The sequence below is a fragment of the Helianthus annuus genome, chromosome 15 (assembly GCF_002127325.2).
Source record: "Helianthus annuus cultivar XRQ/B chromosome 15, HanXRQr2.0-SUNRISE, whole genome shotgun sequence".
In the NCBI taxonomy this organism is placed as follows: domain Eukaryota; kingdom Viridiplantae; phylum Streptophyta; class Magnoliopsida; order Asterales; family Asteraceae; genus Helianthus; species Helianthus annuus.
In genome coordinates, this window is record NC_035447.2 from 8556994 (window position 1) to 8629082 (window position 72089).

Consider the following 72089-nt stretch of genomic DNA (forward strand, 5'->3'; position numbering starts at 1 on the left):
TCTGCCATCAGCAGGTAAGTGGAGATCGTGGGGCAGTCTGTCCTGTGATTGGTGCCACGTAGGCGTCCTTACGTACCTTTTGCCTCCTGCACGTCAGACGATCGTGGAGCACGATTGAGCAGAGCATGGAGGATACGGATTGGCTCTTTTCATCTGCCACTTGTATCTTTGTACCTTCTGAAGTGGTCATGCACTATAGATCCTGCGCGACCCATGCTAAGCACGCTAGTAGCCCGCGCAGGATTATAGGAGTTGGAGACTCATCCAGAATGCTAAGTGTTGAAATCAATGCTCTTTCTTGTTTAGACCTCGCGCGAGGTCAGTCCTTGCTGAAGTATCCTGCGCGAGGTTGGGATTGAACGCTTTGTTGATTAAGGAGTATGGTCCTGCACGCAACTTAAAGGAAGGTCTGCGCGGCTTTTTGGGACCATACCCCTTCAGAAGTTATGACCAATATGGGTCAAAAATGACAGTTGATGTAGTTCTAAGTTCTAACACCAAGGTGGTTCAGGGTGGAACATTACCGTTATGTTGGTTTTTTTTTCTTAAAAAGAGAGTATCATGTGGCTGTATTTATTTAAATTGTAATAATTTTTTTTTAGTTTTATAGTCATACCTAAACTAAAGATGTGAAGAGAAAAATCTGAATTCAAAATCGATCCTAAATTATCCGAAATTCCGAATTCGAAAATTCGAATATCCGAAATTTACGTATCTGGATAGTATTTTTAAAGAATTTTGGATATTTCAAATATCCGAAATATTTTAAAAATTAATAAATAATACATATTTATTTGAAATTTCAGATATCTCGTATATTCCAAATAGAATTTTTAAAAAAAATTGTATATGCAATTTTGTATACGGATTCATGTAGTGAAATAAACTATCCGAACTTGAAGACCCTAACGGCTAACCTAAACATCGGGGTGTTCAATTTCAGATAGCGGATTTCGACATTTGAATAGTCACATGCAGAGATGAACAAAGTAAGATTCTTTTCGGGTGTAGTTCATGGAAGGGGGAGACCAGAGTGGTCATTGGTTTCCATAGAAACTCACACTTGGGTTGTAACATGGGTCTTTGATGACGAAGAATGTGTCACTTGGCATAGACGCACAAATATGGGTTTATTTCAAGTGTCATTCATGGAAAGAGGTCGACCAAAGTGGTCACAAACTATCGAACAAACTCCCAAACAAATAAGAAAAAGAAAATATATAGATATCGGGAAGGTTACAAGACAATATTACCGGCGGGGGTGGTGTGGACAATCAAGGTAGGCACAAAATAAGGGCATGCAAAAAAGAAGTTGTGGGTATTTCTGATCACTTATCCAGTATCGGTATTATTAAAAACCAAATTAGGTCACGCGTGTAGCATTGAGAAAAATGACCAAACTCTCGTCACTTACGATGAAAAAAAAAAAAACTTTGAATAAAAAAATTGAAGGAGTCATGGATGGTGGATTCTTGCCCGTTACCAAACTTTATTTGCTTCTAGTATGTGCCATGATTATCCTAAAATAATATTAGTTTAATTATAACTATTTTAGATAGAAAGTGGATCGACAGTTCGTCGGCCGTGTTTAATAGTTATATACTATTTTAGGTTGACTCCTATTTTTTTAAGACAAGTGCAGATTTGTCAATTATATTAACTATTTTTTTTTATATCGCGCGTTGCGGCGAAACCGAGCACATGATAATGTAAAACAAATGTGATTTGAAAATAAAGCATGTTATTTATAAAGTCAAACCATTAGAACGATTTAGTTTATAATCGTACCGTTTTATGATACCAAATAAATACTTTATTTTGAGTATAACATCGTTTTTAACAAAACTTATAACGGAATGTAAGGGAAAGAAATCAAACAGAACTATGTGCTTAAGTTTTTATAAAAAAAGTTATAAACGTAACTTATTAAAAAAGTATCAAATTAATCAATAAATTAATATATGTCAAAAAAAGAAAAAAGAAAAAAACAATTATTGAATTAAAAAAAGATAAAGGAAATATATGTTTATAAAAAAAGAAATTTATGTTATTAAAAGTAAATATACTAATAAACTATTATAGGGAGGGAGTTGGCTACAAAGTCCATTTTTCCTACAAAGTGTACAAAGCCATAAAACACCACAATTTCAGCCATAAAACACACTCAAAACGCACAAATAACAAAGTGATGATTACTAAAACGCCATATTTGTGGGTTTTGTGTTGTGTTTTGGATGATAAGTCTTTTATTATTGAATGACTAACATTAGTGTGTTTTATGTAGATTATCATGTTGTGTTTTATATTCATAGTTCTACGATAGCGTGTTTGAAGTTTTTATGGAATGTTAGGGTTTGGATTTTGTGTTTTTGTGATCTTCACTCAGTTATTTGTGGATTTCGAGTGTGTTTTATGGTTGAAATTGTGGTGTTTTATGACTTTGTACACTTTGTAGGAAAAATTGACTTTGTATCTAAACCTCACCCAACTATTATAATATATTAAATAGTAAAATAATAAAAAACTATATATTATTATAAAAATAAAGTTACTATTTATCATCACTCGAAAACAATATATATATAATTTATCTCGACTTATTATAGTTTTTTTTGTTTGTCTTATTTAATATATATAAGGAACAATCATGTCTTTTCGAATTTGTTACTAGCTTTAGACATAAGGAATCACTTGCTAATAAATTTATTATAAATACACACACAACAACCTCGAACATATTCAACATGTCATATTGAATCAATCGCAGTTCAAATCGATTATTATATCAAGACGTCCTAAGCCCATGGCTTTATAACTTAGTGGCATCTTAGTGATAGGATAAAGCGTTGGGACCAATATGTCCTGAGTTTAATTCCCACAAGGGGTTTTTTTCCATATTTATTAAGTTTCCTTCTGGATCGAGTGATTTCGCTGGTGACACGATGATATTATACTGGTATGTCAATAATCCAAATTTGTCATTAAAAAAACGAATGGGTTATATGTTAAATATGAAAAAAAGGCAAGTAGAGAAATGATGTGTGTGAACTCAAAGGAGAGAAAATACTACAAGACATTAATTGACTCAAACAAAAAAGAGTGGGTTAATCATTAAGGGAAGTATTCTAAAGGAAGCATCAATTAGTGTACACTCTTTATTAAGTATTTAATAGAAATAAGTTATTTTCATATATGGTGAAAATTTAAGTTAACCCAATTTTATGTTTCTAATAGATAGAAATGTTAAGACATAACATTTAAAAGTTGTTAAGCATGTTTAATTTGGGACTGAATAAAATTGATTGCGTGTTAGGGCACCTGGGGCACCCTCGGGGAATCCCTTCGGGGACCAATTTTGCCATGCGGGAAAGTGCCGCCATCCAAGAGGGGAGCCAAATCGGGGAATAAAATCGGGAAGAAGGCACCGATGAAAGGAAAGGAGAGATGGAAATCAGGGACCAATGAAAACTTTTCTTTTTTTCTTTTTTTTTTTTTTGAATAAAAAAATAATTCCTCTAAGAGGGGTGCATCCCGTACGTTTTTGGACAAGAGGGAAGTTATAGAGGGGAAATGACATGGCAACGTATGATTGGGTTAAAAAAAGTTTTGCATTAGAGGGGTGCCCCCTTCACCCTTAAGAGTTAAAGACTGGATACGTAAATACCATATGCAAATTTCCATTATTATTTTGAATTTGCACTATCATATGCAAATTTCCATTATTATTTTGAATTTGCACTATTTTATAAAAAAAAATATAGAAAATCAACTATAACTTTGATTGAGATACATTTTTCATTAGAATCATACGAAAATCTATTTTAATATGTCTTTACATATTGAAAATTGACTTATTTTGAAAATATGAATAAAAATGTGGAACTACAACACTTTGTATGTGTTGTATCAAAAGAGTAAACTAAATTTATCAATTTGAGCTAGAATGTGTTTCGATCTAAACTTGTTTTATACTTTAAATGTTGGTTAAGATTAAGTTATCTCTATTGGAAGTGTTTTGGATAATATTCCAAGTATTAAAATGTTAAAAGGGTGATTATTAAAGAAAATGACAAGAAACTATCAAGATTGAATCAAGTGTGAAAATTGAAAATTGTTGACCAAATGGGTCAAAGAAGGGTTCACCATGTTTATACATGGGTTGAAATTTGAGGTGGACATGATATGGTAATACAAAATTAATGATTTTTTATAACGAACAAGTTTTATTTTATTTTTATGTTTGAAAACTCAACACTTTAATAACTCGTTATGGTTTGGTTCTTAAGTTATGGGTGGATGCCAAACATGTAGAACTTCAATTTAAGTGTTTGAAGTATGAAAAATGACTGGAATAATTTTATTTTATTTTATTTTTAAAGTTGGTTGCGTTGGATTAAACTATATGTGTTGAATTAAATCATATTCCATTTCAATATTAAGGAAGTCTATTTTATTCTTCATTTAGATCACAAATACTATTATCTTGAACAAAAAGAGATGCATGTTAGGTAAAAAGAAAACAAAGCATGTGTTATGGAGTGTAATAGTGTTATTGATAATGAAAGACACGTCACGTAAGCGTCACGTATGCAAAGTGATCGCACTCACTGTCACTTAAGGGGTGTTATGGAGTATTCACACTCACACTTACCCATACTCTCCTAAAGTGTTTCACTCATGAGCGTGAGGACAAGACGCTACCCCTTCACGACCACACCACGCACCACCAATGTGGTAATGGTCTATATCAACTTCTAGTATTAAGCATCCAACACTTTCATTTTTGGGATGATTCCATTTGAATAAAAGATATCATGAAAATCCTCTCACTCTAAAAGTAGATTAATGAGTAATTGTATATCGTGTTAGATTTTACTGTAGCTAGATGAGTAATATAATAGCGTGTTTTTCTAACGTATCAACACATGAATGCATAAATTATGCATCTATTAGTTAAAAAATGAGTTATTTGTTCAGTTATGAGTATGTTATTATTTGATAGTTGCCTAGGTGCAAGGCAATAATAGAATGAGATACATATTTCATCATTGGGGGACTTGAGGTAAAACATAGAGTTTCCTAAGTCGAACTCACACGTTAAGTGAGTTTTAATTAGGGGTGGCAATCGTGTCGGGTTGATGGGTTGATGGGTTGACGGGTTACGGGTTGGTGGTGTAACATTCGCCAAAAAAAAAAAAAAAAACAAATATCTAGATCCGATCCGTTTTAAAATTCGGATCCTAACCCTTTATTTATTTATTTATTTATTTATTAGTTTAATTAATTAAATTAATTAAATTTACAATTACAAAGTTAAATCTTTTTTTTAACTAGTTAATTAAGTTATAATCTAGTTAGTTTTAAAATAACCTTGTTAGCAATTTAAAATAGCATAAACAAACCTAGTTAGTAATTTTAAATAACATAAGTTAGTTAATTAATAAAGTTGAAGGACTATTTGTGAATAAATCAAAAGTGTAAAACAAGTCTAGGATTTAAAAGGAGAATGAAAAAAAAAAGGGAAAAATTACACTTTTCGTCCTTTATGTTTGTATCGAATTGCAATGGATAGTCTTTAACTTCAATAACTACAGTCGCAGTCCTTTATTTGAAAAACTCATTACACTTTTCGTCCTTTACCACTAACTAGGTTAAAAATTTAAGTTATGTCTAATCATGTGACTTACACATGAGGGGTAGATTGGTAAAACCTTGTCTTTCTTGCTAATCCCATATCTTCAACCAACCTCACCACCACTACCGTAGCCCAGCCACCACCACGGAATCAAGCCTCACCACCACCGTACCCCAGCCACCACCACTGAATCGAACTAATGGAGCAGCTTTACTGATGGAACACAGGGGTTATTGAAATCTGAGGTACATTTCATCAACCACCGTGCAACCACCACCACATAACCGATCCAAGCAAAAACAACTTCTCAGCAAAGGAAACTCACCAGCGAAGGAAAAAGGGAGAGATCATTAAACAACAATCATTGAAGTCACCAGCAAAGGAAACTCACCAGCGAAGGAAACAACCGCGGCGGAGCAATCATTGAAGTCACAACCACGGCGGAGCAATCATTGAACAGATCCAACGGTCTGTTAACCACCCCTAAAAACCATCTCCTCTGAGATGGCCTAATCGCCGGCTTAAACCTTCAACACAAGGAGAGAGGAGGAAACTCACCGGAACAGGGCTGTTGGTCAGAACACGACTGTGAATCCGCCGGTGCACCATCTGGAACAACGTTGTTGGTCAGAACACCACCGGAACAGGAAACTCGTACACCATCTGAACCATGGAAGTAGAACCTCCGCCGTGAATCCGCCGTAAGTATTTGTGACCAACATACTCGTCTTCATCTTCTAATCAAAAGCCCCAACATCTTAATGTCTAACTATGTTTACAGAAATCGAATTTTAGGATTGTTCTTCTAGGGTTCTTAAATGGTGGTGATGGGGTTTGGTGGTGATGGCCTGGTTGTTTAGAGAGGGCTTATAGTGTTTAGATCAGGTTGTTGTTTTAGGTATTGTTTTTGTGTTGTTTAATGTTTATTAAAATATTTTTTAAATAATTTGGTAATAGGTAAAAAGACTAAATTATCCTTATGTTACTAATGTTAACTGAAAATTTTAACCAGGTTAATGCTAAAGGACGAAAGGTGTAATGAGTTTTTCAAATAAAGGACTGTGACTGTAGTTATTGAAGTTAAAGGCTATCCATTGCAATTCGATACAAACATAAAGGACGAAAAGTGTAATTTAAAGCAACCAGATTGCCGCCAAAAGAAACAAGTTGACCACCTTCCTTTTCTTTTACCTATGATCGCTGATTGATCGGAAGTCGATATAATTTCCGCATTTCCTTTTCGGTTCCAATCACGATCAAAGACGAAATCATGTCCCGGTTCTTCGATAATTATTATTCTTACCATTTCGATTCGGAAAGTTAACAAAATTCGATTCTATGATTTGTGTATATATAGCATCGATCCACCTCGTCATCTCTCACACCCAAGCCTTTTCGACACACTCTCACAACCTCCTTCGTATAAACCCGCGAATCGCCGGAACACATTCCTAGTTCACGCCACCGGTTCGATACTCTAGCCCTATCACCCTCTTCCATTGTGTGTTCACCGAGCATGTCACCGGAGTTCGAAGACGAGGAACAACCGGGAACTCACCAGAGACACTACGGCCATCCAACGCATTTCGTTTCGGTATATATCTCCTTATTCCGTATGGTTTCTGTTGTTATATTTTTGTTTCATTCAATTGATCTTTTGTGATATCCACTTGGTATTGTTCATGTAATTTCCATGTTAGTTCACTAAGGGAAAACAACCTCTTGTTTATTCGTTCTATTTAGAAATGATAAACTGTTAGTTTTTTTTTTTTTATCAAGAACAAAGAAAAGGAACTGAAAAAAAATGAGTATATATGTATAACCGTCGCTGTTGTTAAATTGCATTAGACAAGAACATGGATGTTTGTTATTTTCTATAATATATTACTAAAATCCATCGTAGTGGTTAGCATGTATTATTTTCACAAATAGATTTTCTTAATTAGAGTCAAATGCCATGGAATTTTAATGCATAGTTTATTTCCTATACTTATTAATTATATTTTAATTAATTTTATGGTTTGGAATTTTGAAAATATGGTACGTATTGAATTTGAGATGCAAGAATATTGATAATTAAAGTTCAACAAAGGTTAGTTAGAGAAGTTGATTTACTGTTAAGAATTTCTTCCAAAACTACAAAATTTAATTATAAGACTAAATAATTAATGTGTTATATTAATTCTTTTATAACATAAAATATTAATAAGTTTAGTTTATAAGTTGTAAATAATTAATGATTTATTTTAAGACTATGATTTATTTACAAAATTTAATTAATTAATGATGTGTTATTATAATTTAACCCAAGTAATTAGTAAGTTAATTAATTAAAGTTTAAACAATTAACAATAGGATTAATAATTGGATCATTCACGTGTGACATTCTAATTATCTAGGTTAATCACTCCTATTCGTTCTTTTGGATTTCTCAATCTTACTCGATCCTATTTTCGTTTTAAACACTTTGGGTGCAACATGTATTCCATATTCAAACTACACAACACTTGAAACTTGTTATATTCACACTCTATCCACATTTAAACACGAAACATTTTGCTACTTGTTAATCTCATATGCTATGCAAGTTGAATGTATTGAACAAGTTGAACGTATTGAACAAGTTGAACGTATTGAACAAGTTGAACGTATTGAACAAGTTGAACGTGTTAACCTCCCGCTAGTCTATTGGGAAAGGCAAAGTAGTAACTTGGATCATGTCATTCGTGTTGGATATGAGTATTTAAACTTTTATTCTACTTTATGCTATGTATTAAACTTGTATACTCGCCAACATTTTTTTGTTGATGTTATTTTAATACATGTTGCAGGTTGATAGATGAAGAATTCAAGAATCAAGTTAGGGTGGATTAGAAACACACCTAGAAATAAACTATGTTGGAATCTTGTTTTGTTTATTTGAACAATGTATGACATTTTAGAATTTATGAAATTGAATTTAAATTATATTGTCACATTTAGTGTTATGTTGTTTTGAGCAATTTGTTCGTCTTATCCCGATGTTTCCGCCATCGGTTGGGGTGTGACAGGTGGGTTGAAATGTTCAACCCGAACCCGACCCATATTATTATTCGGGTCAAAAAATTCAACCCTAACCCGACCCATATTAATTCGGGTCAACCCGAACCTGACCCGCTTAACCCATATTTTTAAATGAGTGATATAAGTTGACGATTTATAAACGAGTTGTTCGGTTTTAAGCGGGTTATTGATAACATGTTTAATGATGCGTATGAGTGTGATAATTAAATAATATAATGTGTCAAATTTAATATTATTATAAATAACCATGTAAAATAGAAACCGAAAAAACAACAAAAATATAAAAGATTTTTTATTTAAATAGTTAAAACGGGTTAATGGGTCAACCTGTTTTTATACGGGTCAACCTGAACCCGACCCGTTTTTAATACGGGTTAACCTGAACCCGACCCGTTTTTTTTAAACGGGTCGTGTTAGTTGACCCAAACCTGTTTTTTTTGTGTCGGGTTCGGGTCGGGTTAATGGGTCATGTCAAGAATTGCCGCCCCTAGTTTTAATGAATATTTCGGTTCACATATACAAATGTTTTAGATAGCATATTAATTTATTTCTAAACAACACTTTTTATAGTAAAATAAAGAGTTAAATGTAATTTTAGTCCCTGTGGTTTGAGTCATTTTGTCAGTTTAGGCCAAAGGTTTCATTTTTCACTTGTGGGTCTAAAAAGGTTTCACCGTTACCATTTTTGTCAACTAGGTTAACTTTATCCATTTTTTTGTTAATGAGAAGGCCAATTCGGTCATTTTATATGACCGAATTGCCCTTCTAGTTAACAGAATTCATATAAAATGACCGAATTTTCCTTCTTGTTAACAGAAAAAATAGATGAAGTTAACCCAGTGGATTAAAATAGCAACGGTGAAACCTTTTTAGACTCACAGGTGAAAAAAGAAACCTTTAGACTAAACTGGTAAAATAACTCAAACCACACGAACTAAAATGACATTTACCTCTAAAATAAATAAACAAAAATACCATACCACTAGATTAGTTGCTATGTGCATAAATGAACAAATATATTTTACATCTTTACAAATTTATAGTGGTGTGAGGAGAGAGGGGAAAGTAGAAAAACAATTAAACAAATTACATCGTTTTGACAACTTGATCTAATGAATAATCATTTGGTTTCTTTCGTTGAGATCTCAAGTTCAATTCCCATTAGCATCGATTTAAAGGATATTGGTGGTGACAATGAAGTTTGAAACCGAGCCAAACCAGATTTTACCGTAATGGATCTTTGGACGGTCGGGTTTTCTCGGATCTGGTGGCGCGGGTATGCAATCAACTCTAATCGTTATGAAGAAGTAGATGCATTTGCTTGATTGAGAGTTTTCCAAACTGTTAAAATTAAACAAAACGTTAAAAAAATAAACAAATTATAGTCATAGACATAGAGCCTTGAGGAGTCTCTGTTGGCCCCACGTATTGTCGGCTTGTCGTTTGGATTGATCGCCATTGTCATCTACTCATTTCACGATATTTGGCTCACCAAACTTCAATGCTTCTATTTCCTTTTTGCCCCTCAGTTTTAAGAAATACCACAATCACCCCTTAACTTATTTATTTTATTTTTATACCCCTTGAGTCTTTTTGGACTCCCTCTTCCTTTCTCTCTTTTCATTTATATGTTTTCTGGGTGTTTAAGTTGACGGATCTAAGACTTTTTTTCAATGGGTTTACCATTTTTAGATACTCCAATCTCATAAAATCGGACATAAAAAATTTCGGGTAGATTGGATAGTTCAGGTCGGGTAAGGTTATTCACATAATAAAAATATGATACAATAATAATAAAAAAAACATTGTCATTAGAAATTAAAAAACAAACACATAATAAAAATACGATCGCCTTTAAGAATTATAAAAAAACAATTTGTAGTTGTTCTCTACGAGTTTTCATCTTTTGAAAACAATGCATTACATCTTCAACCGAAACTTGTTGAAAAACTATTTTTCAAATGTAACAAATGCAAAGAATCGTTCATGTATCCATCGCCCATTCTATTACTTAATTCCGTCTTCACATGTTTCATGACATAAAAATTACAAAAATAAATAAATAAATAATGATAAAGATTGAAAAAAAAACATTTTATTGTTTAAAAAAAGTTCCCAAGAACCACCCCCCCCCCCCCCTATAACTTGGAATTTACCTAAAAAGGTGTTTTTGAGATTCTTATATTTTTCTTCTTTTACCTTTGCATAGGATTCTATACTTTAAACCAAAACAATTCAATACAAAACCACTAAAAGAAAAAAAACATAGGAACTTTTACTTTTATGAAAGCAACTTTCACAAAAAGAAATACAATAACCTAAACTCACCTTACATTTTGTTGTACCCAAATCATACTTATTGTGCATCAAATACTTGTACTTTCAACAAGATAGGAAACACCCATTCCCATGAGTAATCCAGAAGGTTTTTCTTTCTTCATTTTTTTTTCTTTTGGTGGGGACAAAGTGTTCAACACAAATGTAAAACAAAGAAATATGTTTTAGTGGGGACAAAAAGTTAGGAGAAACCTATGATGTATTGTGAGACTCACAAAGCCGACATGTGGGTCCCTCTAACCCCCCCCCCCCCCCCAAAAAAAAAAAAAAAAAATTTCTTTAATATCAAACACATATCCCCTGTTTTCTATCTTCTTGCACAACAAAGTTCCAATCTTTCTTGCAAAGATTCAATCTTTTTTACAAAACACATATCCCCTGTTTTTCTATCTTCTTGTATAGCAAAGTTGCAATCTTTGTTGTAAAGATTCAATCTTTTTTACAAAATGGATGTTACCCTTGGTTTATTACCTGATTCTCCGGCCGGTGATGACGGTGGTGGAGTGCCGTCCGGTGGGTCAACCACCGTTAAGTCAATCTTGACTAAAGAAGATAACAACAAGAACAATATGGTTATGTGTTCTGAGGTTAGTTCATCATACCCTGTTGGTGATCAGAATTTGGGTGATCTTGAATTGGGACTTGGGTTGAGTATTGGTGGTGGTGGTGGTGGTGGTTTGAAGGGTAAGGTGGTGGCTGGTGGTGGTGGTTGGAGTCAGTATGCAAGAATCTTGACAGCAAAAGATTTTAAACAGAATTCTTGTTCTTCTTCTTCTTGTTCTGTTAGTATACCTAATTCAGCTACTGATTCTGTTTCTCCTACTAATGGTAACAGGTATACAATCACATCACTTTTTTTTTTTTTTTTATATTATTTTATTTTTATTTTCTAGAAGGAAAAAGCCATAAAAATTATTTTTCAATTTCTTGCACTTGTGTTCATGATTTATTTATTTTAATTTTATTTTTTAAATTTTTTTAGAGATTTTTGTTGGGTAATTTGTTATATTGAATTCTGAATCCATTTTCTGACAAGGAAGAAAATACCTAAATTAAGAAACAAAATATATTGAATTTCAAGAATTGTCTTTTTATCTTTATACATATTTTCAGGCGTTGTCCTTTATGTTCAAAATTGACGAGTTTTGTTCTTTATGTTTTCATATCATACACGTTTTGTCCTTTATGCCTAACCGAGTTAGTTTTTTCAGTTAAATTGGTCATGTGCTTTGCACATGAGGGCATTTTTGTCAATTCAAAGGTTGCAGAAGCTTTGAGCTGTAAATCTGCCGTTGAACATACCTTTGAATTGACAAAAATGTCCTCATGTGCGAAGCACATGACCAAATTTAACTGAAAAAACTAACTGGGTTAGGCCTAAAGGACAAAACTTGTATGTTATAAAAACATAAAGGACAAAACTCGTCAATTTTGAACATAAAGGACAACGCCTGAAAATGTATATAAAGATAAAAGGACAATTCTTGAAATTCAGTCTATTTTGTTTCTTAATTTAGGTATTTTCTTCCTTGTCAGAAAATGGATTCAGAATTCAATATAACAAATTACCCAACAAAAATCTTGATTTATTTATTTATTTCTAATAAAACTATTTTGTGTTTTTATTTTTGTGTGATTGAAGTGTTGTTGGATGGCCTCCTGTAAGTAAAGCTCACAGGATGCCTAGTTTAGCTAATGAAAACAAATCACCAACCGGAAATCGTATCTCAGTAACCGAACAAACCAAAAGCAAGAACAGGACGGTTGTAATCAACGATTATTCTAACGAAAAAGCCAGGATTTCCGATAAGAAATACCGGTCGGTGAAAGTTAACATGGATGGAAGTTTGATTGGAAGAAAAGTTGATCTCAATGCTCACACATCCTATGAGATGTTGGCTCAAACCTTAGAAGAAATGTTCTTCCGAAGACGTAAGTTGCTCTTTTCCAATACGGGTTGAAACGGGTCGGGTCAAGTTGACCCGTGAGCATTTATGATCTTATGCTAACATTTATTTACACCTCGAGAAAAAGTCCGTACAATGGAAAGGTATGGACCGTGCCACTAATGAGCTCAAAACTTGGGCGGGCTAGGTAACGGGTCAAATGGTTTTTAGACTGGAACATGTAATTTTCAATACTGGTTGAAACGGGTCGGGTCAAGTTGAGTTTTCCTTCATCTTATATGTAGTTTAGATTAGCGCGCTAATATAATCAAGAAAAGTAATCGTTTACAGTACTAAGCGTTTAAATAAAGTGATTATCTATGCATTAAAAATACACTTTATACGACTTGTCAACCCGTTTGACCTGTTTTATTTTAGCTTTACTTTTTCATTTGACCCGTTTCGGGTAAAACATAGCCCAAAGTTTATTTATTGATCTTTTTTTAAATAAATTTGGGTTTTTCTTGATCTTGAATCTTGATTTGACTCCATAACAAAATTTAATTTTTCAAACTTTGATTTGCTTGAATAGAGTAAATTACGTTTTTGGCCCCTGTGGTTATATCACTTTTACTATATTAGCCCAAAATAAGAATTTTTAACATATCTGCTCCCATGGTCTCTATAACTAACCATTTTGGCCCCCATGGTCTCTATAACTAACCATTATGGGGGCCAAAATGGTTAGTTATAGAGACCATGGGGGCAAATATGTTAAAAATTCTTATTTTGGGCTAATATAGTAAAAGTGATATAACCACAGGGGCCAAAAACGTAATTTACTCGCTTGAATAACTAATAAAAGTAACCATTGTTTATGTGTTTAGGGTCAAGTACAGAAGCTGCAAAATCTTCAAGATTATTGGATGGAACATCTGAATTTGTGCTCACTTATGAAGATAAAGATGGAGATTGTATGCTTGTTGGAGATGTTCCTTGGCAGTATAATTTCGGAACTTCCTTATTTTTTTCCGAAACTTTGACTCGCAACTCGATTTGTTTGACCGATTTTGACATGTTATCCTCTTGTTCGATTTCAGGATGTTTCTTAGCTCGGTCAAGAGGCTTAGGATCATGAAAAATTCCGAGTCTAATGAGCTTGGTGAGTAATCGCATATTACATACACACTAGAAGTAGCTTAATGAACGGGTCATGCGACATGCATGTTGGGTTACATGTCAAAACGGGTCATTTATACTAGAAGTAGCTTAATGAACGGGTCATGCGACAGGCGTGTTGGGTTACATGTCAAAACGGGTCATTTGTAGTGTATGGGTTTAAACGGACAATATAAAAGAGTAAAGTACATGGATGGTCCCTGTGGTTTACCGAAATTTTGGATTTAGTCCTTAGCTTTTCAAAAGTGCATGGATGGTCCCTGTGGTTTGCACTTTGTAACGAATTTAGTCCACAACCAACAAATTCAAAGGTTTCAGCAGGTCCAAGTTATGGACTAAATGCGTTACAAAGTGCGAGCCACAGGACCATCCATGTACTTTTAGAAGAAGTTAGGGACTAAATGTGTTACAAAGTGCAAACCACAAGGACTATCCGTGTACTTTTGGAAAGTTAAGGACTAAATCCAAAATTTTTGTAAACCACAGGGAGCCATCCATATACTTTACTCTTCTAAACTATTTGTATAACTTAATGGGCCATATATGACTAAAAGAGTTATATTATCTTAATTAGGGGTGTAAACAAGCCGAGCCGAGCCCGACTAGGCTTGAGCTCGGCTCGTTATGTTTTTATGAAGCTCAAGCTCGGCTCGGTTCGAGCCTACTTCTCTTAGCTCGAGCTCGGCTCGCGAGTAAAATCCAAAGCTCGAGCTCGGCTCGGCTCGAGCTATTTCGAGAACAACCTCAAATGAGCTAGAAGCTCGGCTCGAGCTCGTTTCAACAACGATTAAGCGAGCCAAAGCTCGGCTCGACTCGGCTCGAGCTATTTCGAGAACAACCTCAAATGAGCTAGAAGCTCGGCTCGAGCTCGTTTCAACAACAATTAAGCGAGCCAAAGCTCGGCTCGAGCTCGGCTCACCAATGTTATCATCATCATTATTAAATTATATATATAAAAAACTAAAATTTTGTATAGGCTCGTTTGGGCTCGCGAGCCTAAAGGAGCTTTGTATATTAGGCTCGAGCTCAGGCTCAATAACTAAACGAGCTCTATTTCAGGCTCGGGCTCGGGCTCGTTAAGGCTCAACTCGTTCGAGCTTTTAACCGAGCCGATCACGAGTAGCTCTCGAGCCTCTGCGCTTGTTTACACCCCTAATCTTAATAATAATTTAGTTGTTTGAGTAAAGTGATTTATGAGGTTTTATGCTTAAAATGTACTCTTCCACCACTTTCGAGTTTCAACTCGCCTGACCCATGTCTATGTAGCTATAATAAAACATAACCCATATCGACCCGTTTACTAGCAATGTCTTGAAACTTGAATTTGCCACTTTGACTAACTTCTTAATGTGGTCATATCTCAGCACCAAGATTCCAAGAAAGCCACGAGAGACGCAGAACGGATGTTGTCTAAAGATTATACATGTAAACATTTGTTTTCTTATTAGATGAACTCGAGCCAAGTTCTTGCTGGTTATAGGGTAAAAAAGAGAGAGTAACAGTTTTATCGACGCGTTTGGTTTTGCGGGTTGTTTTTAAGTCCTACACTTTTCATCACACCAGGGTTTCGGGTGGGGCCCGGTTACATATGGAAGCTTGTATAAGCAAGCATCTAGTTTTTGGTAGAAGCATATTATTAAGCATACATAATGCACACATCACTGATAAACTGAGTTCTATGATACTGTAATTATGGAATTTTATATGAATGAATTTAGTGTTTTTTTGAGATTTTTGTGGATTTTTAGTTGGATTATTCCAAGATTGAGTTTCTTTGTATATTGATGTTGTGACTAATTATCAATAGAGACGGTGAACGGGTTAGTGATAATAATACATGTCAAAATGCGTACTTTTTAGTACGAGTTGAACCAGGTTGAGCTGTCGACACATTGTCTTTCTAACAGAGGTGTCACTTTCGACCATTTATTTATTAACGTTTATTTGGGTTAAGCTTTATAAAAAATTATATAAGATGTGTCGGATAAAAAACTAGGGTGTTGCTAAATGCACCCCAATGTTTACGAAACGTACATCCGCCCTAAACTTTCACATTAATACTATTCAAACCTTTTTTGTTTTTATAATATCTTTTCCAGTATTTTTGTTATCTTATTTTTGTTATTACTAGTATTTGTATTTGTATTCTGAAACGTTTTTTTTAAATATACCTCTTCTCTAGTTCTTTCCCATGGGTCATCAAAACCTTAAAAGAGTCCCCCCCCCCCCCTCCCCTCTCTTCGGCCCAACAAACACCACCGGCCAGACCACCCTGTTGTTTCTCGCCAAAACCTGCAACTCGAAGGAGATGAGTATTGTTGATAAATACGATGCTTCAATTTTACCGGTTGCAACTCAAGAGATGCGAAGAATGCTAGTGGTGGTAAATGTGAGTGTCGGTGATAGATCGAGAAGACACGTGGGTTTATGGTGGCGGATCTAGAAAATAATTATATGGGTAACGTTTCAAAAAAAAACACAATTGATTTTTGAATTTTTTTTTATCGAGACGTAGATAAAAATTGGTACGTGGCAACGGTATACTCGGAATGTTATAAGAGAATCACAACCTTTTCAGCCATTGACAAAAACTCCTGCAACTACCATAATCAGCTCATTCACTTTCCACGACTCAGTTAAACAATGAACTTATTAGTTCTAGAAAAGTAACACATACCCAACTTTTACAAAATATTTCAAACAGTGAGACATTTTATAAAAAAAAAAAAAAAAAAAAAAAAAGATTAAAAACGTCGACTCCGCTGGGGATCGAACCCAGAATCTCTGGTTTCGTAGACCAGCGCCTTATCCATTGGGCCACGGAGTCAATTGCTGATATGGTAACTTAGCCAAAGCCCTTTAACTATGATCAATAAATTAAAACCTCAAAAATCAAATATTTTCTTTTTATTAATATTCACTAAGATATATGTTAGTAATGAAAGTTTAAAGCTATAAAAATCATTCAAATCTGTATTCACATATATATTTTGTATACGTGGTGAACATTAATAAATATATTTGATTTTTGAGGTTTTAATTTATTGATCATAGACAAATGGCTTTGGCTAGGTTACCATATCAGCAATTGACTCCGTGGCCCAATGGATAAGGCGCTGGTCTACGAAACCAGAGATTCTGGGTTCGATCCCCAGCGGAGTCGTTTTATCTATTTTTGAAATATTTTTAAAAAAATGTAATTGTCAAGAATGGGATTCGAACCCATGCCCTTTCGGACCAGTACCTGAAACTGGCGCCTTAGACCAACTCGGCCATCTTGACATTTGTTATAATTTTCACAGAGACAATTTAATTAAATGATTTTAGAAAATATGTTATTATATGTTTCAAAAATCTTCTTTTGTATTTATGGCTTAAAAAGTTTGGACATGAGAAAACCATGAAATACATGTCTCTACATCTATACAAGCTTGGTTGATGACATCCTTCTTTCTACATTGCAATCAGTGGCGGATCCAGAAATTTTTTCATGGGGGTGCGGAACATTTTTTAAAATTTTAGGCCCCTAGGTATATAAGTAAAAAATCGGTTCGTATCGGGTCGGTTCAGGTCGTGTCGGGTCGGGTCGGGTCATGTAAAACAAAAGAAATCGCGCCATAACGTCCCTACTCATGGTTCCTATCACAAACAAATTGATCCATAAGTTCATCGCTCCATAACATAATGTTTCAATTTTAATTTTCAACCCTAGAAATCATGTGTAATCACCCTAAAATCATCTAAACAACATAATCACCCTAAAAATCATCTAAACAACGTCAAAACACATGAAATTTTAAACCTATTTAAGAATTTTGTTACCCTTTGGTGTCGGACGACGGTGGTTCGCGGCTGCTGATGACGTGCTGTTGTGGTTGTTGTTGTGTTCGATGATCGCTGGCAGGAGACGACCCAAGAAAGGGAGGGCGAGAGGAATTCTAAGGGACTATTGGACTTATTTTAATTATTATAGTTTGAACTTAGGTTGAGTTTGGTTAATGGGCTAGTAATTAGTGGGCTAATTATGTTTAATGAAATAGCGGGTTAAGGTATTGGGTATGTGGGTTAAGTTGGGTAGTATAATTTTATATAATTTAGGTAGTTTTTTTTAATTAGAGTTTACTAAAAAAATTAAAATATAAATTGATAACATTTTTACCTAAGGTGTGTGGACGAAAAATTCCAAGGGGTGCGGATGAAAAAATTCAAGGGGTGCGGACGAAAAAATCCAAGGAGTGCGAAAGGGATTTTCAACGGAAAATAGCACTAAACTTTTTTTTCCCGGGGGTGCGCCCGCCCACCTTGGGCTAGGGGTAAGTCCGCCCCTGATTGCAGTATTTACAAAATTCAGTGAGTACTTTGGTTAATTCGGTATGCGTATGCAGTTGAAAGTTCTTATGCCGAATATTGAGATGCATTTAACTAAAAAAGAAGGATTGGAGTGTGTGGTCTTTTGTGTTTGTTGTGTGCACAATGTTTACACAAACAAGAGAAAAGAGAAAAGATTGGAGTTTAGACTTCTAGGGTAAAGTTCTTGTACAAATAATCTTAACATACTAAACATACAAATTGAAGGAAAACTCAAAAAGACAAGGTGGCATTTTTGTAATTATCAATAACTATCAAAGTTACTCTACAAATACCTCTAAAAAAACCTAACCACTCCCCCACCCCCAAAAAAACCTAAACCCCCCACCCCCCCACCCCCCAAAAACCTAAAAAAAACCTACCCCAACCCCCCACCCCCCAAAAACCTAAAAAAAAAACCTAACCCCCCCCCCACCCCCAAAAACCTAAAAAAAACCTAACCCCCCCACCCTCACCCCCCCCACCCAAGCTAAAATGCTAAAAACTAAACCCCCCAAAAAACCTAATAATACATCTATTTCATTTATTTATGCCTTTATTTCATGTAATAATACATCTATTTCATTTATTTATGCCTTCATTTCATTTATTTATACATTCATTTCGTTTATTTATACATCCATTTAATGTATTTAAACATCTGTTCATGCATTTATACCTCCATTTAATGTATTTAAATATCTGTTCATGCATTTATACCTCCATTTCATTTATTTATATATTCATTTCATGTATTTATGCATCTATTTCATGTACTTATACCTTCATTACATGTATTTCTAAGCAAAAATACTAGCCCTTGTTTGAATTGGTTATTAACCGAAAATTAACCGAACCGAACCGAAAACCGACAAATTAACCGAATTAACCGAACCGATTAACCGATGACTTCGGTTACGGTTACGGATAATGCTAATAACCGAACCGAACCGAACCGTGCACACCCCTAACTGTTAGGTTTTAAATTGAGGCTGTAGTATGATTAATGAGGGTCCTAAGTCGAATAATGATTCAACGACTGTATTAAATACATATAAATATGTACTTATATGTATTTAATATAGTAATCATCATTATCATTTATATAATATAGATCAAAATATATTAAAACCTTATAATATATTAGTTAGTAATTGTTGATGGACCGATTTACTCTTATTAACTAATAAGGTATCTCCTTAGATGTATTTAAGGAGATGACTAGAGAGGGTTTTAGGTTAGAAAGTAATCATTACATCACACATATTCGACCTCATCTCTCTCCATTACTAAGAGTTCTTCAACCATAAAGAACTCGGTACTACCATCATTGACCCACACCCTAAAGGGGAACCAGATCAAGCTGACCAACATGTCGAACTATATGGCTACATGTATCTCTGGATTCTTTGCTGGCATGTCTGCTGTAACATGTATGATTTACATGGTTTCCATTATGTTTAAACAAAATTGATTAACATGTGGTATCAGAGCATTTGTTGCTCAATCAGTTCTGTTTGTTCCCTAAAGCTGAAATTAAAATCCGGAAAACAAACTTTATGAAAACCTGACAAAACTCAAGAACAAGAATTCGGTTAAAACATAACATTCACTGATTTTATGTTCTAAATGGATGTTTAATCACATCATAACTAATAGTAATTTCCAAAATTTGTATTAATGTATTATTTTTTTTTTAAATTTTGGTTCCAGGAACTGTTTTATTAATTTTGTATTAATGTATTAATTTGTTTCCCACAGTTTTCGCAGCTGGTGCCCATGGTTCATGTCACAGGGGATTGAACTTGAGGGTGCTTTGTTTGTAATCTCATTTATTTGTTTGTTTATGTTTCATGTTCTCGGGGATTAAACATGTTAATATTCTTATTTAAATAAGGGATATTGGCCTCTAATAATCACTATTAGATGTATTGGTTATTGACAGTCCCATTTTTTTTATTTCCCCTGATAGTCTCACATTTCAACTATTTTTCCTCCACCGGTTCTCAGTTAAAAAAACTTAACACCGTTAAGTTTTTTTTCCGTATTACAAACTAATGTTTTAGGGCTTTTGATCAGAATGAGGATACGGGTTGTTTGATGTAAAACTTACCTCGAAATGGTGCTCAAAACGACTTAATTTTTGTTAATTAGAAGTTTATACACCTGAATTGAAGCACCGTTTTCATCGTTTGGAGAACAATTTCAAAGTAAGTTTTACATCATTCGACTCGTATCCTTGTTCCGATCAAAAGCCTATAACGTCAGTTTGTAATTCGGAAAAAAAACTTAACTCCGTTAAGTTTTTTTAACTGAGGACCGTTGGAAGAAAAATAGTTGAAAGGTGAGTTTGTCAAGGGGAATAAAAAAATGTGGGACTACCAATGGCCAATGACGTCTAGTAGGAATTATTAGAGGCCAATATCCCTATAAATAATTAACAATCAAGAATAAAATTAATAATTTTTAGTAGCATGAGCTAAACACTTAAACAACTTAAAAATAAACACTAACGAATTTGGCCTACTATTATCACTTATCCGTTAGGTTTGGTTATTTTTTGTTATTGAAATTTCCGTTTATTAAAAATCTGAAAACCGAACCAAAATTTTCGTTTATTAAAAATCCGAAAACCGAACCGTCCGGTTTTTGTTTCGGTTTGATTATACAAAAAGCCCAAACACAAACATTTGAGCCTTTTAGGTTTTTCCACAGCCCCAGCCAGCCTAAAGCAACACACAGATCGATCGATCGGTCAGCGAACGAAGAAGACAACACTGAATCGAAATCAAAAATGGCGAAAGAAGACGAGAAACCGTATTCAGAAATAGACGAAGAAGAAGAAGAAGAAGCGGAAGAGGAAGACGAAGAGGAAGATTTCGATGAAGAAGAAGAAGAAGCAGTAGTCACACCGGAATCTAAAATGCGAGCAGAAAGAGCTCGAATGGAGGGAGTATTCCACCGGATATCATCAGAGCGAGTTCCGTTACGAGTCCACGATGTGCTGATTAAAGGAAACAAGAAGACGAAAGAATCGGTAATCGAAGCTGAAATTCAAGCCCTAAAAACCGCTACATCTGTTCAGGAGCTGCTTCAGGCGGCTACGATTGCGAATGCGAGGCTTCAGAAGCTTGATATCTTTGATTCGGTTAATATTACGCTTGATTCTGGTCCGCCTGAATTGCCTGGGACTTCTAATGTGGTTGTTCAAGTTGTGGAGGCTAAAAACCCTCTCACTGGTGATATCGGTGTTTTTACTAAGCCGGAGGTAGTTTTCCATTCCTTTGATACTCAATTTGCCATTTAGTTATAATAATGATTGCTTAGTTTATGATGCTAATTTTGATTGTAGGTGTGAATGTGTTAGGTTTTGATACAGGAATTGATACCTTATGGTATTAGCCCTAGGATTTTTCATCTTGCTAATATGCTTACCTTTTAAGCTGAGTAGCGAATGATCATAAGGCCACTTTCTTAAAGCCTGCGTAACTTGGTTCCAAAATGCGCGCATCACATGATGCAGTGATGAAATCGCATCGCGTGTTGCGGTTCCATGATGCGCGCATCACATGATGTGGTCTAATGTGGCGAACTGGCGCCATATGTAGTTGACCGGTATTTGAACAAATTAGATCTTTAATTGAACAAATCTGACTATAGATGATGAGAATATATTATATATTAGTGTTTAAAGGTTCACATGTTAAAATATTAGTTATATATATATTTTTAGTATTTTTGAATAGAGAACACTTCGCATACGTGATGCGTGCGCTTCACACATTGCGCTTCACGCATCGGATTTTGGGATCAAAACGCATCAGATCGGTACACACATTTTAAAACCAAGCTGCTTAATAAGTCATGACATTCTAACTCATTTGGTAGCATTACGACATATGTAACTGTATAAGGTTCGTCATACTATTTGTGTTATTTATCACATAAAACACTTCTTGTATCCTTTTGACTTTACCGCATCATATATCGGTTATAGAAATGGTGTCAATATAAGGTCACTTATAAAAGTCTTTAAAGTGTTTCCATATAAAAAATAACGAACAATGTTGTATAAGGTAGAGGATCCAGTACATTAATCCAGAAGTGTGAGAAGTGTATTATAACCTATGTTGTCAAAGACGCAAGGCGCATTGGCCTCGCCCGGAGCCTAGGCGCAAAAAAAGCATGGCCTTTTTTAAGAAAAGCGCACATAGAGAAAAAATATAAAAAATATGTTATGCTTTGAAAATAAATAAGATTCCACATATAAAATGAAAAAAAAAACTATTATATATGCCATTTAAGATCATGGAGCTAATAGTTAGTAGCAAAAGTTTAGGACTTATATGTTGTAAGTTTTGGGTGTGTGAATAAAAGTCTCAAAATGTGGTAAATACTTTGTCCCACATCGGTGTGGGGACAAAGTGAGTGGTTGTTTATAAGGTAAAGTCTTTACTACTCTATTGTAGCAAAAATGAGTTTCTGAGCTGGAATTTGGTTGAACTCATGCGTGCCCGCACCTGCGGACACGAATGCAACTCCAAAAAACCCGGGCCCGCGTGAGGCAGTTTTTTATACTCAGTCAGTTTCGTTTTTTTCCCTGCTTGTGCGCAGCGCCTCAGACCATATTTTTGCGCGCCTTTGCTGCGCCTCAGATCGTTTTTGCCGCGCCTCAGGACGTTTTTTTCAAAAAAAAACCCTTTTTGCGCCTAGGCTGCCACCAGGCGCTATAGGTGCGCCTCGCTGCGCCCGGGCGCCTAGGCGCGCGCTTTTTGCGCTTTTGACATCATAGATTATAACACTATATATAACACTATATAACACCATATAAACACCATATAACACTATGTAACACCATATAACACTATGTAACACCATATAACACTATGTAACACTATATAACACTATATAACAAATATAACACTATATTTTGTCTGATAGCATGTCTATGATAGATGTATAGTGTTATATATTGTTATATAGTGTTATATAGTGTTACATAGTGTTATATGGTGTTATATGGTGTGACATAGTGTTATACGGTGTTTATATGGTGTTATATATATTGTTATAATACACTTCTCACACTTCTGGATTAATGTACAGGATCCCTACCCTGTTGTATAATGTATTTTTAAATATTTGGATGAATGCTTAACGAGTTCAAGTAGAATCTAGGGACCTTTATGTAACTTTTATGATCTTTAAAAGTTATTGCAAGCTTATTTCAGACTTATAAACGCATATAAAAACGGTTAAGACCAAAGTGCGACTTCAGTTAGCAACTAAAGTGTCTCGTATTTTGGCATAAACAGCCGCCACACGATTTTTGTTGTTTTTTTTCTCTGTTTTTGTTGCTTTTGTTCTTTTCGAAAACAAACAATAACACAAGCCTTTCTTTATTTTTCATTCATCAAGTTCTTAATTAAATTGTAAGCATTGTAAATTCACTTTTTGGATACATAAATTTCCGGATTATTGAAATATGTTTTTATGGTTACATGTTATATGTTGTTGTGCTGTCTGCGTTGTGGTATATATCTTTCACATTTCTCATATGCTGTATTTTCCACTTGATTTTGTAGGCTAGATCTTGGTCTCTTGAGGGATCACTAAAGTTCAAAAACTTGTTTGGTTACGGTGATCTTTGGGACGGTTCGTTATCTTACGGGTGGGACCAAACATCAGAAATTAGCGCTGGTGTATCTTTACCAAGATTCATGAGATTAATCACTCCTGTAATGGCACGCGTGTCTCTACTTTCTCAAGACTGGCTGAAATTCTCCTCATACAAAGAGCAATCACTGGGCCTATCTTTGGGCCTACTGTCTACCAAGAACCATGACCTGGCATATAATCTTTCTTGGCGCACCTTGACTGATCCGTCACAACTGGCTTCTAGGTCGATACGGAGGCAGCTTGGACATGGTTTATTATCACATCTGAAGTACACGTTTAAGATTGATAAACGGAACTCACCGCTTCGACCAACTAAAGGGTTTGCCTTTGTTTCTGCTTCTCAAGTTGGTGGTCTTTTTCCTGATTATCGAAGCTTGCGTTTTATCCGCCAGGTACATTGTTGTTCTATTAGTAGTTTAGTGCTATGATAGCTATAATTAAAAGTAAAGAGTAAAATTTCATTTTCGTCCCTGAGGTTTGACCAGTTTTGCGACTTTTGTCCGAAGGTTTGTTTTTCTGCATATGGATCCAAAAGGTTTGAAATCTTGCCTTTTTCATCCGGCTCGTTAACTCCATCCATTTTTTCAGTTAAGTCAAGGGTATTTCCTTCTTTTTTGAAACTTAAAAGGGAAATTCGGTCTTTTTCACTTTATGTAAAAAGACGGAATACCCCTGTAAATGACCAAATTGCCCCTTAAGTTGAAAAAGACGAAAGTACCCCTAACTTAATGGAGAAAAATGGATGTGCCCCTTAAGTTGAAAAAGACGAAAGTACCTCTAACTTAATGGAGAAAAATGGATGAAGTTAACGAGTCGGATGAAAATAGCAAGAATTTAAACCTTTTAGATCCATATGCGGAAAAACAAGCCTTTAGACGAAAGTCGCAAAACTGGCCAACCCTCAAGGACGAAAACGACATTTTACTTACATTAATGATAACAACTCTACTAATATGAATAGTAGTATGGTTGTAAAAACAAATAATATTATTGATAACAGTATTAGTTAATATAATACTAGCAGCTGTAATAATAACCATAGTTATCAAAGGCGGGAAGCGCACTCAAGGCGCTAAGGCTCCGCCTAGGCGATAGGAGCAAACAAAGCGTGGGCCTGAGAAAATAAAAGCGCACTTAAACAAAATATATCATGCAATGGAAAATAAAATATGTTATGTAAAATATATCAGTTTTCCTGTAATATGAGGGTTCAACATCATTTGAGAAGCCCTTTTCTGTATACTGTGACAACAGAATTCAGAACTAAATCAGAGAAAAAAAAACTAGAACTAATTCAGAATTAATTAATTAGAAATAAATACAAGAAAATGCAGAACTAAATCAGAGAACATAGCCGAATTCAACATTTAGTAATAAAATCAGTTGCCAATAGTCCTATAAATACTGAAGATAATGAGGAATTTACAAATTTAAAAAATACAAAGATTAATTATCATTTATCACTCATGGAATTAGACTGCGCTCAAACTACCTAGGAAGTAGGAGCACATTCAACGCGCTTCGCCCAGAAAAATCGCCTAGGCGCGAAAATCGACCGCTTTTGATAACTATGATAATAACACTAGTAGTCTAGTTGTATTCCTAATAATAAGAATAACACTATTACTACGACTACTATAACTACTACTAAAAATAGTAATATTGATAATAATATGCTTATCCCTGGCATAAGCTCAATTTGTAGCATTTTATGAAGTATGTATTCTGTTTTGTTTTGTTGATCAAAGTCCATACCTTTTGTTTTCCGATTCTCATCATTGTTGTTGACCAAAGTCGATATTTATCTTTCTAACAAACACATATATAACTATTATTGACAGGAATTTGACCTCCGTTATGCTTTACCCTTGGGTTTTGCACGTGCTGCACTAAACTTTGGAGTTGCTGGTGGTGTTATTTTCCCATGGGGAAGTGACTTCAAAAACAGACCTACGTCCTTACCTGATAGGTTCTTCTTGGGTGGGAACTCTTCTCCTGTTTGCACATTGGGAGGGCCCACATCGTTATTGGGCTTCAAGACTAGAGGATTGGGCCCAAGTGAGCCCAAAAGGGAAGTCAAAACAAACTCTGAAGATGCAAGTTCTGATACTACTTCTGAAAGAGATTTTCTTGGTGGAGATCTAGCAGTTACTGCTTTTGCTGATCTTTCCTTTGATCTCCCGTTGAAGGTGCTGAGAGATTCCAATATTCATGCACATGCATTTGCTTGTGCTGGAAGTCTTACCAAATTAACCGAGAATTCATTTCGAGATTTTTCTTTCCAAAAGTACAAAGATTCGTTCCGTAGCTCCGCAGGCTTTGGGCTTATTGTACCAACTAAATTGTTTCGCATGGAGGTTAGTTTTCTCCCCGTACAAAACTACCCATTACCACATATATAATATATATAGGGTCAGGATCATTTCAGAACCATAAATATTTACAGAACTCGCAGAACTCCTAACAAACAATCTTTTTATTTATATATTTTTATGTTTAAGATAATTTTATCATTTATTATGCGTATTTTTACAATTACATACATGTTAAGAGTAATTTTATCATTTTTTATATGTAATTTTATAATTACACATATGTAAACTAGTTTTTTACATATATGTAATTAGTTATGATACGTATATATAATTTTGGCAATTAAACATATGTAAACTACTTTTAACATGTATTAATCAAAGAAATACATAAAATAGATGATAAAAAGATCCGAAATACAAAAACTTATATATAAAATGATTGTTTATTAGGAGTTCTGAAAGTTCTGTAGTTATTTAGAGTTCTTAAATGAACTCAACCCAATATATATATATATATGTGTATATATATATACATATATATATATAGAGAGAGAGAGAGAGGCCGATTAACATACAAGACCACCTTATCGTGCGATGCGTACGCAAGCATCTCAACCACACATCTGATCTTATCTAGGCCTTCAATTGAACGCGGTGGCACAATAGTAATTAACTTTGCATAATTACGCATGTTATTTGCATAATTACGCATGGGCTGGGTTAAACCTTACGTCCGCACGTTATTTGCATAATTACGCATGGGTTGGGTTAACCCTAATTTTACGTACGTTATTTGCATAATTACATACGTTATATTGGCGGTCCTGTACCATCGCACGTTAAGAGCCTTTTGTATTTAAACCTTTCACTGTATATATATATAGGTGTGGGTTATCGTACAAAAGCCCTTTAACGAGTTAACGTGCGATGGTACGCAAGTAAAATTCGCATGTTCATTTTTAAATTATGCACGTTACAAGAATCAAATCCCTAATTACGCATGATAATGAAATTATACATAGGCTGGTTTAACCTTAATTACACACGTTATATACATAGTTATGCACGTTATTTTGTGGTCGCGTACCGTCGCACGTTAAGAGCCTTTTGTATTTTAAACTTTCGCTATATATGTGTGTGTGTGTGTATTATACCTCACAGATTGTTTATAATTTATGTTTCCTGAATTGAAACTAGACCACTATCATTGTTACATACTTACATATAAAGTTATGGTATTTGTTTTGAGTCCTCATCATCATTTTGTTATGTAACTTTGATATGGTCAAATTGTTTAGGTCAACTACTGCTACATACTGAGACAACATGAGAATGATCGAGCCAAGACTGGTGTGCAGTTTAGCTTTTCTTCACCTATATAGAACCATGGTTCAATCCAAGGCTACTGATATGGAGTTGACCGGACCCACATTATCCAAACGTCACGATTCCTGGGCAGTTCTTGAGTTTTTGTAATTTTTAAATGTCTAGACCAATTCGCGATGCACGAAAATACAGATAAATAATAACGCCTCAACTTCGGTTATATAACATGCTGCTTTGCTTAAAGATCGACTGAAATTGCCGAATCTTGACCATGCGGTCAACATTATTTTTTGACTGAACCATGTTATTTGTCGTGAACAGTTTCTTCTTTGGCCGGTCTTTTCTCTTTGAGATTTCATTGTTATTGCTTCTTTCCGGTTGGAATCTTTGGTCAACTGTTTTTGCAACATATCGAACTTAACATAAATTTACCACCAGAATTTGGTCTTCAAATTAAATGCAGTCTTTTGTGTGTTGTACCTGATGCATCTGCAGTGGTATGTGAGTTAGATTATATGTTTTTGTGAGTATTTGTTTCTTGCATATATTATTATGTTCGTCATCGGTTCAAGTACAGGTGTGCCTAAACTTCTGTTATAGGCTAATGTTTGCGTGTGACATGACTGGGTTGTTCTTCTTGTTAGATTATAAACTTAATTATGTGTATTATGTAATTAGGATAATTAAACTTATGTTATGTATTATGTAGCAAATAAGAGAAGAGGTATGACGGTTGATGAATACCGGTTCAAACGGCAGTTATTCCCGCCAAAGTATAACCGCCATATCGACCGACACCTCTTCGTGTATAAATAGACATTTGCCGGCAACCTTTGCCGACACCAAGATATTTTCACAATATCCATTTCAGTTTAGTTTCTATTCTGTTTTGTATATATGTCCGTTATCGTGCACAAGACAGAGGTTTATATGGAATTCACTTCCAAATCTTATAGATCCAATTCGGATGTTAATGATTATCAGACAAGTGATAATCTTCCGCTGCTAAGAAGTGGTATCAGAGCCACGGTGGGAAATCGAAGAAAATCGATCGATATTACACGATTTCGGGCACAACCGGATGAAGAACAAAACGGAGACGGAGACGAATTCAACCCCGATCGCACAACTCCGCGATCACGAATGTTTGCAAGAATGAAGCGGGAAACGATGTCATGCAAACGTGGTTCCGATGAAGTGAATGAAAGACGAAGATCGGAAAGGGAAAGGGTTGAAGACGGCTATGGAATGGGCCGTAGTATTCACGCAGACGGGGAACCATTCAAGAGTACCATACGGGGAAAAGTTGAAATACCAAGTATGAAATTCGCAACACGTGCAGATGACGAAGAAGATGTTCGTTCAAAGGAAGATGAATCAAGAATTAGAGAACAAGAAACAGAAGAAAACAATCATGAAAACAATCATGAATTGCAAGTCTCTGTTTTAGAGAATGTATTCATGCATCGACAGAAAAGAAATAGAGACTCAGTGATACACTTTAGCGACAAAGAAAGGAAGGCTTTAGTGACAGAAGAAGGATTTTACACGACAGAAGGTGATGGATCTGAAAAAAGCCGAAGTCGAGATGATGAAATCCAAGGCACTATTGCGGATCAAACGGAGAGGAACACAAGGCTGGGAAGGGATGAAGAAGATGCAGGCAAAACGACCCGGAGTGTCCTCGTACATGCTTCTAAACATAATTAAGTTTAGGGGAGTGTGTTAGATTATAAACTTAATTATGTGTATTATGTAATTAGGATAATTAAACTTATGTTATGTATTATGTAGCAAATAAGAGAAGAGGTATGACGGTTGATGAATACCGGTTCAAACGGCAGTTATTCCCGCCAAAGTATAACCGCCATATCGACCGACACCTCTTCGTGTATAAATAGACATTTGCCGGCAACCTTTGCCGACACCAAGATATTTTCACAATATCCATTTCAGTTTAGTTTCTATTCTGTTTTGTATATATGTCCGTTATCGTGCACAAGACAGAGGTTTATATGGAATTCACTTCCAAATCTTATAGATCCAATTCGGATGTTAATACTTATCAGACAAGTGATAATCTTCCGCTGCTAAGACTTCTTGGATCATCCTTTGATCCTCCAATTGGTCTAGTCGGTTGGTCTTGTTTTGGACTCCGACTTTCCTTTCTTCTTCCAACCACCATTGTGGGCTGTTTTTTGTTCAGCCTTACGGATCGTCACCTATGCATGTGCCCAAAAATACCATATTCAAACCACAAAATAAGGCTGTATGGTGTGGTATGACGCCCCTGCCAAATCAGCTGTTTTAGCGCACCATACCGTCCCACACCCCATTTCCTAGGCGCCAATTGTGGGGGAGGGGGTGGGGGGGGCATGGGTGGCTCGTTAGCACAGTGGCGAGCGCTAACGGCTCTTTTATGGGTCCATTTCAATATATAGGTATTAAACAACGGCTCTAAATTATAAAAAATAACTTTTAAACTTTAAATTTAAACACTATATATATCCTACCATTTTTACAAATCCATACCATTTCTAACCTCCTTTTCTCTACATTTTTTTATACAAACTATCCAATTCACTCAATGTTTCTCAACAACCAAAACACGAGTGACCCCAACAATCTGTTTTAGGGTAATTTAGCAAACAACGAGCAAGAAGAACGGTACCGAAGAGCTCACGAATGGGTGAGATTGGGTATTATCCAATGCCACTGATCACTCCAACCTCCCCTCATCCGACAACGCCACCACCGCATCCCGGTTTTTTTGGATACTATACCACACCAAATCAACCACCATATTTTTTCCACAAACCCAAAACATATCCCAAACCCAACAGACCATATCCCAAACCCAAAACATACCCGAAACCCAACTCCTCAAGAGGTTGACGCATAAGAAGGCACTGTAAGAAGGCACCATAAGAAGAGCGAGAATGTTGAACGTGCTCCTAAAACGATCGATAGGTGGACGCCTACCGAAGAACTAGCATTGGCACGAGCATGGCTCGACGTGTCGGAGGATCCCATTATTTTTAATTTTTTTCTCCATTAATTTTTTATAAATATATTTTTATTTTGTTTCTTGTAATTTCAATTTTTTTTTCAACTTATAGCCACCGACCAACATATAGTCGTCTTTTGGAGGCGTATACGTGAGAAGTTTTTCAACACAATGGCTCGTGGTGAATATCGAACGCCCGATTCGTTTTCGGGAAAGTGGACCGTAATGTGCACCAAGATTAACAACTTCAACAACATATACAATAGACACGCCAACAATCACACAAGAAGAAGCTATTCAAACGATGTGGATATCATGACCGCCGCCCACAACAAATATAGATTGTATCATGGGCATCCGTCTACGATGATACCTTGTTTGGAGCTTCTTCGCAGATCTCCAAAGTGGCATCTTGTACCACCGTTTGACCCAACGACCCATAGGTCAAAACGGTCTAAATCAACAACGAGTCTGACGCTCGTACTACTATTAACTTAAACGACGAGTTGGATAAATTGAATTTTGAGGAACCCTAAGAGCTGCCACAACTAAAGGGCATGGATAGAAGCAAGGCAGCAGCACGAGCACGAGCCACCTCCTACTCAACGTTGTCGGATGGCCCATCAAGCTTGGACGAGTTCGACGATAGAGTTAGTCGGCTTCTTTCGATCAAGGAAAAGGAACATGAATTGAAAATAGAGAAACAAATTGAGAAAAAATATGAAGTTTCTCGAGAAAGAGTTTTCCCACCTACCGGAGGAGGATCGAGTCATTTTAGAGGCTCTTAAGCAGAAATCCGAGCAAAATACATATAGGTTTTTAGTAGGTTTTTATTTTTAAGTTGGTTGTTTTTTTAAGTAACTTTGTAGTTTTGATTTGAGTTAAATGTCATTTTAGTCCCTGTGGTTTGGGTCTTTATGCCATTTAGTCCAATGGTTTCATTTTTGATCTGTGTGTCTAAAAATGTTTCACTGTTGCTATTTTAGTCTACTAGGTTAACTTCATCCATTTTTTCTGTTAACGAGAAGGACAATTCGGTCATTTTATATGGCCAAATTGCCCTTCTAGTTAACATAATTACATTAAAAATGACCGAGTTGTCCTTCTCGTTAACAGGAAAATGGATGAATTTAACCCAGTTCACTAAAATAGCAACGCTGAAACCTTTTTGGACCCACGGACAAAAAATGAAACATTTGGACTAAACTGGCATAAAGACCCAAAACACATGGACTAAAATGGCATTTTACTCTTTTTTATTTTTAAGTAGTTTGTAATCTTTTGTTTATTTTAGTAGGTTTGAAATTATGTTTTTTTTTTAATTTTGTTTTAAATAAAAATGGTATATAAATTAAAACGAGTTAATTACTGTTTTTGTCCTTGTGGTTTGTCAAAAATCACTATTTCAATCCATTAGTTTAAAAATTGTGATTTCAGTCCCTGTGGTTTCACTTTCTTAACCATTTCAATCCCTGTAGTTTCACTTTCATAACCATTTCAATCCACTTATTCTATAAGTACGGGACGAAAATGGTTACGAGGTGGACTGGATGGTTACGAAAGTGAAACCACATGGACTATTTTTAAACTAATGGACTGAAATAGTGATTTTTGACAAACCACGGGGACGAAAACAGTAATTAACTCAATTAAAAAATAATGATTAGGTAATTATGATAGGGTCTTTAAAGAATGGACTTTAAAGACCCCTATGTGACGTGGAGCTTACGTGGCGTGATAAAGCCCGTAGAGGCTTTATACCACACCATGTAGCCTAATAACTCAACAACTTTAGACGTAGCAATCCAGCCCATAAACATAAAACAATGACAAATAGACACCAATGGCTCATCGCTAATACATGCTAAAAATATATATACCTTTTCAAACATGAAACAAACCCCTAAAGCTAGGGTTTAGAGAAAAAAGTGGAACATAACCTAACTCTCATACAAACAACACGGAGAAGTGGCTTATCACCTAAACATATTCTAAAAACACGTCAGACTAAAAAAACACCAAGATTGAGTGATTTTTCCTAGAAAGTCTAGGAAGGAATAAGATTTGGACATGTGTCATTGAGTGATTTTAAGTAGAAGGGCTATCATGTAATTTCACATTTTAATTTTATTTTTGGAATGTATCTTCATTAACTAAAATTCCATGATTTTCGGAATTTTTATTGTTTTCGAATTCAAATCTGCTAGTCAATGTGTTTATCTGAAACTATCATCATGTTCTTGGTGATGTGTTTTACCAGTCAGAGAGGTTGAAGTCAGTGTGTTTTAACAATCTGAAGTCAATATATAATCAGGTTGTGTTTTAACAGTTATTTTGTATTTTAACACTCTGAATGTGTTTTATGTTGTTGTCTATGTCACATTACATCACATTGTGTTTTTTTTTATGATTACATTACATCATAATGTGTTTTACAACATTTTGTTTTTATACTGGAGTTTAACAAATCTAATTGTGTTTTAAGTCAGCAGATTTGCTGGGTGATTCTTGATATTGTGTTTTAACAGCAAGCAGATTCTTGACATTGTGTTTTAAGAGCAAGCAGGCCATTGTGTTTGAACAGCAAGCAGATTCTTGACGCTGTGTTTTAACAGCAAACAGATTCTTGACGTTGTGTTTTAACAGCAAGCAGATTCTTGACGCTGTGTTTTAACAGCAAGAAGATTCTTGACGCTGTGTTTTAATAGCAAGCAGATTCTTGACGCTGTGTTTTAACAGCAAGCAGATTCTTGACGCTGTGTTTTACATGCCTCTCTACAATCATCAATTAAAACAGCTAAAACACAGCCAAGTTACAAGTAGATTAAGACCGAAAACGTATATGCACTTCAAGAACTTTAATCACAACACAAGATATGAATACCTAGTGAAGAAAAGGGGTATCAACAAGCCTTGGAACCGAAATCTGAATGCTTTTGGGGTCCTGTTTTGCGTCGCCAACAGCAAGGGGGAGTAGAGATCGCAGGTTTTATTATGTTTAGGGTTGGATTGGAAAGAGAAAGAGAGAAAATCAAATCAATAATGGAGAGAGAGAGGGAAAATCCCATGAAAGTAGGGATTGCAGTTATCTAATTGATTTAAAAAAAACGGTCATTTGACAAAATTGCCCCTATTCATTTAAAACAATCAATTAATTAAACTCAAATATTACAAGATTGCCATTGATTTAATCTCAACTCTTAAACACACCAATCGGATGGACCAGATCGCTTCCTAGACTTTCTAGGAAAAACACACTTTCCGTGCGAACCCTACTCTAAATATGTTAATCGTTGGACTTTTCGTTTAAGGAAAAAAAAGGAATATTAAACCCTTTTATTATTATCGAACAGCCATACACAACCCGTGAATCATCATTGTTGCTGACCTCAATGCCTTTCCGTTTGATCAGGCGAATCGCTAATCATTAGTCTCTGGCTAGTTCCATATATAGATATAAGAATTTTGGTTTCATTTCGATTGTTCCAGGTGTTAGCGTAAATTATTTATTAAATAATTTATAGTGCCCTTATTGATCATTTATCTAATAACTAGATCAATATTTACCTTAATATCCCTATAAAATTAACTGGGCTTTATTTGATGGACATAAAGCCCGTACTAGTTAATTAGGATTTCCCCTTGGGTGAAGCATATAAATACAGGTTATTAGGGAACCCTAAAAATACACCATAAAGTTTACGGCTCCCCTCACTACAATCTGTTATTATCATCTTCTCCATCCTAACTGCTCACCCTAAACGGGAACCGATCAAGATGACTTCTTCTTCATCTCTAACTACTACTGGATTGTCAGGTATGTCAAGATCCCTAAAGTGTTTTTCCATTAGATATTGAAAGAACTGATTAACATGTGGTATCAGAGCGATGTTACTCAGTTCTTAAAATTCTCTTATGATTTAGAATTAAAAAAAATTAAGTTTTTTTATTAAACTGATATAATCACGTTTAGCATGAATGGGTTTCTTGAACTTCAACATGACAACTATGATTTGTATTATATTTTCAATAGTAAAGATTCTCATATTCATGTTTACGGTCAACTGCATGCATCATGTTAATGTAACTAGACAAACCTAATTAGTCAAACCATGTGTGTTTTCTCATTCATTAATTCACACATGTTAATATTAATTCGATTGAAAATTTTGGTTTGTATTAATTTTTTTTTATGCGACGGCTAAAAGAAAAAAACCCTAGATTTTTTTTCTTTTCTTTACGCTAAACCAAACTGCTCCATTTATACATGTGTTGATGGTATTTGAATGGTAGGTAGAGGATCATGTACAAAGTGGAACTTTTGTGAGAAGTGTGAGAAATAATTTGGGAATGACAAGTGTTATTTATCCTAATTAATTTAAAAGGGTATATTAGAAATTTGACATTCTTATCATTTAATTGATTTTCAAGATAACTGCAAAAAAAAAAAAAAAAAAAAAAAAAAAAAAAAAAAAAAAACTGGCGATGAGTTTTTATAGGGATTGATTCGAATTTTGAATTAGGTCAAATTTTAGGAAACATATCTGTTTTTACGATTTTATACATCTGATTGTTTTATCTTCTTCATCATCTTTTAATCGCAACATCTTTTAATCATACATTGTTCATGGCGTGGTGTTTTAAACATCTGAATAGATTGTTCATGGCGTGGTGTTTTAAACATCTGGAGACATTGACTATGATTCAAGTCATGATGTTTTATCTGGAGACATTGTTCATGGCGTGGTGTTTTAAACATCTGGAGACATTGTTCATGGCTTGGTGTTTTAAACATCTGGAGACATTGTTCGTGGCGTGGTGTTTTAAACATCTAGAGACATTGACTATGATTCAAGTCATGGTGTTTTATCTGACTTGAACTCTAGATAAAACACCATGACTTGAACACAATTTACATTTTTATACCGTATTGATCTCAACCATTAGATCAAATATCCAATGGTTTAAAACACTTCTTACCCTTCTTACATTTTAAACACTTTTTACCATATCCCTACCCTTGAATGGTAAAAGGAGATCTTTAAATATTTAAATACTACTGTAAAGCAATTATGATTGATGCATATGTGTAACATAAGATAACTTTTCTCAAACATATGTTCATTATTAAATACTTTTGTTTTATAAAACCTTAATGTATTATGTTTTATAAACCTAAGCTTTAAATAATCATTCAACTAATTCTTTTGATTGATATAAAAATTTGCTTAACTAAAATAACATTTTTTTTCAAGTTCTCACTTCTGCCCAAAGGTGATGTGTTTACTTGTGGCGTTATTTAGTGAACTTAAGCATAGTCACTTAGGTGTATATCCTTATTATATGAACATGCATAATGTAACACTTGCCTTAGTACATTTGTTTATATGATATACACATGACTTCTGCCTAAGATACATAAGTGTTTCATTTTCTGCCCAAAGGTGATGTGTTACACTCATGTCTCGCAAACTTTGACTTGTGCCTAAAATTATGGTGTTTCAACTTCTGCCCAAAGGTGATGTGTTACACCTAATCTGCACAGTCTGACTGTTCATTATACTTGTATGATTGGTCATAGCCAAAGCGAAAACCGTCATTCAAGTAGAACCTTATTTAAAATTGGTGTGTACAAATAACGTTATCACAGCTTCCTTAGCCTGCCTTAGTTTTAGGTTACCCATAAGTCACTCTAAATTCTTCTTTCGCAATGTATCTCATTCTTCTCGTTTTAATCCGCTATCAGCTTCTGCTATGGCTATTGATACTTTGACTGGTGCGAACTATGCTTCATGGAAGGATTCTCTTAACCTTACTCTCGCACTCATGGAGTTTGACTGTGCGCTAACTGAAAACGCTCCTCCTGCTCTTACCGATAAGAGTACTGAAGCTGAAAAACTACTCTATTTAAAGTGGGAGAGAGCTAATCGCTTGTCTCTTATCTTCATGAAAAACTCGATAAGTCCTGCTATCAGGGGAGCCATTCCTGACGCTGCTACAGCTAAGGAATATCTGACTAATGTGGAGGCTCAATTCCAAGGGACGTCTAAGGCGCAAGCCAGCACCCTCATTCTAAAATTGGTGACTACAAAGTATGATGGGATTAGCAGTATTCGTGAGCACATCCTGAAAATGAATGACATGGCCCAAAAGCTCAAGGGATTAAGCATGAAGATTAGTGATGGCTTTCTGGTGCATTTTATCATGATGTCTCTGCCCGCATCTTATGAAGCATTCAAAGTCAACTATAACCTTCAGAAGGAGCAATGGAAGATGAACGAGTTGATTGCCATGTGCGTGCAAGAAGAAGAACGTCTGAAACTAGAGAAAGCCGATGTTGCTTACCTCATGACTGCTGACTCAAAGAAAAGGAAGGGGAACTACAATAAGAAGCCTAATGTAAAGGTCCAAAAGCGGGATGCAGGTGCAAGTGCTTGTAAGTCCCAAACATCCCAAGATATCACTCAAAGGTTTAATCGAACGAGGAATATAAGATCAAACCACAAGAACAAAAAGAAAAAAAATATTATTACCAAAACATTGTGCCGCTGCTTCGATTGCACACGGTTTCAACGAACCGTCTGGTACGATCTCTAAGAAGATTGCACACGCTCTCTAGGAACGTCTGGTACAATCTCTAAGAACCTTGCACACAATCTCTAGGATTGTCTGGTACAAGGTTCTCCATAGGGGATTACCTGATTACAAAAATGAGAGAGTCCTACCAATATTCTAATCATGACTATTTATAGGAGCCTCTACCCCATTGGCCCACATGTCCTAGCCCAAGCCCAAGTTCTAATCTAAACCAAATAAACATAAACTTGTACAATAAAGATAAGCGTAAAACTATACAATTTTTGGGCCTTACAGTGCTTCTGGCTCTAATGACTCCAAAGGGATGATTCACTGCAAGTTCTGCCGTAAGGTGGGACATAAGCAGAAGGATTGCCCGGACTTTAAGGAGTGGCTAGCCAAGAAAGGTGATAATCTTTTCGTGATACTTGAGTCCTTTGATTTAAATGTTCCATCTAATTCTTGGTGGTTTGATTCTGGTTCTATGGTTCATGTAACCAATTCCTTACAGGGATTCCATACAATCCGGAAGCTGAAAAGAAACCAAAGAACGCTTAAGTTGGGAAATGGAAAGCCGCTAGTAGTCGAGGCCGTGGGAACATTAGATTTAATTATGAAAACTGGTTTAACTATTAGACTTTATGATACCTTATATATTCCTGAGATTACTCGGAATCTTGTATCAGGACCAAAGTTAGACGTAGACGGTTTTCTTGTTTCTCATGGTCATGGCAAACTTACTATCAGTTTTAATTCTCAAATATTTGGTTATGGCTTCTTGGATGGTGGTCTCTATCGATTAGAACTAAATGATGATTTTTCCAAGTCTTTGTTATCATATAATATTAATGAGAACTTAACAAAGAGAAAACACAAACGAGACTTAGAAACTTCATCCATGTTGTGGCATCAACGTTTAGGCCACCTCTCGATTTCAATGATTTTGGAACATGTGTCAAATGCCTTAAAGGTAAAATGACGTCAGCGAATAAGAAAGGTGCCACTGGGAGCTCTAATTTACTAGAACTCATTCATACTGATATTAGTGGCCCTTATAACATCGCTGGCATAACTGGACATACTTCATTTATCACGTTTATTGATGATTATTCACGTTACATGCACTTGTATCTCATTAAAGAAAAATCTGAATCTCTCACAACTTTTAAAGACTATAAAGCTGAAGTTGAAAAACAATTAGATCGTCAAATAAAAGTTGTTAGATCAGATAGAGGAGGCGAATATTATGGTCGACATACTGACGTGGGTCAGGCTCCTGGTCTATTTTATGAGTTTTGTAAGGGTCAAGGGATCGTGAACCAATATACTATGCCCGGTACTCCTCAGCAGAACGGTGTTGCTGAGAGAAGAAATAGAACCCTAATGGACATGGTACGGAGTATGTTAGCCAACTCAGGTTTGCCCTTATTCCTCTGGACCGAGGCCTTAAAAGCAGCTGTTCATATACTCAATAGAGTTCCTTCGAAGTCTGTCCCTAAAACTCCTTATGAACTTTAGACAGGAAGGAAACCGAGTCTTAGATATATGAAAGTATGGGGTTGCCTTGCCGAAGCTAAACTTTATAACCCTTTTTTAAAGAAACTAGATATGAAAACAAGTTGTTTCTTTATTGGATATCCAGATCACTCAAAGGGTTATAGATTCTATTGTCCCTCCCATGTCACTCGTATTGTAGAAACCAAGCGTGTCGCGTTTCTTGAGGACTTTAAGGTCAGTGGGAGCAGTGAAAATCCTTACAATGATTTACAAGAAGTACAAGACGCGGGGGGAGACACTCGTCCATTTCATTACCTCCTATTACTACTCCTCTTGTACCCGATGCTGAACCACGTGTCACTGCACCACCTCCAACTCATTCAAAATTAAATGTACCTGAGAATGAAGGACCCTCCAATGTCGAAGTTGAGAATCAACCTAGGAGGTCATCTAGGGCGAGAAGGCCCACTAATTTTGATGATTATGAAACCTACCTAGCTGAAGCCGTATCAGATGATGGAAAGTTTACCGATCCTACCTCTTACAATGAAGCCATTAGTAGTGATCAGTCTTCTGAATGGAACAAAGCTATTATTGACGAGCTTGATTCCATGAAGAAAAATGACGTTTGGGATTTGGTTGAATTACCCGACGGTGTTAAACCCGTAGGATGTAAATGGGTCTTCAAAACAAAACTAAATCCGGATGGAAGCGTTAAACGATATAAAGCAAGATTGGTTGCAAAAAGCTACACTCAGAAAGAGGGAATCGATTATCAAGAGACATTTTCACCTGTCTCTCGAAAAGATTCCTTAAGGATCGTCTTGGCCCTAGTAGCTCATTTTGATTTAGAGCTGCATCAGATGGATGTCAAGACTGCTTTCCTCAATGGAGACTTGTATGAAGACGTGTTCATGAAGCAACCTGAAGGGTTCAAACCTGAAGGTCAAGAACATCTTGTCTGCAAGTTGAAGAAATCCATATACGGTTTGAAGCAAGCATCACGTCAATGGTATCTTAAGTTTGATGAAGTCATGAAGATGCAAGGCTTTATGAAGAACCAAGTGGATCAATGCACCTACCTCAAGATGAATGGGAGCAATTTTACTATACTTGTCCTTTACATAGATGATATTCTATTGGCAAGTAATAGCTTAGATATGTTGCATGAATCGAAGAGCTTACTCTCGCATAACTTTGACATGAAAGATCTCGGAGAGTCTTCTTACGTTATTGGCATCGAAATACACCGAGATAGAAGTAATGGAATTTTGGGCTTATCACAAAAGGCTTACATTGATCGTGTCCTTAGTCGATATAACATGCAACACAGTTCTCCCTCTATAGCTCCAGTAGTTAAAGGAGATGTTTTCGGTTCTTTTCAATGTCCGAAAACTGAGGATAAAAAGGCGCAAATGAGAATGATACCTTATACCTTAGTAGTTAGGAGCCTCATGTATGCTCAAGTTTGCACTCGTCCAGATACCGCTTATGTTACAGGGATGCTAGGCCGTTATCTGTCTAATCCTGGCCTTGATCACTGGAAAGCAGCGAAAAAAGTACTTCGATATCTTCAGGGGACGAAAGACTATAAACTGACTTATAGAAGAAGTGACGTTTTGGAAGTGGTTGGTTATTCTGATTCTGACTTTGCTAAATGCAAAGATGACAAGAAATCCACTTCAGGGTATATCTTTATGTTAGCCGGCGGACCTATTTAATGGAGGAGTCATAAACAACAGCTAACTTCAACATCCACTATGATGGCAGAATACATTGATGTATATAACGCTACCTGTCATGGAATATTGCTAAAGAATCTGATTACTGGACTCAAAGTTGTTAATTCCATATCTAGACCATTGAAGCTATACTGTGATAACTCAGCTGCCGTTAACTTCTCGAACAATAACAGTTCGACCGGAGCTGGATTATATCTTGATACAAAGTATTTGTTCGTACGTGAACGTGTTGAGGAAAATAAGCTTTGTATTGAGTATATAAGTACGAAAAATATGCTTGCGGATCCGATGACTAAAGGTCCCCCACCTAAAGTATTCGAAGAACATGTTTTGAAGATGGGCTTTTGTAAAGACCTTATTTAAATGCATATTGTACTTACTTACGTTTTAATGATAAAATTTCCTCATTTGATTTGTTTGTCTCTAACTAGGTTTTGCTAGCCTAATGACGTAAAGACTATTATTATACAAATCATCGTTTAAGGGCTTACTTGTAAATTGATCCTTATTTTGCTTAGGTTTTAAATTTGGGATTGTAGTATGATTAATGGGGGTCCTGAGTTGAATAACTGACTCAACGACTGTATTTTTCTGCTACAATTTTGGTTTAAAACTAAAATGAGTATTAACTCATGATCAGGCTTACCTAATACTCATAATAAATCAGGGGCGAACCTATGTGGTAGTGAGGGTTAGCCCGGGATACCCCTCAACTTTTTTGACGGAGTGTAATTTTTTTTTTCTAAATCTTTGTTTTATTTATCAGGGATACCCCTAAGCATATGTTAGGATACCCCTAAGTGAAGGTGAATATTAAATGAAATGAAATTTTACCTGGAAAACAGAAATTTCCGGTACATGGAAGTTGCAGGGGACACCGTGTTATTGAAGGAAGAAGATGAAGTTATTTTAAGATAATAATATAATAAAAATAGGAGCATTGGGGGAATAAAAGAGAGGTAAACACTAGTTCCAATGTCTCAAGTCAAATTATTATTTTAACATAATACTTCATATAACCATTGCTTTTCTATTCTTTTTTCACTTTATTTATTTACCACTTTACCAGCACAAAAGTTACTTCAAAATAACAATACACTCAGAGATCACAATTTTCACAAAATGACATGCACTTTGTTTTTTTTTAAACGGTGAAAATAATACAAGGAAAATATAAATAGTTCTTTTCAATTTTTTTAAATGTAAAGAAATATTATATAAACATAAAGAAAATATGAATATTTTATCTATATATTTCAGGGATATATGAATAAAAAAAGTTTTTAAACTCCAATTGTTTGAAATTAAAGATAATGATATTAGCATATTACATCCATTCTCATATATATTTGTAAGTGTGTTCTTTGTATTACAAGCTTAATATTCTTTATAAAACTTCTCAATAACAGTTGAAGTTTTATAAAAAGATATTTGATAACGTTCTCATGTTTGTGGTACACCCATTAATACAAAAATGATAATTAACATATATTTTAGAAAGTAAAAAATAAAATTTTATTTAGATCCTATAATTAAAATAATTTCATTCTCTCACTTTATTAGAGAGTGACTAATAAAGTATAGATTAAGAAAGGTTGATTAACAATTCTGCATTTTAGAAATAGTTTCACAACACGGATCTGTAACCTAGTAACTATATATGCACACACTAGCCGCACATGGCCCCTAAGGGCTAAAGGAAATTTAAGGGCCTATTTTCACTAGCTGCACAGGGCCCTTTTGGGGTCCTTGAATTTTCAGAAATGGGTCTAGGTAAAAAAAAATTTGGGATACCCCTGAATATTTTTCCTAGTTCCGCCACTGTAATAAATGATCACTCGGTCAAGTGGGAGAATGTTAGCTTAAATTATTTATTAAATAATTTATGGTGCCCTTATTGATCATTTATCTAATAACTAGATCAATATTTACCTTAATATCCCTATAAAATTAACTGGGCTTTATTTGATGGACATAAAGGCCCGTACTAGTTAATTAGGATTTCCCCTTGGGTGAAACATATAAATACAGGTTATTAGGGAACCCTAAAAACACACCATAAAGTTTACGGCTACTCTCACTACAATCTGTTATTATCATCTTCTCCATCCTAACTGCTCACTCTAAACGAGAACCGATCAAGATGGCTTCTTCTTCATCTCTAACTACTACTGGATTGTCAGGTATGTCAAGATCCCTAAAGTGTTTTTCCATTAGATATTGAAAAAACTGATTAACACCAGGGACTAAGAACCATGTTTGCTTAATTGTTTGAAATATAGCTTGAAACAAGTCAAATTCAAGCTCTAATAAGTTTAAACAAGCCAAGCTCTAGCATAAAGGAGCTCGACTTCAAAAGGATATCACAAACTAATGTGACTCCACACCAATGCAACTATGGCAATCCAGTTATCCTTGTTTTAAAAAAACCACTTGCATATTTTATTAACCATAAACGGGTTATATAGTTAAATTATATCATATTAAGCCAAAAAGATGATAAAAAAAAGTTGTAAAGCAGGTTGAGGAGATTAATAGATTTGAAAGTCATAGGAAATGTGTTTGAAAACAAGAAACCTTTTATATTGTTTCACAAAAAATTAACCATTCATTTTTCCAATCTTGTCATGTTTGGGTTCGTGTAAAATTCCTGTGTGTGTGTCGAGTTTGACCCCTAATCCATGAACACAGTCCGTTTAACAGCATATGTGCATAGGGTCAGGATCATTTCAGAACCATAAATATTTTCAGAACTTACAGAACTCTTTATAACCAATCATTTTATTTAACATTTATTATTATTATTATTTGATTAAAGGTTATTATGGTAAATTCAACTATTCCAAATCATCCATGTTTTTTACCTCCTAGATTATCTCGAAGTTAGGTGGTTGAATTCTTTATCTCTAAAAATTCCTAAATTGTTTACATGTGAAATTTAGTATTAAATCTACATTCTTTTTATCCTTAAAATTCCTCCATTTGAAATTCAGTATTCGATCTACTTTTGAAAAATGACATGACTATTTTATCAATTACAGAATTACTATAAATTGTCATACCTCAAATACATTAATTCAGAGAAAAATAAATCATGCTTACCGATCTCATACATTCAAGTACTACGTACGCAATCTCTAGCTATATTGTGTATATACATTCAATATATCGTTTTTTTGTCTTTTTAATTGATTTACTATATATATCTTTCACATATAAACAATTTTACTTTTGTTGTGATGTTGGTTTCATGATTCACTTTAAACATGTTTCACTCCCTTTATAAACATATGCATATGTTATTTACACATATGTAAGTATGATATTTATATGTAAATATGTTATTTACATCTATGCAATTGATATATTTACATATATGGAATTCCGTTTTTTAGACACAAAATTAGTACTTTTACACAACATTAAATCCATTTCTATAAGAAACATTTTAGACAAGAGGCATAAAATAGTAGGAATGGAATTGAATTGAATTTAAAAGTCGGTGCATATATCCAATTACTAGGTTAGAATCCCGTGTAATACACGGGTTGAATAAATGTAATTTTTAATATCAAATAATAAAAGTTATATCTTTAAAAACCTCGTTTATTACACGAGTTGAATAAATGTATACCAATCAATAAAAAAAGTATATCTTGTTATATCTTTATAAACCATGTGTATTATACAGATTGAATAAATCTAATTTTATATACCACAAAATAAAAAAGTTATATTTTAAAAAACCCGGTGTACTACACGAGTTGAATACATGTAATTTTGTATAGTAAATAATAAAAAATATTATATCTTTAAAAAATCTCATTTATTACACGGGTTGAATGAATCTAATAAAAAAATATATCTTTAAAAAAATAACCGATATACTCGATATATGATGGATGGGGATCTCAGATCTTCGGCTTTAATGGTTGTGATTATTTTGAAGGTGAAGTGGTGATTGGTTTCAGCTTTCTGTTTTATAAAGATCGGTTTTGGGGAAAAAGATATGGATTTGGGTGAATTTGGATATTTTTTGTTGGATTTTGTGGTTCAAGGTTCTGGGTATTTTTTGGTTTGATTTTGAGGTTTAGATTTTGAGGTTATTGTTCTTGAGTGCGAACACTGAATAATTTTGAAGTAATGGCAAAGAACATCAAATTGGATTTAAGTTTAGCAGATTTGAACAGATTTGGGGCGTAATTTAAGTTTAGCAGATTCGAACAGATTTGGGGGTAGTTTTTATGAGATAATGGTGGTGGCGGCTGGATGGTGATGCTGGTGGTAGCAGTGCTCGGCAGGTGGTGGTGGGGAGAGAGAGAGAGATGAGTTTTAATTATGTAGAGAGGGAGAGATAGGTTTTGTATTTTTTTTAATTCAGTATCAATAAATAAAAAGACAAAGCATATTTAAGTAATTAATAATAAATAATTTAGTACTTATATATATAATTATCAAAATACCATTCCTTTAAGTGTATGATTTAACTGAGCTGATTGAAAAAAACATAACAAACTATTGGAGGAAAATGACTATTTTTAAATGCCTGAGGCAAAATCGTTAAAACGATCAAACCACAGGGAGCAAAACAAAAGTTTACTTTTTTTTTCCAAAAAAGATTTTCATTTATTAGTATAGGAAGATATGATTTTTAAAATTTTCAAGATTTTAACTAAAAAATCAACAAAATAAAAGGTGCCTTTAAAGAAAATAAGGAAACTTGATTTAAAATTTGAAAACAATAAATAATTTTAAATTAAAAAGATAATAAAATTAAATCAACTTATATTTTAAAATAAAAAATAAGATAACTTGAAGTCTTCCAAATGTCAAAAGATGTGTCACGATTTCAATTAATATATTAATTCGAAATTGCGAATGATATTTTAAAATTAAATAAATACATGTATAACTTTTGTTTTAAATTAAATAAATACATATATTAAATAATGGGTTTAGGCGAGAACTCACCATATAATGACATGTGTCCTCAATTGAGTTTCTTTTATTATATAGTATAGAAGATTATACTTCTAAAAGAATTACACATGACAATTACATATATGTTAGCTTTCAAAATCAACAAATAAACTTGAACGATATCCATTTTCAGCAATAATTATAAAAATCCCAATTCCTTTTCTATATACTTAATAGACTTCATCGATAAAATCAAAATCCTGATTCAATAGATCGAAATTGAAAAAGAACATGGACAAGCTGAGAAAAAAGGGCATATATTTGAGGGTTATTTGAATTCAATTAAAGTTTATTTACGGTTGTACCCTTATGTATCTTATAATTTATTTTTCAAATTTTCAATTAATTACAATTCACCTTAATCTATTTTCAACCATTGATTAATAGATCAATGGCTCTAAAGAGTTCTCAATAGTTCTGCACAAAATATGAGTTCTGTATAGAACCTAACTCTATATATATATATATATATATATATATATATATATATATATATATATATATGCACATATGGTAAGGTTCATGCGAGAACCACCTTTATTGCGAGAACCGCGAGAACCAATGTGAACACAACCTAAAATAGCTAAAAAAACCCTAACCCCCCCACACCCCCACCCCCCCCCTCCCCCCACCCCCTCAAGCTAAAATGCTAAAAACTAAACCCCCAAAAACCTTAAAAAATCTAAAAAAAAAATTTAATATTTTTTATGTTAAAATCGCTACTTTTAGTAGCAATTTTTTTTTTTTTTTTGCTACTAAAAGTAGCGATTTTTTTATAAAAAATATTTAAAAAAAATGTGTATTTTTTAGCTATTTTTAGGCATTTTTGGTTGTGTTCACATTGGTTCTCGCGGTTCTCGCAACAAAAGGTGGTTCCTAACGAACCACCTTTTATATATATATATATATATATATATATATATATATATATATATATATATATAGGGTATGGTTCCAGCGTGAACAACCTCCCAAGAGTGAACTGCGTGAACATATCTGGACGGTTGATTTCCTTTTTAATTGTTAAGGGTAGGATTGTAATTATAAAAAAAAAAAGATTTAAATCATTATTTTAAAAATTGAATTAAGTTACATCTTTCCTATTTTAAATTCATTATCCACATTATGTTTTTATTTATTAATAATATAATTATCCAAACAAACAACAAATCACCAGATTTCCATCTTAATTTTTATTTCATATTTCATCACCATAATTAAAATTTCGATTTTTAAGATCCACGTAACTTTCATATTTCAACGGTATACACATGTGTACTTGGATATAAACAAAACAGTACACATGTGTACTCAGCATTGTAGATATGTGTAATTAGCTACATAATACATACATAGAAACAATACCTGTAAAACTATTTTATATTTAACAAATTACAAGTTCCATAATGTTTTCCAAACCAAACAAAAAAACATATAATTACAAGTTCCAGTTTGGTAAAAACAATAAACCCAACATAATCGAAAAAACAAAAAACATAATCTTTTACAACTATTCGCCACGTTGTATGCTGAATCATTCTTATCGACCTTCCATCTCCACTTTTCTCGTTAACGACATCTCCTATAATAGCACAAAAAAACTCAGCAACTAATACTTTGCATAATTCACAAGTGTACATCAACAACTTTACACAAAAAATTATGAGATATCACAAAAGTAGACGTTATACACATGTGTACATTGGGTTAAAATTAGAGCAAAATCAGAATACACATGTGTACATCGCATTAAAAACAGAGCAAAATCATAATACACATGTGTACATCGCGTTAAAAACAGAGCAAAATCAAAGAATTGAACAAAAAATCTCAGCAACTAATACTTTGCATAATTCACAAGTGTACATCAACAACTTTACACGTTCAATACACAAAAAAAACTGAGATATCACAAAAACAGACGCTATACACATTTGTACATCGCATTAAAAACAGAGCAAAATCAGAATATACATGTGTGCTTCGCATTAAAAACAGAGCAAAATTTCCTCGTGACACAAATTCCCTCATTCGAGCCCTGGTTTTATAACTTTGTATGTTTTTCCCCTAAATTTCCTCCTTATTTTGATTGATTTTATTTTAACTGTAAAAAACAACATTAATTCACGCATTTATTTACCTCGGGATTAGGAACATGGTTAGAGGAACAACCTCTCTTTAGCATTCTCTAACTTCTTCAAATGACCATACTTTTTCTCGTCACCTTCATATCAATTACATGAATTACGAGTCAACTAATATCGCAATCAAATAGAAAAGGGTCATTTAAGTCTGAATCAAAACCAAGTAAAATCGCCATAGATGTTTAACAGAAAATTACCCGAGTATTTATGGTAGAAACTAATAAAATTACAGGAATATGATCTAAAACCTGAAGTCATAGTTTGACTAAATAATAAGGAAGATAAGATTACATGGGTCTCGAACAGTTCCATGGACCGTAACCTTTGGAAACAAAAGCTTCACAGCCCATAAGCCAATATATCCTCCTGTTACACATACCCTCTTCATCTCTCATGTTACACATACCCTCTTCATCTCTCCTGTGTCTTACTTTTCGATTATCAACACATGACAGTGGTATCGATTTGTATTTTGGATGAATACTGATTTGGAATATAGGAGATGATTTAAGAGTATGCGATTCTGAAATATAGGAGATGATTGAAAGAAAAAAAAACTGTCGAACTAGGTATTTTGGATGAATACTGATTTGGAATCTTGTTAAAGTTTGAAATATATTTTTGAAATCACATTAAAATAGGATTAGGTAACTGATTTTGATAACTCCGTATTAAATATGGAATTTAATTAAATGGAAAATTACACAAATACCCTTATTCACTTAATTAAATAGTAACAAATAACTAAATAATTACCATCATGCCATTCACTTAAAATCTCAAGATCATAAAAATCAAGGGCCCAGATCAGTTCACGCAGTTCACGCTTGGGATTTTGTTCACGTTTGAACCTAATCCTATATATATATATATATATATATATATATATATATATATATATATATGACTAGGTTCAAAAGTGAATACTAGTGTAGCTTGCGAACTGAGTGAACTAATTCGGCGCTGGTGACCCAGCCCACCGGCCACCACCATTCCAGATGAAACCTCTCGCCCGGAGATCACTATGGTAAAACCTCGGGCTCAAGCCCAAACATGTTTTATCAGTTTTAAAAGGTCATGAAGCTACCAACGCACTAAAACTGCATTATTGTGCAATCTCTCTAGGTTTTGTTGTCATTACTATGTGTATTATTGGTATTAAACGTTTTAAAGATAGGAACATTTGTGTTGATGAAGGATAAGGTTTTAAATAACATATGGTCAAAAGTAGAATTGAATGATGGAATGAGGCAAGTTAGATGGGACACAAAGCTACTGAGTAAGTGTCCCAACCCAAAGCAAGCTGCTGAACAAAATGACAAGTCTTATTGTAGCCATTGGCACCAGCATGCCCACCAGATGGTACCTTTTGCAGTTTGTACATTCATGTTTATCATTGGGCTGTATTGTTGACCGGATATTTTTATATTTTTGTTTCAAAACTTATTACTATTATTATTTATTATTATTATTATTATTATTATTATTATTATTATTATTATTATTATTATTTATTATTCACTAAAATGTCACTAATAGTTACATGTTTAGCTAAAAGGATATGTTACATTGTTATTAATAGTTACATGTTTAGCTAGAAGGATATGTCACATGTATAGCACAACCATTTACCTAGTAGTGATTGGGGAATTTAATTCAATCAATATATTAAAAGAATATTTACTAAACAAACTATAACATTATAGTGTAAACATGTATATACTATGTGTCAAAACCGTGTCATATTCTACACTAACACATTAAATAAGAGAGCTTTAAACCCACACAAAAGTACAAAACACATTAAACAGTAACACGAACATGAACATTTGAATAATAAGTTGGTTGATAATCTACTTTAGGGATGTTAAGAATTCGATTCAGATTCGAAGAATTCAAAATTCGACTCGATTCGAATTCGATTAATAAGGTTCGAATTCGAGTTGATTCGTATTCGATTCCAATAATCGAATACGAATTTTTTATTTCAATTCGATTCGAAATTCGAATTCAATTTATATATAATTTTTTTAATATATGTACATACACACATAAAAAATATATATATAAAAACACATATAACTTGGACAAAATATGAACTACATCCATAGGTAATAAATTTATTATTCATACACTATCAAACCTACTGGCTAATAGCTCATACTACTAAACTTTACCTAACTTAAATCGCTATCAGTCGCCAACCTGTCTTCTAAATTTTGGTGTTTTGACATATTGATAGTTAATTAATTTTGCATGTTATTATATTTTATGTTGAATATAATTAGTTTGTAGTAGTTCAGAAAAAAGAAAGTAAAATAATTTATTTTTTGGAGAATTTGAATTAAGTCGAATTTATTCGAATTCGAGTTTCAAATAGTAATCAAATCGAATACGAATCCGTGTAAAAAATAAAAATTTGATAAATTGAATTTAAGTAATTTAAAAATTCGTTATTTGATTCGATAAACACCACTAATCTAATTTCCTCCAAAAGTCAACCTTAAATTCTTGTAACCAGTGTTGATTTAAATAGTCCCACCAAACACTATTACTTGTACATAAACACAGGATACAAGAATGTTTCAAAAGATCTGGCTGATGATTAAAATTAAAACAAATAACTACCTTGGAGTCTTGCTAAATAATGCTAACAACCCAAAATATAGCAACACATTTTAAACCCCATAATATAAAATAAACTAAAACATCAACTCTACAACATACTATCAGCCATAGTAGGCAACCTCTTGAAGAAACAAACAGCACTTGATGGCAGCTTGTTGCGGAACCGCGGCGGCCGCAAGACATACAACCCCCAAACCGCCACCACCCACCGGATCGGCACAAGGTAGAACCCGATGGCCGCAAAGAAACACACCACCACAAACAAGAACGACGCCCTCGGGTCTCGCCAGCTTAGTAACGCTTGGAACCTTTCGCCTTGCGTTGCCATATCTCCGACCACGGTCTGGATCCGACCAGCCACACTCCTCAACCGGTCATACCGGATCCTTACGATTTCCGCGCTCCTGCTTGTCGGGAACGAGTCAAATTCTTCATCTAGTTCGTCGGGGTGAACGCCTTCGGCATGCGAGAGACGGGTGTCCATGTGAGGCGGGTTTCGAGGGCGGAATCGGTATTTCCACAGCCCGATAACCGCGAATCCCAACAGTATCGACGGCACGATTAGCTCCGGCATCAGTACCATGATCATGAAAGTGAGTACGAACATGCTCGAGTAAACCGGCATGTTCCAGTTCCGCATACCCTCTATCAACCGGTTGACAAACACGAGCCAAGACAACACGTTTGTGAGCCGGAAGAAGTTGGCTTTGCTCTTCCTCATGCTCCACATATGAGAGTCGTGGTCGAGCATGTACTCGACCACTTCCCGACCCAACGATGGCTCGGATCGGCTGAGCCGAGAAGCCACCACATTCAAGGCTTGGTATCTCAAGCTGTCTAGTTGGGTCACAGACAAGGGTTGTACATAGTGCATTTTAGGTAGTAAAGGCATAGTGTACATATGAAGCATGTTAACCATATTAGCACAAGAGAATCTAACAGCCAAATGAAGCTCACCCATTTTCTTCATACCAGAAGGATGCAACATCAATAGAGGATATGCATGAGTGTAAACCCGGTCCGATTCAAGCGTAGACAACCGAATCCGAACTTTCCCGATACGCGAATCACGAGTCCCCCCTCCACCACCACCAGACGGGTTTTTATCGACCCGTGAATTATCGAAAACCCCGATTGTGATAACCGTGCATGGATCGAAAACTTCCCAAGTGTACTGCTCGTTCCATTTCGGAGCTAAACTATCGACAACGGTTCGGGTCCTGACCCATTTCTGCCCGTATTTCGCCACGCAATAAGCATCGGTTGACCCGCCTTTACCTTCTTTGATCTTCATAGGCATAAGATTAGAAGCCCCCAAAATACCCATTTCAAGAACACCAATGTGAGGCTTCCATAACTGTTTGGCAGTTGGTCTAACATCACTACTATACATTGTAGCTTCATCAAGCACATGATACCCGCCATCGAGAGTGGCTCGAACATGGATCCGTGAAGCGAATCTCACAACCGCTTTCGCCTCGTTTGGGTTACCGAAATGCCCGTCGAGATTATACCATCTCGAAGCCACTTCCTTCGAATCCAACCTCCGAGTAATAAGCGAAACGGGCAACATAACCCGGCCCAAAACCTCCTCACGGGCCGGCCCAACCCGATCTTCAACGCTCAACATAACAAAATCCTCAAAAGGCTCAGCCACCACAAACATCAAATCTTCATTCCAAAACGGGTTCGAGAGACTCCGGCCCGCTATAGCCGGAGCCGCTCGGGTCTTCAAAACCTGGTTTCCAACTTGCACTTTCACATTAAGCTCGGGATACCGCATCAAACCCGACCCCTTTTCGCCCAAAACGACATCTTGCGCTTCAATAACCGAAACACGTAAATACCATAGTTTAGGCGAAAGATATACCTTCGATTGAATCGAACAAAGCCCGTCTAAATGCACGTTCGCCGCCTTCGAATGCCACGCCTCCGAAAACGCCTCATCCGCCTGTGTCCCGAACCAAATCGCCAACATAACCTCGCCCCCTTTCGACCTTTCGCCCCGCTTATCATCCATTCGGTACCACTGCGGCGCCAACTGGCTATCGGGCGGGACCCGTTTCGGAACCTCATTCAAGTCAAACCAAACCCGACCCAAATACTCATCTTTATCCCTCTCTTTTACAAAAATCTCCACCATTGATGACTGAATTGTATCTTTAGAAAATGCAAACACTTGATCCCATTCAGCATTGTTCAAAGCAACCCTTTTTGTTATCCCTCTATAGTTGCCAAGTTTGACCTCCGCCACCACCTCTCCGCCGTTGACCACCGGAATATCCCGCCCTTTGACCACCCGGATATAAAGATACTGCATTTGCTCCACCAAATCATAAGTAGCACTGGTTTTGTCTTTATTCAAGTGGCCCCCACCAAGATGAGGGTTTGTTTCTTTTAAACCATACTCATTTGACCCACCGGAAAACACCCCAACCCGGTTTCCGTTGGCGGCGCCACCACCGGCGCCGCCGTTCACGGCGGCGCCCACGGCGGAGATAGGTGGGCCCGGGATGGATGTGATGACAACGGGTTTGAGTTCATTTTTAGTCGGGTCGGGTTTGTGGGCCATGTGATTCGGGTCGGGTCGGGTCATTTTCTTGTTTTCTTGACCCTGGTGGGTCGAAACGACGCCGTTTGTACTCTGTTGTTGCTGCTGCTGAAACTTCTTACTTTTTTTCAAAACCCCACCGGAAACCACCACTCCACCGCCGTCACCACCACCTTTGACCTGCTCTTTGACCGACAAGTACAACTTAAACGTAATCTCACCACGCACGTGGGAAAACAAGCTACGTTTATCAAGCGTGTGAAGCTGAGGAACAACCTCCTCGTGGCCCTCACGTGCAATGCTAGTACCGGAAACCCTAACTTTACCCAAAAAATTCCGGCTGTTGTTTGACCGTTTTTCATTAAACACGTTGACTTCTATAGTCCTGTAGGGAAGATCAACGACGTCGTTTACATGAAACACAAGCTTCTCGTTCCACACAGGGTTTAAATCTTTGTATTTGACTTGTGTTCTTTGTCGTTGACCTTCAAACTCAACTTCAACAAATGCAGATGATGAACCTTCACCATCTTTTGGCATTAGATTGTGGGCCCCCAAGATTTCCACTACAAGTTTTTCTTTGCTCATGTTTGGTTTCAAAGGTTTGAAATGTTGGGGTTTTTAGAGAGAGAGAGAGAGAATGGAGAATGGTGGTGAAAGGGTGGTTGATGTTTTTGAGAGTGTGAAGTAAAGTGACAATGGAGTGGAGTGGCTCAAGGAGAATATGAGAGAGATGAAAGGAACAGGTGGTGTTTTAGAGAGAGAATGGTGTGTATATAGAGAGAGAGGGGATATGAAAGGAACGGTTGAGTGTGTATGGTGTATAAACAGAGATATGTAGAGAGAGAATGGTGTATTTTGTGTGTATACATAGGTTAACTACTTAACTAGGCTCTTTTTTGGAACGAAGACTTTCTTTGTATTAAGCTACCGTACTTCTTAAAATTCGAGAGTCTTGTTGTATCACTCCGGCCAAACTATTTTGTTTTAACTGGACACGCGTTGGCTTCAGAGTTTGGCTTTGGCGGTCCTCCAGGAAACCATATCGCCGGTTGCCACTTGACAGTCGTTGTGCCACCAAAAGAGTATAACTTTCTGGCGTAAAACACGGTGAGACGAAAGCCCGGGTGGGCTCATGATAGAGTTTAGCATCTCTGCAAGGAGGCTAGACTGTATCTATCATTGTCTTATCCACCAAGTGATACAAGTAAGGATTGAACTTAGGTCTCCGTTGGAGAACCCAAATCTCTCTTCTACTAGGCCACAAGTGATGGATGGCTAGTTTACAAATCAAGTTTGTTCAGCTTATCTTAACGAGTGAATGTTGACTTTGTGTGTATTTTTTAACTTAACGAGTGAATGTTGAGTTTGTGTGTATTTTTTAACTTAACGAGTGAAATGTTGAGTTTGAGGGTTGACTTGTAAAAAGTCAAGTAAGTTTGTGGCTCTTTGGGTTAGGTCCTTTGTTTCTTTATGTTTTTTAACTTAACGAGTGAAATGTTGGATTTGAGGTCAGCATGTAAAACACTTAAAGAAATTTGTGGCTCATCGAGTTGGCTTGTTTATTTAAAACGAAAATTTGTAATATTTAATCTTAAAATGTCGGGTTTGAGGTCAGCTTGTAAAAAGCTCAAGAAAATTTATGTCTTGTCGAGTTAGTTTGTTTATTTAAAAAGAAAATTCCTATTTTTTTTTTTATTTTAACGAGTGAAATGTTGAGTTCAAAGTCGACTTGTTTAAAGAGTAAGCTTGTTTATTTTAAAATGTTAAATCTTTTTCACAAATTGATCTATATATAAATAATAAGATATTACTGAGTATATTTGTTTGTTAAAATGTATAATTTATATACTCAACATAACTCAAACAAACGAATTTCAATCTATTATATATTTTTTCCAAGCAAGCTTAGAAATACGAAAGTGTTTTCAAATTGCCAATGTGTATATACATACACACACATGTATAGAAAGTAAGATGGAGATGTAACAATGGATTTTTGAGTATATAGGCAGGGTGACGTCTGGGAACAAGACAAGACAGGCAAAGAGAGTTGGATTTTGGGGAAGTGATTCATTATCCACTCGCGCTATCACTTGTGTGTGCCATACACGCGCTTCATTGCAGCTTTTTTTTTTTTTACTAAAAGTACAATCCTTTTAATGCAATATGGTACTATAATTTAATGCATGTATAACTCTTTCTCATTTTTTTTTATTTTTTTTATGCGTGCATGCAACCATTAATATATACTTAATTATTTTCTATATTTTATTTTAGTGGCATTTAATATTCACTAGCTAAAGAAACAATTTTAATTATTTGATCGTATTATTTAAGGAAAATTATAAATTGCTGTTTGACTAATTTAAGGAAAATTATAAATTGTTCATTGACTAAAATCAACAACTATTAGATATTTTCTAACCATCATTAACGTACGGAATTAATTTGCATTAAGATTTTGTTTAAAAGTATGCTATAGTATTGGCAAAATAATAAAAACTAGAAATAAGATTCCGCGCGCGTTGCGGCGCGGGTACATCGCAAACATCGAATTGATTAGTCCAAACGTTATGTGATGCATTAACTATATGAAAACACACGTTTCGTTGTATCTGATTGAACTCAATGTAACCTATATAAGCATAACGATTGGATCAAACATAAAGTAAATCAAATTTATACCGTACAATCATAACATATTATATGTAACCTCGAGTCACACATAGAAAAGATAACGGGTATAACGGAAAAGCTGACACGTATAATCAAAAGAGGTTAATTAGAGCTTTTAAAAAGGGAAAAAAATAAACCACAATTTGACTCCACTCAAATCGAAACGTAAAACGGGAAACTTGCGAAAGATGAAAAGTATGGGGGTACAAAGTTGAAAACAAAAAAGTGTTGTGGTTAAATTGTAAAAGATGAAAAGTTTTGGGTTATTAGTAAAAAAGTTAAGGGATTAAAATGCAAAAGATAGAAACTTGTAGGTTAAAAAGGCAAAATGCAATTTTTTTTTTTTTGAAAATCCCCCAATGCACATGTTACCACAACATAAAGCAAAAACATGTTGGTAATTTATAGGTTGGAAATAGTAATGAAGTAGAGATTAATTTGGATGTGACGCAATAAAAATTATCTAATTTATTTATTAAAAATTGAGTTTATATAAATCATCGCTTTAGTATACACAAATAAATTAGTGGGATTTTCTCGTGTGGTGCGGTGGGAATTTCGTTGATCAATATCAGTTTGGTTCGTTGCGATATTGGTACGGTATCGATACTCGGTATAATAGAAATTCACACGGTATCGATTCAGTTTGTTACGACACTCGTACAATAACAACACTCAATATAACAACTGAAAGAGAAAGTAAATAAAAACACTCACAATAAGCCCAAAGAATTACTCAGTTTAAGTTTTTTCATTTCGACTCTGTTTTCTTCACCGTTCGCGTCTTCATATTTTAATCCCCTATCATGTCATCTTCCAATGTCTTCATTTCCATTCCATTTTTGTTTCCCTAAACACGTCCAGTGTTTGTGTTTAACCTATACCACATCGATTTCTCGTAGTTATTCAATTCCACACATTTAAGCACATAAAAGCTCGTAAGGCTTATCAATTAAGCATGTTAAATCACAAGTCAAACCCATTCCATCATTGCTTAATCAAAAAATAAAACTCACTCAGCGTAACTGACTTTTAGCATGCACATGAGATTGATGGACAAGTTAGAGGCTGGTTTGTGGCGAAGGCTACCCAGCCTACCCGTGACGATTGACATCCCGTGTTAAGATTTTATGTTGTCTATTTTGTAATTACTTTGTGTTCCGCTACGTTTGAATGAAAATTAACAGTTATGAACTACTTGTGAATATATAAATCGCATATCCGAAAACCCCGAGTTTGTGGGCGTTTCATAGTTTTTTAAATTTTTTAAATATTACGTCCTAAATGCATTGCAAAAATTGATTTTGATTGTTTTGTTGCAAATTTGTTGCTAACTTTACTACTAGATAATTATTTTTGGTAAAATAAAGTGTGTCGCAAATTGCCGACACCATATTTTTATCAAAAATACGTTGAAAATTGAGTAGTAAATGGTTTCATATGCGGTTTTTTCCAACATTAAGGTTTTGTCGCAAATGCGTAGCAAATCTGAATTTACGACGTATTTGTAACGTAAAAGAATGTTGGAAATAGCCGAGCAAAGATATCGTCTTCACGCTCCCACACCCATCCTTTCTCGCTCGTTAACATATTGCATCGTTATATTCCCCAATGCGTCATCGCCTCTCCTTTTTTATAATTATTGCTCTCGGTCAATTAGGGGTATTGTGTGGTTGAAATCAATGAGATTATGTTTCGTTGGATTTTGGTTTTGTTTCTTGAATTTGATAGGGGTTTGCAACAACATCATTTCTTGCTCTTTGGTTTTAAAAGCATATTGGTTTTTTATTTTGACTTTAATACATGAAATGAAAGGAAATGGGATGATTTTGGAATTAGTTAGCTAACATCTAAATTTAACATGTAAACGGAAATGAAAGAGGTGCAAAGATTAGTGGTACTGGTGTTTCGTATCGTGATTCTTTCATTATTGGTTTTTGAAGGTAAATGTAAGGAGAAAGTGTGACGATTGATGATCCTAGATAAGAGAATAGAGATGATGATAGTTAGTGGCGAGAAGGATAGGGTTCCAATTATCGTGATAGCGTGGGTGTGGTAGTGATTAATGACATTAATGGTAGGTGTTGAAGAAGATATTTGCTTTGTAAATTGATGGCATAAAAAATACAATACCAAAATATGTAAACTAAGAGTCTAAAGACCATCAAGAATAAGAAACCTTAAAAACACATAAAATACACATATGACGGTTGCCACATTCATTAAAGAACTCATTCTTTAAAAACACAAAAACTCATCCAACAAGAAAACCTAAAAACACATAAAACCACTATCACAACACCACTATCTTTTAAATTTTTAACCACTCATTCACATTCTATATACTATATTTATTAAAAGTATATGGGGCCCATCACTAACTTGTTTTTTTAATGTTTTTGTGTAAACATCCCAAAAAACAACTTCTAAAATTAACCATCACAAGAATAAAAATGAATGACGTGACAAAAACGTGAAAACCAACCTTGGGGATGCTCCAATGTTTATAAGACTATGTGTTGTGGGTTAACTAAGAAGATATTAATGGAGCCACGTCACTCATTAACAAGCGAAACACTGTGCCGCTTCGTTAACAGGGTTAGTTAATGGGATTTTCATTAATACATTAGTGATGTTAGGCTGAGTGGTGTGGTATAAAGTCTCAAGGGGCTTTATGATGCCACATCATTACCACATATGATCCATGTCACATAGGAGTTTTAAAGGCCTCCCCTTAACTTGCATACAATGGTTTAAAGCCTCTATCATGATTACCTAATTATTTAATTTTTTTTAATTTATATACCCTTTTTATTTAAAACAAAATTAAAAAATATAACAAACATAATTTTAATAAATTAATAAAAAAAATTACAACCTACTTAAAGAAAACTACAAAGTTACTTAAAAAAACTACATGCTTAATTAAAAAAAACAATCAGCTTAAAAAATAAAAACCTATTAAAAAACTACATATATTTTGCTTGGATTTTGCCTTACGGGCTTCGAAAATGGATCGGTTCTCCTCCAATAGGTGGGAAAGGTATTTCTCGAGAAACTTCAAATCTTTCTCGATCTGTTTCTCCAATTTCATTTCATGTTCCTTTTCCTTGATCGTCAGCAGCTGAGTGAGTCTATCTTCGAACTCGTCTAACCTTGATGGGCCATCCGATAGTGTTGTCGAGCAGGTGCCTCGTGCTCGTGTTGCTGCCTTGCTTCTATCCCTACATACTGGTTGTGGCAACTCTTAGGGTTCCTCAAAATTCAATTCATCATTATCATCGTTTAAGTTAAAAGTAGAACGAGCATCGGACAAGGATGATTCACTAGGCGTTGATGATTTAGACCGTTTTGACCTATGGGTCGTTGCTCAAACGATGGTACAAGATGCCACTTTGTAGGTTTGCGAAGAGGCTCCCAAGAAGGTGTCATCGTAAACAACGAGCCATGATGCATTCTATATTCAGTGTGGGCATCGGTCATGATGTCCACGTCGTTTGAACCATTTCTTTTTGTGTGATTGTTGCCATGTGTAACGTCTTGCTTTTTGTAACTTTTCTTATTTAGAAAGTTTGTCTTGTATTCATTCTATGAAAACTTGTATTCTCTTTGTATCGTATTTCGTTTCCAATCAGTGTAATCCGAGGCTTTGATCATAATAAAACTTGATCATTTTATATACATTATACATTGATTATACATGGTTGTTAAACATTTATCTTATATATGTACAAACTTAATACATTCGTCTCTCACGCAAACTCGTACTTGTTTTTCATGCAATCGGTCGTAAATACGCATTGGGATACTATTTATACGTGCAAATACTTACATGTGCATTCACTATACTTAATTTATGGTTTTATACTTGCTTTATACCTAATTATATGCTAAATGTACTAGTTATAGCCTAAAATCATATAAAAACCAAAGTTGAGGGGCTGAAGTGTAAAAAAGGAAGTTTGACCGGAAAGAATGCGCCGCGGCACGTGGCACAAATCCTTTCACCCTCTGCGTGTCGCTAGGCACCGTGATCCGCAGCCAGACCTTCTTTGGACGCAGATTGGCTAGCTTTTTCACCTAATTTTCTCACCTAATCATCTTTAAAGCTCATTTAACAGTAAACCTAACTCACTCACTCACTATATAAACAACCTCCCTAACCCTCATTTGCACTTTCCAAACATATCTAAACTATCAAAACAACAAGGCAACTTTTCTTCACTATTTATTCCTCTACAAAGCTTGGAACACTTCTAGGATTGTTTCCACATGTTTACCATGGTAAACCAAGGTGAACATCACCATTTTGAGGTCCAAACTTTCTGTTTTGGATGAATCTATGGTTAACTTTTATATAACTCAGTTTTCTTCTTGAATCTCATGCCTGACATCTTCCTAAACCCATCTATGGTTGTGGAACTTGTTAGAGCTTGATTCTTACAAGTTAGAGGTGCAAACACCCTCCAAACTTTTTGTTTTAATAGGGTTTAAGACAATCCACAATTGTTGAAGTCACATAAGTCTACCATAGTTCATATGGCAAGACTTGTGTTTGATGCAAGTGAGAACCTTGGAAGCTTTGGCTATCCTAACTTGTTCCACACCTCACTTTTTGATTTATTTTGCTATTCCAAGTAGCTTGCTAGTGTTAAAGTAACATGACCCCGTCTAGCCTCCAACACTTAGTTAATTCTTTCCATGTTGGGATGGCTCACCCGGGTTAAATCTTACTTGGCTACTTGATGATATATTAGTTAGTTGTATATTCCTTTTCATTGATGACCATCTGAATCATCCTTGTGATAATTTGTGCATTGGTGAATCATACAATGAGGTTAATCATCCATGCTTGACTTACATGACAATCTATGATACTCTTGATGGACTTAGCTTAGGATTACTATAAAACTATATAAATATATATACAAGAGTAAATTACAATTTTTGTCCTTTATGTTTACACCATTTTGCAGGCGTTGTCCTTTAGAGCAAAACTTTGCAAGTTTTGTACTTTATGCTTCAAAATCTTTCACGTTTTAACCTTTAGGCCAAACCAAGTTAGATTTTTTGGTTAAGTATGGTCATGTGCCTTGCACATGAGGGTATTCTTGTCATTTCATTATCCAGGGGCTATTGTGCAAATACCATATGTCTAAGGGTTGATGTGTACAAAATTAAAAACATTAAACAATTTGTCAACCCTTCCCTTTCCCTCTGCGTCATCTTCTCCAATTCTCACCAAAATCAACCTAAACCCTAATCACCCCACACACACATATATGATGTATATATATATATATATATATATATATATATATTTGTGATGAAACAATGGCTGACCATTTGGTGGGCCTTGGGGATATTTCCATCTCTTGCTTTTAGAAACCGAACCAGAGCCTCAACTGGATATCCTTGATGCAAATTCTGTAAATTTGTAACCCATTTCAATTTTAGCTATTTTATGCATTTTATTATTATATATAAAAATAAAAATTTTAATCTGTAATTTAATATGGATCATATTTATCTGTAATTCAATATTTGTCAGTTATGCAGGGATTATATATAACGACTTCTGATTAAAATGAAGTGATTCAAATCAACACAAAATTATTCAAACTTAACAAACCGGATGACATGATTATATACATATATTATAAACAAACAAATAAACGAAAAACACGAACCTCAAATGTATTCTGGAGTTGATCGTCGACTGTAAAAAGAAACAGAGGGTTTGTAAAACAGAGACGGAAATATCCCCAAGGCCCACCAAATGGTCAGCCATTATTTCATCACAAACATATATATACATCATATATGTGTGTGGGGGTGATTAGGGTTTAGATTGATTTTGGTGAGAATTGGAGAAGATGATGCAGAGGGAAAGGGAAGGGTTGACAAATTGTTTAATGTTTTTAATTTTTGTACACATTAATCCTTAGACATATGGTATTTGCACAATAGCCCCTAGATAATGAAATGACAAGAATACCCTCATGTGCAAGGCACATGACCATACTTAACCAAAAAATCTAACTGGGTTTGGCCTAAAGGTTAAAACGTGCAAGATTTTGAAACATAAAGTACAAAACTTGCAAAGTTTTGCGCTAAAGGACAACGCCTGCAAAATGGTGTAAACATAAAGGACAAAACTTGTAATTTACTCTATATACAAACATGGCCGAACTCATGATGATAATCGGTTTATGATTATTTGTCATGAACTAAAGCTACTTTATCTATGATTCTAAGTCTCTCGTTGTTGATTCAAATGGGCAAACTATGACCCATGAAATCACATATAACTTAGTGTCAAAACGAGTACTTAGACAAGATATACTTTTATGCATATATACTTTTTGTACTTTAATTCCAATCCGAATCCTCTGTCATAATTCCGAATACTCACACACCTTCGTTTACCCCATGTAAGGTGACATCGGTGTTCCATCATCCAACTCTCCAGCTCTTCACGGGATTACCAAAGGAAAGCCTTGCAAAACCGTGAGTACACTCGAACGCCCTTTTTACACTTTACACTTTCTTGGGTGCAATATGTTTACATTATCAAAATACACTTAATCACACTTATACTTTATACAAAAACAAACAATCCATCATGTATGCTTAAATACGTGATACTTGATTTGTATTCTTGGAACATTCTTATGTGATTCGCTTGTCATTAACTTCGTACGAGCCTCCCCTTAACATGTATAGCGCTATAGGAGTAACGCACCGCCCGTCGTCTTGTGGTCATGTCAAGTCTTTAATTCATGCGGTAATCAGAGGATTGACTTGTTAAATTGCATGCCATGATACATTAATCTAGTTAACTATTTTTGCCACGTGGATTCGTTTAAACCGTTTTACATACTTATGGTATTATTAAACTTGTGTACTCGCCAATACCTTGTGTGTTGAACTATACTTTTAAACATGTTGCAGGTTGACGATGTTGACATTGATGAAATCTAGTAGGGAAGACTTAGAATCGCATTTAGAAATACTAGATTTTATTATTGTATTGTTGTTGAACTTTGTTGTACTTTATCTTTTTAATGTTGTACTTTGATTTTCCTATGCTGTAACTTGACAATTATTGTCATGAAATGAAATTGGTTTAAATTAAATATTGCCACAATAGTGTTATAAAGTCTCAAGCAATCTCGTTCGTCTCACTCTGATGTTTCCGCCATCGGTTGGGGTGTGACAACATGGTTATTGTATATGTTGTTGAAGTTGTTGATATTGGTGCACATTGCGGTGCACTTGCCCGAAAACGAATCAGGCGAACGATATTCACCACGACCCATTGTGGCAAAAAAATTCTCATGTATAAGTTTCCAAAGACGACTATATCTTGGTTGGTTGCCATAATCTGAAAAAAAAAAGAAATTAGTAGTAACAAAATAAAAATTTGTTTACTAAACAAAATATATAATTTAATGGAGAATTTCTTTTTACAAATAATAGAATCCTCTGACACGTCGAGTCATGCTCGTGCCAATGCTGGTTCTTCGCCAGGCGTCCACCTCTCGACCGTTTTGAGAGTACGTTCGACATTCTCATCCTTCTTACGCGTCCACCTCTTGAGTAAGTGGGTTAGGTTTCTGGTATGTTTTCGTTTTCAAGTATGTTTTGAGTTTCACCTATGTTTTGGGTTTGGGATATGTTTGGGTTTGTTGAAAAATTGTTGGTGGTTGATTTGGTGCGGAATACTAGTGGGTGACAGATGAGGGGATGTTAGCGTGGAAGGGGGTATCGAATAATACCCGATCTCACCCATTTGCGGGTCTATTCGGTACCAATTTTGCTGCTCGTTGTTTGCGAGATTAGCCCAGAGTGGATTGTTGGGGTCCTACGTTATTGTTTGGAAATGTTGTGTGAAATGGGTGGTTTGAGATTGTATAAAAATTAAAGAGAAAAGATTGTATATAATAGTGTGGATTTGGTTGGTAAAAATTGTGGGATATATATAGGGTTAAAATAAAAAAAAAAAAACTTTTTGTTATATATATTTTGAAATGTTATCGTTTTTCAATGGTTGGGAATTTGAGGGCTCACCAAACTTGTCGTTGACGCTCGCTATCCGGGCAACGAATGCTCAGTGGCACCCCATACGCCTAGGAAATGGGGAGAGGAGCGCTATGGGATGCCATTTGTGCTTATTTGGCAGAGGCACTAAACCAAAGCGCCTGGTCTTAATTACAGAAGTTGGGGAGGATGGCGGGGCCTATGGATGTGGAAACGAATCACGTGTCACCTTCATTTTCTTTTCTTTTGTTTAGTAAATGGTATTGGGTGTTATTTAACCCACAACACAATGTTAATGGACATTTAGTTAATGGTCAGATTCTGATGTGACAATGAGTTAACACATATTACCCAAAAGGGTGAGTGGGGTGGTAGCGGCAAGTAGGGGCGGTGAGTTGGGTTACCGTGCGGTAACATCGCCACTGTCACCTACTTATCGCAAGGAGTGTGATGAAATCGGTAACAAGTTACCACATGTGGGGAGTGAGTTTGAGTGGACATGATGTGGTCAATGGTGGGGCCCACTTCTTTTCAACCAATTATAGTTTTTTTTCTTATATTTTTACATTTAAAAAAAATAGTTTACCTCTCCCAAGAGAGATGACTACCCTTTATGTTTTTGGGTAAGGGAGGACTTAGAGAAGAGAGTTGACATGGCAATAGATAATTGGTGGGTGAAAAAATTACGTCTTCTCATGAGTTGACCACCCCTTTCACTCTTACGAACGGTATAATGTAAAAACTGAAAACATTAAAAAGATCCTAAACCGAACGTGTGTTATGTGTGGAAACTATGATGAGACTAGTGAGCACATTTTTGTATCATGTCAATTTGCACAACTGATATGGCAAAACGTTGCGATCTGGTGCACGATTCCATCGATCATTGCCTTCGAAATAAAGGATTTACTTACACTACATGAGATATGCTCGGGTTCAGCCAAGAAGAAAAAGGTGCTATATGCGGTCATCTTGGTAACGCTTTGGAGTATTTGGAAGACGAGGAATGAAGCTGTGTTTCAACAAAAAACACCAAATACGACTAAGATTCTGGACAAAATTAAAGCGTTGGCGTATCTTTGGGTGAAGAACCGGTCAAAGCTGACGTCACTAACATGGGAAGATTAGAGTAAATTTAAAGTTGGTGGCTAAGTAATTTATGTAATTTAAGTAATTTGCTTATAATTTGGTGTAAAACAATTTGTATGTATGATGATAGCATCTTGTTACAGTGAATAAAATATTTTTATACGCCGTTTAAAAAAAATTAAAAAGATCCTAAAGCATGAAAATTTAATACGTGTAACAACATCTTAGAAACAAAACATCATTATCAAGTCATTTTGTAATTCAAATTGTTGGTTTGACCAATTTGAATAGATGATGTGAAGCACACGCGAAGGACAGTCGAGTGGGGATAATTCTTGAAACCAGAGGGGCGTGACAAAACCCGACAAGACATAATAAAACTATGTTACAAAAGAGTTTAAAGGAAAATAATTTCTAAGTCCGAGGTTTGTAAGGTAGTTGCTTGCTTCGTTAATATTAACTGGTTTTGGGAATGTTGGAAATTTATACTCCCCAGGCGCGTCTTTCACGCTTCCATGCACCCACTCCTTTAACCTCTTTTCCGGTATTTGTCTTCTATTTCTTACTTTTATTTAGTTACCGGTATTTTCGGTACCAATACTTTTATTACCAGTAATGGTACCAAGCTTATCAATCGATACTGATATTTTCGGTACAAGTACTAGTATCAAGCTTATTCCTAATATGAGATGTTATATTATCAAATAACGTTCAATAGTTTTGTTCGTTGTGACTACTATCGATGGATGGATATAAGTAGATCGTATCAAGGAACTTGTTGGTAACTTCATCAACATCTTTGTTTGTTTGCACCAAGCTTGGGTATATAGTTTGGTGCTAACGAAACTATACCGAAGAGTGTCGAGAGATAACATCTCCCGTGTCTCTTTTCACGTGATGAAACACTTGTGTCTCGTCGTTAGGTCAAAATAATCTTTCATTAGTCTTTGGACCAATCATGCGGTAGATTTTATGCATAGATCACTTTGTTTTCCATTGCACAATGTGTGATATCGAAAATTTGTAAGCCCAATTATGCTATTTCAAAATGGTTTAGAATTAGGATCCGCAGTAAAAGATCTCAAAAGAGTTCAGATTTACATTCAACTAATATTTAGAATTTAAAAGTCGGTTGCAAGTTGTGAGCGAAATGATGATGCAGTGGAAGTCAGTAAGCTGATACGGTGATCAAACGAGCTACAAATCTCGTTGAATCCTTTATGAGGCTCTTTGTTCCCTTTTAATCCTTCCATAGCCCGAGAGGCCGTGGAATTCCTGAACATGGTCCAATGGGTCGTGAATAATAATTTCTCGACCCTTAAGAGTCACTTCGTCTTAGTATGATTAGTTTTGTTATTCAAAAGGGGGTTGTGGCGCAACTTGTTGCCCGTTTACCTGTCATTTGTTTGTAATTAGTTATTTTGTCATTTTATCGTGAGGAACAAAACATTCACATAGAATTAATTATTTAGTTATACATCAATACCCGGTATTTAAAAAATACACATTAGCAAAACAAAATTAAGTTTATATGGAGGATTTAGACTCGACAAGGTGGGGATACAACTATGTAAAGCAACACTACATAGTCAAATGAATTTCTGCGTTTAATTGTTTTAAACTTTCCTTGTTGCCATATAGCTTTGCAAATCATTTAAGTGTTTAAGAAACGTCTTTACAGATTTCACAAAAAAATTGTGTAATAACTTATAGGGAATGAATATTTTCTCTTATGTTCATTGACGGATTTAAAAAATCCTTAGAGCAAGGGTGTGGCTTAATGTCACCCCGCCACATCACACATTTTAGCGCCACGAGGCGATATGGACCACACCCCGGGATTTAAACGGGGGCGCTATGGAGTCATCGCCAGCACGCTAACGAGCAATTTTTGAGGGGATCGATGTGTGTTTGGTCAATATGACCGTTATATAAACGATAACATTTAAAAAATTAATTTTAAAATTTATAATCTACCAATAAATACCCTACCTAATTTTCATCCCTTCTTCCTCTACTCTTTATACCAAATCTCTATACTTTTTTTTCATCATCACATAATGTTTCCCAACAACCAAAACGTGTGGGATCCGAACCATCCGTTTTTGCAAAGTGCACCAAACAATCTCAACAACGAGCAAGAAGACCGTTATCGAAGAGACCCGCAGACGGGTGAGCTTGGATGTTATCCAATGCCACCTAGCACCCCAACTTCTCCTCATCCGACCACTCCACTGATTCCCGGTTTTTACGGATATTATTCCCAACCTCCATATCTCCCCCCCCCCCCCAAAAAATACCCCAAACCCAAAACACACCCGAATCCGTACCCGAAACCCAAGCCGAACCCACTTCCTCAAAAGGTGGACGATCGAGAAGGCATCGTAAAAAGGGTGAGATCGAAGCACGTGCTCCTAAGACGGTCGAAAAGTGATGCCTAGGGAAGAACTTGCGTTGTCACAAGCATGGCTCGACGTATCGGAAGATGAGATTGTTGATAAATTTTATCTCTATAAACTTTTTTTACATACGTTTATAAATATACTTTTGTAAATATTTTTTATAATTAAACATTTTTATAGGAAACGACCAAGATATAAAAGTATTTTGAAAGCGTATACGTGAGAAGTTTTTCGCCGCAATGGGTCGTGGTGAATATCGTACGGCCGACTCTTTTTCGGGCAAGTGGACCGCAATGCGGACCAAGATTACCAATTTTAACAATTTACATAATCATTACGCCAACAATGTTAGAAGAAGAAGCGGTTCGAGCGACGTGGACGTTATGATCTCCGCCCACAAGGACAATAGATTGCATCATGGGCATCCGTTTACGATGATACCTTTGTGGGAGCTTCTTCGCAAATCTTCCAAGTGCTATCTTGTAGCGCCGTTTGACCTAACCACCCATAGGTCAAAACGGTCCAAATAATAATAATAATAATAATAATAATAATAATAATAATAATAATAATAATAATAATAATATGTTTTTCTATCGTGCAAAGAATGATAACCGAAAACGTTTTTTTTAATAACTTAAATTGTATCAAATCCGTATTCGAAGATTCTCGAATCCTTTGATTCAAAAGTAGCGAAACACTTTTTCATTTTTTAACGGATTTTTCAGTCTTTTAAGTATTCCCTTATATATGATGACACGAAAATTATCATTATATAAAAAGTTGACAACTCTTTTTGGCCTTTTGCGAAGATTCTTTCACATCCTGATTATAGATTTTTTTTAACGCCAAGGTATGACGTGTCAACCATCGTAACGTCAGGTCATCTGTATTCGCTCTTCAACTAAATGCCGCAGAAAATAATGAGGAGGGTGAGAATCGAACCTGAGTCACAAGTAACATCAATTCTTTCTCCAACCACTCCATTACTACCTCATTGGCGATACCGATTATGAATCCGAGAAATTTTGCTCCCTAACCCAATTAATGCAATTCTAAAAACAGATTTATTTTTGTTTAACGATTTTTTTAACGACAAGAAAAATATATAAATAAACAAAACTAATTAAACAACCACGCTAGGCTACGCATAATAGTTTTACAAGAAATGTTCCAAAGATGGAAACCAAATTTTATTCTTCTTTTTAGTCATGAGTGCATGTTAGTCATTCTCTTTATAGAAGTCGAAACAATTTTTGATAAACTTTACACAGTGAATAATGTCAAAATTGTGTTATCCATTAAAAGGAACACTAATAGTAAACTAAGATATGATAAGATGTAATAACTTAAAATTCAAAACCATTAACCATGTTAAAAACTAAAATATCCATTAAAAGAAACCAAATTTTATTCTTCTTTTTAGTCATGAGTGCATGTTAGTCATTCTCTTTATAGAATATGCTTCTAACCGGGTTTTGTTTTGTTCTCCATTGAAAAAAAAATTATCCAAATTATAAACATTTAAAAGTTTTAAAAACAATCTCTACACATTTGATTTTTATCACCCTATTTTAATTGTTATAAAACGGTTGTTTTAATTTCATTCTTACGTCAATAAACGGTTTTTGGATATCCGAAAACCGGATATCCGAAAATTTTGGATAGTGAATATTGATATCCGAATCCGTATCCGAAATTTCGGATGTCCGATTTTCGGATAACCGAAATTTCGGATACGGATTCGGATATCCAAACGGATATCAAAATTTATAAAAAAAATCAAAAAATCTGTTTCGTGTATAGAATAAAACTAAACTTAAATCCGATTTTCTAAATTTCCAACATTTAAAACTAAAAACAATCGTAAATTCACACAAATACAATTATTTACTACTTTTTTACTAATTTTTACAATACTTCAAACTAAATATAATGTCACACCCCTAATTTCCACGTGTCACCGGTGGGCCCGGTGGGGGATTAACGTGACGTAGTTGATATCATCATAGTCAAACAACACAAATTATAATGCACAGCGGAAGCAAAGATAGATTCATTTCAACTTAAATTATTGTAATATACGAGTATCACAAAATGTCGAAATAGAATCCACAGGTAGAATCAAATAAAAAAGGAAACTTCATTTCAACAGACTTCATGCATCCTAAGCTTGCGAGACTTCTATGGATGCTTAAGGAGTGGCCAGCCTATTACGCGTAGTACCTGCACTTAGTCTTTTTGGAAAATACGTCAGTTTACACTGGTAAATACAATTTAACTGACTCATTTTAAAAATGTTTAAAATTGATTTAAATGCTCGTGGCATAAAACTTTTTATAACTTGGGATAATTATTTGCTTAATAATCTTGTAAAAGAATTACATGTTCGTTCTGCGTTCGGTAGCCCGGGTCATGCCGGGTTAAAGATTAATAGACACACCACTTAATATAATTCTGCCGCGAGACTTCTCTCGTACCGACGATTATATATGTTGTACAACACTACGGGTGTACGCCTACACCCGAGTGCTAAGGTCGTGACCATTCTTTGAATGATGCCAAGGATATCCGGGACATGGTCATTAAGCCCCCAAAGGCGTTAAACAAACAAAACAGCATTTTCAAACAGGTTAATTTGACTGCGCATAACCAAGACCGGTTAAGGTCAATTCCCCGACCAAGCGGTATTTTATATACCGTACCCCAAGCCCGTATAGGGAAAATAAGTTAAACGTATTTACCTGAGCAAAGTATAAACCAAATATAACGAATGCACGTAGCTTTTACTGGGCTCCTAGATCTGGAAATTAAGGTTTTAATAACCTATTAGAATCCTAACGGGTCTTAAGCTTAGACCGGTTAGCTTTATATAAAGATTACGGTTTTAAACGCACAATAAGGCGAAGACCGTTTTAGAATGTGGTTTTGTCCCAACAAGCTTGCACACTTGTTTTATATGGGTAACATAATCACATTCTGGATTTTGAGACCAAAAAGATATGGTTTGACCCGTTTCGGCTAATATGGCCAAACTAGTCACATAAGCCGATCCGAACGCGTATAATGCGTAACGAGTAACCATAAGAGTCAAATACAAGTTTCTGAAGTCAATATGCTTAAAATATGTTGTGATATCAGAATGATACCTTCCATTATGCCCCAAATGATTTTAAACCAAATCTATGCCTCATAACGGCGTTTTGGTCATTTTATAAGGTGAAAAAGGGTTAAAATGATAACCTGAGTTACAGGTCTGATTCAATTAGTAAATATACTTAATTTACTAAGTTATAACAGTAGGGTATCAAATTTATGTGAAATTTATTATCTTTAATCTTACTATGCACCGTAGGGGCATTTTGGTAATTTCACATGTGCCTAAAAGGTCAATTCTGGAATTCTGAGTTCAAAACATTTGCCTACTGCTTAGAATATAAAAATTTACTAATTACATCAGTAGGTTCAAACCCTTAAGCTTAATAAAGCTCTAGTGCACACTTATGCGTTAAAAATGCCTAAAAAGGCGATTTGGAGCCATTTCCGGGTTTTCTGTAAAAAGCTGATATTTTTAATATTCCAGAAGGCTCAAAATAATTTATTTATCATAACAAATCAGTAGAAATTGGTTTGAGGTCAAAAGGATTTGTAAAACTCATTTTATGGCTAAAAAGGGCAAAACCGGCATAAACCGAATTAATCCTAGAATACTAAGTTATGCTCAGCCTAAAAATAAATAAAAATCACCAAAAATCCCAAAATATTATTTCATAACAGTGGGTAAAAAGTTTGGTATAAGAATTTGGGTTTATATAGGCTATATGCAATTTATGCCCTTTAATTAATAAAGAAGCTCTTAATTACGCTATTGAGCATAACTCTTAATCTAGACCTCCAACTGACCTCAAATTTTGGGTGCAAGTTTATAAATCAGTAGCTAAGGTGCCTACCCTTTTACATTTTCAAAAATCACGTTTTAAGGTCAAATGGGCATAATGGTCAACATATAAGCGATTAACGGAAACATGCATGTGAATAGGATTTCTAATGAACCAAGTTGTATAATCTCAGAGAGTTATACTAACATGTAAATAGGTTCAAAAGAAGCTCTAAGGCAATCCTAATCTTGGCATAAACGGGTCAGAACTGAAAGTCAAAGCAGAAGTCAAACTTTGCGACTTTCGGTTCCAAACCGAGCCTAAACTGAAAATTGTCGAGTTGAACATGTTGGAACATGTTCTTACATTAATTACCAAGTTATTTAAATGTTAAAACAGGTTGCATGCATCCTACATTGCTAATTATGCATTAATTCGCAAATAACCTTTCTGTTGACTTTTTATAATAAGCTTTGACTCGACAATTAGCATAGTTAGAGTGGGAATCTGGAAATACCCTTTTAAGGGTTTGTTACCCACATAATTACCTACTTAAAGGTATCTTTAATTCGTGATTTGACAGAGCACATGAAACACCCTCAAATTTCATACTTGAAAGTTACAAGAACGACACATAAATTTATCACCGAAATTTAAAATTTGGGCATGACCCGTGCGCAATTTGAACAATCTCCCTGTTTTTAATATATCAAAATACTCAAATAACGACACCTTCAGAAAAACATACGAAAGACCATAACATTTAAACTAGCGTTTCAAACATCAAGTTTAAGTTACTTAAGTATTCACAAACATCTAGTTAAAACATAAAACTTCAACACTACTAACTTTGACAAAAGCCTTTAACTAACAAGGTTACTACGAAGGTTGCGGAAGCGCATCACGGGTGATCAAGGTGTGTTCGTATCCGAGCGAAGCAATGACAATTATACGGGTGCTTTACCTACAACCATTCAACAAAATAAATTAGTGTGGTACACATAACGTTTTCATCCTATCACAATACATATTCTCGGATTTACAAGATAAGTTACCATTTGATCTTAATTCATGCCATTTCATTCTAGTCAAATAACACAACTCTT

General features: G+C 35.1%; 3 protein-coding genes, 1 long non-coding RNA gene and 3 other non-coding genes across 7 annotated transcripts; 4 read left to right on the forward strand and 3 right to left on the reverse strand.

Moving 5' to 3' along the window:
• Nucleotides 1–5577: 5577 nt before the first annotated feature.
• Nucleotides 5578–8522, forward strand: LOC118487357. The gene is made up of 3 exons (XR_004881531.1): nucleotides 5578–6336; nucleotides 6648–7229; nucleotides 8467–8522. It is a non-coding gene; the product is annotated as an uncharacterized LOC118487357 (long non-coding RNA).
• Nucleotides 8523–11329: 2807 nt separating this feature from the next.
• LOC110910448 (auxin-responsive protein IAA13) lies at nucleotides 11330–15833 on the forward strand. The gene is made up of 5 exons (XM_022155086.2): nucleotides 11330–11870; nucleotides 12678–12967; nucleotides 13809–13923; nucleotides 14022–14083; nucleotides 15465–15833. Exons 1-5 carry the CDS (start codon nucleotides 11482–11484, stop codon nucleotides 15512–15514), a joined length of 906 nt encoding a protein of 301 aa, XP_022010778.1. The 5' UTR covers nucleotides 11330–11481; the 3' UTR covers nucleotides 15515–15833.
• Nucleotides 15834–16854: 1021 nt separating this feature from the next.
• TRNAR-ACG lies at nucleotides 16855–16927 on the reverse strand. Its single transcript has one exon. It is a non-coding gene; the product is annotated as a tRNA-Arg (tRNA).
• Nucleotides 16928–17190: 263 nt separating this feature from the next.
• Nucleotides 17191–17263, forward strand: TRNAR-ACG. Its single transcript has one exon. It is a non-coding gene; the product is annotated as a tRNA-Arg (tRNA).
• A 38-nt stretch (nucleotides 17264–17301) lies between these two features.
• On the reverse strand, nucleotides 17302–17382 carry TRNAL-CAG. The gene has a single exon. It is a non-coding gene; the product is annotated as a tRNA-Leu (tRNA).
• A 3750-nt stretch (nucleotides 17383–21132) lies between these two features.
• Nucleotides 21133–28220, forward strand: LOC110910447 (sorting and assembly machinery component 50 homolog B). The gene is made up of 4 exons (XM_022155085.2): nucleotides 21133–21715; nucleotides 24033–24518; nucleotides 25968–26483; nucleotides 27740–28220. The coding sequence occupies exons 1-4, from the start codon at nucleotides 21242–21244 to the stop codon at nucleotides 27821–27823; spliced, it is 1560 nt and encodes a 519-aa protein (XP_022010777.1). The 5' UTR covers nucleotides 21133–21241; the 3' UTR covers nucleotides 27824–28220.
• Nucleotides 28221–50364: 22144 nt separating this feature from the next.
• On the reverse strand, nucleotides 50365–53705 carry LOC110910445 (FT-interacting protein 7). The gene has a single exon (XM_022155083.2). The coding sequence runs from the start codon at nucleotides 53478–53480 to the stop codon at nucleotides 50430–50432; it is 3051 nt and encodes a 1016-aa protein (XP_022010775.1). The 5' UTR covers nucleotides 53481–53705; the 3' UTR covers nucleotides 50365–50429.
• Between the last annotated feature and the right edge of the window lie 18384 nt (nucleotides 53706–72089).

What these genes read in the sequence shown, in the direction of transcription:
- LOC110910448 (XM_022155086.2), top strand. Translation starts at nt 11,482, where the DNA reads ATGGATGTTACCCTTGGTTTATTACCTGATTCTCCGGCCGGTGATGAC. An exon ending in TCTCCTACTAATGGTAACAG is followed by an intron (nt 11,871 to 12,677) that starts GTATACAATCAC and finishes GTGTGATTGAAG; the next exon opens with TGTTGTTGGATGGCCTCCTG. An exon ending in AGAAATGTTCTTCCGAAGAC is followed by an intron (nt 12,968 to 13,808) that starts GTAAGTTGCTCT and finishes TTATGTGTTTAG; the next exon opens with GGTCAAGTACAGAAGCTGCA.
- LOC110910447 (XM_022155085.2), top strand. Translation starts at nt 21,242, where the DNA reads ATGGCGAAAGAAGACGAGAAACCGTATTCAGAAATAGACGAAGAAGAA. An exon ending in GCTTGCGTTTTATCCGCCAG is followed by an intron (nt 24,519 to 25,967) that starts GTACATTGTTGT and finishes TATTATTGACAG; the next exon opens with GAATTTGACCTCCGTTATGC. An exon ending in CTAAATTGTTTCGCATGGAG is followed by an intron (nt 26,484 to 27,739) that starts GTTAGTTTTCTC and finishes CAAATTGTTTAG; the next exon opens with GTCAACTACTGCTACATACT.
- LOC110910445 (XM_022155083.2), bottom strand. Translation starts at nt 53,480, where the DNA reads ATGAGCAAAGAAAAACTTGTAGTGGAAATCTTGGGGGCCCACAATCTA.